At 36.1% G+C, this 60,948-nt stretch overlaps 2 pseudogenes; both read left to right on the top strand.

The window, feature by feature from the left end:
- Positions 1 to 223: 223 nt before the first annotated feature.
- On the top strand, positions 224 to 1,655 carry LOC123392048 (annotated as a pseudogene).
- Positions 1,656 to 18,153: 16,498 nt separating this feature from the next.
- LOC123392047 lies at positions 18,154 to 42,983 on the top strand (annotated as a pseudogene).
- The last annotated feature ends 17,965 nt before the right edge of the window (positions 42,984 to 60,948 follow it).

Here is a 60,948-nt window from a genome sequence, read left to right as displayed (position 1 = left end):
GGGGCGCCTGGGGTGGCTCAGTTGGTTAAGCCGCTGCCTTCAGCTCAGGTCATGATCTCAGAGTCCTGGGATCGAGCCCCACATCGGGCTCTCTGCTCAGCAGGGTGCCTGCTTCCTCCTTTCTCTCTGCCTGCCTCTCTGCCTACTTGTGATCTCTCTCTGTCAAATAAATAAATAAAAATCTTTAAAAAAAAAAAAAAAAAAAAAGAAAAGAAAATGACCACATTCGGAAACAAATACTCAGCTCCATGACTGGATACCCTAGAATAATCTTCGTAAGATTATGGGGAATTAAAGCTATAGAGTTAAAAGGATGAATAAAATGAATAATTGTTAAATGATAAATTCAACTACTATTTAACAATTGTTAAGTGTTTTCTCATCTTACCTCAGTTTTGAATGATGCAATTAAAGATGTGGTCATTAGATATTAGAGATTCATACTTGCTATAATTAAAAAAAATATTCAGGCCACACAGAAGGAATTAAGGCTTCCTTTTCCTGGGATACAGTTTTCTGTAGTAGCAATGTGTCTAGCTTTTGTAGATAATACTGTTCCTTTCAGTGACTTATCCTATAGGTTTTCCCTTCTGTCTCTAAAATCCTGTTATCCTATTATAATGAAATCTTCACCTACTGCTTACTCTAACCCCAAACTAGGTCATCCCCAAACCAAAACGTTTCTCATTCATGGTGGAATAAATGGGATCTATGAAGCTGTTTGTCATGGCGTCCCTTTGTCGGGATTCCCATGTTTCCTGATCAGCATAACATCCTCCCTATGAAGATCAGTGGAGCCCACTATGGAGGGGGAACATCAGTACAATGACAAGTGCAGAGCTTCTCAGTCTTTGAGAACAGTCATTAATGATCCTTTCATAAGTACTAGTGTTTTCTAGGGGACTATCATTGGTTGTGTTCTGCGCCATATGAGAAAATATTAGCAATCATGCTTAAAGATCTTTAGTGGATCTTTTCCAACAATTTTGGGTCATCACTAACTTGATCTTGGAAATATCCTGGAAGTGATATTTCATATAGTACCAAAAACTTCCTTCTTGGGAAAAAAAATAGGCTTAAATTATTAACAGGTATATTTTGATTTTTTTCTGTCTGCATTTAACCATATTCTGTTAATAATACATTTCTTTCTCAATTTCCCCACTATAGTTGTTAAAAATAGTATGCAAAGACCAGAGTTCATATAACAAGAATATCTATGGACCTAAGATTGTTTAGTTTTTAAAATGCATATCCAAGACTAACTTTAACAAAAATATATTAATTTCTTTCTTTGTATTTGCCTTCCAGTTACAAATAGAATGCCCAAAGTTTCCAGGATTCACCACGATCAACTTATAAAACCTCTCGATAGAGCAGACCTCTGGTTTGAGTTTATAATGTACCACAAAGGCGCCAAGCACCTGTCCCCAGCTGCTCACAAACTCACCTGGTTCCAGTACCACTCTTTGCATGTGATTGGGTTCCTGCTGGTCTTTGTGGCAACTGCTATATTCTTGGTCACAAAATGTTGGTTTTCTTTTCAAAAATTTGGTAAAAACAGGAAAGAAGAAAATGAGGGAATAGAGTCTTGCAAATTTGACAAGGGCCTGAGTGGACAATCCTGTTCATTCCAGACACAAAGAGCTGAATGAGAATACAATGCTCCCCTCCTGTTTTCAAATATCCCATTCCTGTATTTTAGGTTAAAGAAAAGCTGAGAATTCAACATGACCATTAACTAGTGAACATGTCTGTCTTCCTTGGTCTTTTCCCAAATATCTCTTTTTAAAAGGTTTTATTTATTTATTTGAGAGAAAGAGAAACAGAGATTGAGAGGGCACATATGGGGAAAGAGCCAGAGAGAGAGGGACAAGCAGACTCTCCACTGTCAGGATGGCTAAAATTAACAACACAAGAAACAAAAGGAGTTGGTGAGGATGCAGAGAAAGGGGTAAACTCTCTGCATTGTTGGTGGGAATGCAAACAAGTGCAGCATTCCCACCAAACATTCTGGAAAACAGTATGGAGTTTCCTCAAAAAGCTAGAAAATAGAAATACCCTATAATTCAGTAATTGCACTGCTAGGTATTTACTCAAAGGATACAAAAAAATACAGATTTTTTTTAAAGGACACACACACTCACCCTGTAGTTACAGCAGCATTAGCAACAAGAGCCAAAGTATCCAAATGTCCATCTGCTGAGTGGATAAAGAAATAGTGGTATATATATCTATATCTAAATATAGATAGATATACATATACATATATACATATCTATATATAGGTAGATATAGATATGATATAGATATATAGAAGTCTATATATAGATATAAATATAGATGATATAGATACAGATATATATAACTCAGCCATGCAAAAGAATAAAATCTTGCCATTTGCCATTGGTGTGGATGGAGCTAGAGTGTATTATGTTTAGTGAAATAAGTGAGAGAAAGACAAATATCATATGATTTCACTCATATGTGGAATTTAAGAAAACAGGGTGAACATATGGCAGAGGGAGAAAAATGGAGAAAGGGAAATAAACCATAAGATACTTTTAACTATGGAGAAACAAACTAGGAGTTGATGGAGGGAGGCAGGTGGGGATAAGCTAGATGGGTGAAGCTAGAAGGGTGGAGGGCACTTGTTAGGGTGAGCACTGGGTGTTATATATAAGTAATGAATCATTGAATTCCATTCCTGCAATCAATACCACACATTATGCTAATTAGCTAGGATTTAAATGAAGATTTGAAAAAAAAAAGGCTCAAAGAAAGTTGACATGGATGGAGGGAGAAAGTAGAGCAACAAGATTAAAATACTAGTCAGGATCTTTGGGGGGGGCATTTCAGAGAATATAGATTTTAACATATAATAAAAGAGAAAGTTATTGAAGTATTCTACTAAAATACTGGCATCCTCTGAAATAGACTTTCTGGAAATCTGGAACTTTTATTTGTAGAAAACTGGGTTACAGCAGTGTGAAAATGATGGTTTAAGGTTATTGCAGGAAATCCAAATTGGATATGAAAATGGCTGGGATTAAAGTCATAGTAAAGACTGACAAGATCAATATACAATGTTGGAGTAGAATTTATAGAACGGTGATCAACTGAATAATTGTTCAATCCTATTTTTATTAGTCAAATTTTTTATGAAATTGAAAATAACTTTTTTTGTTTTTTTTAAATTTTTTATTTTTTATAAACATATATTTTTTTATCCCCAGGGGTAAAATAAGAGAAAGGGAGATAGGGAGAAAGGGAAATAAACCATAAGATACTTTTAAACTATGGAGAACAAACTAGGAGTTGATGGAGGGAGGCAGGTGGGGGATAAGCTAGATGGGTGAAGGGCACTTGTTAGGGTGAGCACTGGGTGTTATATATAAGTAATGAATTCACTTGTCTGTGAATCACAAGGTTTACACACTTTACCAGCACTCACCAAAGCACATACCCTCCCCCAATGTCCATAATCCCACCCCCTTCGCCCAAACCCCCCTCCCCCCAGACAAACCATAAGTGACTCTTAATCTCACGAAAATAACTTTTTAAGCAAAAAGGATTATAGATGAAGTCATTGTCCTAAATATCACTGGATCCAATTCTACATGAGGTAGTCACTTCCAGGTGTGGGGAGCCAAAGCAAAAAAAAAAAAGGAATTTTACATTATAAAAGGGGACTTGTACAAGAAAGCAATGAAATTAGAATTGGATGTGGCTGGAAGGAAGAATAAGATTATCAAGTTATCTTTTACAAGACTTTGCCTTTTCTATTCTATCTCTTTTCACTATAACATGAATATGATCTAGAATCAGAACTTGGAATTCATATCTGTAGTAAAAGCAAAAGAAAAAAGTTTATTCTTTTTCTCTTAAAGATAGACATGACTTAGCAGAGAGGGCACTGAATTTAGCATAAGAAGACTATTTGGATTTAAATCTTCTCCTTTGCCCTAATGCACATAATCTGATTTTGGCAAGAGGTTATTTCTCCTCCTGTATTTCCTAGCAGTGTTTGTCAGTGAGAGGGAATACTAGAAGGGACTATTCTGTTCAAATGAACATTGAATAAAAGTCCAAAGAAAAAAGTTTAAAAAAAAAAAAAAATCTAGGGTCTAGTCTTAATTGAATATGCATGACATGGTGATTGATTTTCTTAGATCATTTGGGAATTATTATCAATTTGTGTTTTTAAGCTTTTTTATTTTCATATCCTCTAAAAGAAAAACTAACTCATTTTGTTGAGTTATTGATTTTTTTAACAAATCACCTGCATTTGATTTTAACTAATAAACAAAATATGTACTTCAAAGTTCAGCTCAACCTGCTATGAATGATTGAGGAGCACCACCAGGAAGAGATTTGTGGGATTGTGAAATGGGTTTCAGCACAGGTTTAGTTAGAGCCAAGAGCTGATTATGATGACTATGAAAGGTTTCTATGTTCTTTCCATGCTGCATCTTCGTGTTCCTTTGGCTCTGGAAAGACTGGGGGAAGTACTTGTGTGTGGTCCTCAGATTCTAGTCACTGGATTTATCTAAAAGTTATTCTGGATCAGCTCCAAACTTCATGGACTTGAGATAACTATCTTGGTGCCTTCACCAAATCATCTATTTCATCATACCAAGATTCCCTTTAAATGTGGAGATATTCAACTTCAATAACTAAAGGAAATCTCATAGAAGAGCTTGATACCATTCTCTACATAGAGCTTTCATGGTGGGACAGACAAGCAAAATTGAGACAAATGAGCAAGAGATTTTTTCAGGAATGTGACAGTGTGATCACAAAATAAAGAATTACCCACAGACTACAGGCAGCTAAGGTTGATAAACGTTTTGGTGATTTCCTTAAGCTTTTGTGGGGAGGTGTTGGCTGAGCTCCTCAATATTCCATTTAACTGTTCTTTTTGGTTTTCTTATGGGAATGTCATTGAGAGACTGTGTGCTCAACTTTCCACCCCGTCTTCATTTTTCCTGGCAGCACATCAGGACTGAGAGACAGCAGGACTTTTGTACAGAGGGCTGGAGAATTGGTTCTTCTACTCCATAATGAGTGATATTAGTTTTTATATTTTATATTTCTATAATGGGATGTATATTAGAACAAAATTTTAGCTGAAAGAAATTTGCATGTAATTAGGAGTCTTACATCACATGTAAAATGTAAGTATTTATCATTCTGCATATTATGACCCTGAGGATTTAGAATATTAGTACCTTACATTTAAAATTTTTAAATGGCCCAGTATTTTTGTGAGGAGACATATTTTCACATTATACATAAAAACAGTTCCACTTTGCTTTTAGATGGTAGTTATAGGCTTCACAGACCAGGAGAAATGGGTTCTCAGTATAAGGGAAATTTCCACTAATTGTTGGACCTACAAGTTAAAATTATTTGGTAAATATATAAAAAGTAAATGTTTCCTTTAAAATGATACCATGTGGTCTTTGAGAAAAAATGAATCCCATCTCATTTCTGTAAAAAATAACTGTCTTTTTAACTCATATCAAATTAAATTATATTTTTAAGCAAGAAAGACAGTACTGAATTCAAGTAACTGACTTGAATAACATCAGCTATATCTTAAATAATCTTTCTTTAAATGCACATTTTATAAATATCTACCACATTCTAAGCAGTATCCAGTCACTGGACATATAAATATGAATAATAAAAATGATCTGAGGGAAAGTTTCCTTTCTTTCTTTCTTTCTTCAAACACACATTATCCACACATATATGAATATGCTTATCGGTTTAGGGCAAATACATTTATGTTGCATTTATTTATGTCTACACACACACTTACATATATATGTATACACACACCACACACACACACACACACACGTATTTATAAATATACATATACATGTTCCCATAGCCAGGTCTTACTGATCTTAAATCTAGAAAAAAAAAATGGAAGCACTGGGTGGCTCAGTGGATTAAAAGCCTCTGCCTTTGGCTCAGGTCATGATCCCAGGGTTCTGGGATGGAGTCTTGCATCAGGATCTCTACTCAGCAGGAGCCTGCTTCCTCCTCTCTCTATCTCTCTGCCTGCTTCTCTGCCTACTTGTGATCTCTATCTGTCAAATAAAATAAAAATCTTAAAAAAAAAATTGAAGAAACTATAGATGATCTAGTGGGGAAAATGTTCTCCCACCTGTTAAAAACTGACCCTAAACACTTTTTGTGGTTCAACAACTGTGATGTTTGATTGAGTATCTGTTCTTCCAGTGATAGAGGTAGATGAAGGCCATCATTTTTTCCCCCCCCATTATCTCATGATCGGTTAATATGTTAAAAACAAAAGCATCACAGACAGAATTCTGCTACATTTTCATGTATTTATAGCAAGTAGGTGAGTGGTAAAATCAATAAAATCTTATCTTTTTGTCCACCTAATCACTCTAATGCATATTGTGAAGGATTCTTTGATTACTTGACTTGCTCACTAAATGCTGCTAGAGACAGCCTACAGCTAGCTTTCTAGCAGGAACCTTGGCACCAGACTCTTCTGTTAACTCCTTAGATATAAAACAGAATCAAAGTTCTGCCTAAGAGTCCCACCCCAAAGTATTTTATGTCTCTGGATTCCGTAGACACTATTTATTTATCTATTTTTGCAAGGGCAGAAATGCTGAATAATGTTTTCCTCTAACCCACAAATATCACCCTTAACCTCACTGAAGGAAATATTTCTAATCTTCCTTAGGCAACATAATTAATACTCCAGTGTAGCTTTTCTTTTTAAAGATTTATTTGTTTTAGAGAGACAGAGTGAGTGTGAGTTGGGAGAGGAATAGAGGGAGAGGAAGAGAATCTCAAGCAGACATCCTGCTGAGTGCAGAGCTAAAATCCCAGGACCCTGAGATCATGATCTTAGCCAAAGTCAGGAGTTGGATGCTTAACCAACTGAGCCATGTGGGCACCCACACCCCAGTGTGTGTGCGTGTGTGTACGTGTGTGTGTGTGTGTGTGTGTGTGTGTTTTTGAGAGTGGCTTTACCAGCTTGCATTCCCACCAACAGAGTAGGAGGGTTCCCCTTTCTCCTCATCTTCACCAACATCTGTCATTTCCTCACTTGTTAATTTTAGCCATTCTGGCATGTATGAGGTGGTATCTCATGGGGTTTTGATTTGTATATGGTGAAGGGAACAAGAATCAAAATCCAGGAGACACAGAGAAACTCCCAAAATCAATAAAAATAAGTCAACAGCTCGTCATCTAATAATAAAACTTACAAGTCTGAGTGACAAACAGAAAATCCTGAAAGCATCTCTTGGGAAAAGAGGTCTGTAACACACAATGGTAGAAATATTAGATTGGAAGGCAGATCTATCCACAGAGATCTGGCAGGCAAGAAAGGACTGGCATTATATATTCAGAGCACCAATGAGAAAAATATGCAGCCAAGAATACTATATCCAGCTAGGCTGACATTGAAAATAGAAGGAGAGATAAAAAGCTTCCAGGACAAACAAAAACTAAAAAATTTGCAAACACCAAACCAGCCCTATAGGAAATATTAAAAGGGGTTCTTTAGGCAAAGTGAGCCAAAAAGTAACAGAACAGAAAGGAACAGAGACAATATGCAGTAACAGACATCTTACAGGCAATACAATGGCACTAAACTAATATCTTTCAATAGTTACCCTGAATGGAAATTGGCTAAATGCACCAATCAAAAGACACAGGGTATCAGAATGGATAAAAAAAAAGACCCCATCAAAATGCTGTCTACAAAAGAAACTAATTTTAGACCCAAGACACCTCCAGATTTAAAGTGAGGGGTGGAAAACAATTTACCATGCTGATGGACATCAAAAGAAAACTGGGGGCAGCAATCCTTGTATCAAAATAGATTAGATTTTAAGCCAAAGACTATAATAAGAGAAGAGGAAGGATACTATATCATACTTAAAGGGTCTGTCCAACATGATCTAACAATTTTAAATATCTATGCCCCTAACATGGAAGCAGCCAATGATATAAACCAAGTAGTAACAAAATCAAAGAAACACAATCAACTATATAATACAATAATAGTAAGGGACTTTAACACTCCCCTCACTGAAATGGACAGATCATCCAAGTAAAAAGATCAACAAGGAAATAAAGGCCTTAAATGACACACTAGACCAGATGCATATCACAGATATATTCAGAACATTGCACCTCAAAGCAAGAGAATACACAGTCTTCCTTAGTGCACATGGAGCATTCTCCAGAACAGATCACATCCTGGGTCACAAAATCAGGTCTTAACCAGTACTAAAAGTTTGGGATCATTCCCTGCATACTTGCAGACCATGATGCTCAGAAACTAGAACTCAATCTCAAGGGGAAGGTTAGAGAAAACTCAAATACACGGTGGCTAAAAGAGCATCCTACTAAAGAATGAATGGGTAAATCAGGAAATTAAAGAAGAATTGAAAAAAATCATGGAAACAAATGAAAATTAAAACAAAACTGTTCAAAATCCATGGGACACAACAAAGGCATCCCTTAGAGGAAAGTATATAGTGTGATTCAAGAAAGAAGGAAGGTCTCAAGTACACAACTTAACCCCTATACCTAAAGAAGCTGGAGTAAGTACAGCAAAGAAAGCCTAAACCCAGCAGAAGAGAAACAATAAAGATCAGAGCAGATATCAATGAAATAGAAACCAAAAGAACAGTAGAACATATCAATGAAACTAGGAGTTGGTTCTTTGAAAGAATTACTAAGACTGATAAGCCCCTGGCCAGACCTATCCAAAGGAAAAGAAAAAGGACCCAAATTAATAAAATCATGAATGAAAGAGGAGAGATCACGACTAACACCAAAGAAATACAAACAATTATAAGACCATATTATGAGCAACTAACTATATGCCAGCAAATTTGACAATCTGGAAGAAATGGGTGTATTCCTAGAAACATATAAACTACCACAACTGAACCAGCAAGAAATAGAAAACCTGAACAGACCCATAGCATGTAAGGAGATTGAAGCAGTCTTCGAAAATTTCCCAGCGAACAAGAATACAGGGCCAGATGGCTTCCCAGGGGAATTCTACTAAACATTTAGAGAAGAATCAATACCTATTCTCCCAAAACTCTCCCAAAAAATATTAATGGAAAGAAAACTTCTAAACTCATTCTATTTGGTCAGCATTACCTTGATCCCAAAAGTCAGACAACAATCCCATAAAAAGGAGAATTATAGACCAATATCCTTGAGAAATGAATCCTTGAGATGTGAAAATTCTAACCAAAATACCAGACAATAGAATCCAACAGTACATTAAAAGGATTATTCACCATGAGTAGTGGGATTTATTCCTGGGTTCCAAGCTTGGTTCAACATTTGCAAATCAGTCAATATGATACAATACATTAATAAAAAAAAAAGAACAAGAATAATATGATCCTCTAATAGATGCTGAAAAGCATTTGGCAAAGTGGGGCATCCCTTCTTCATCAAAACTCTTCACAGTGTAGGGATACAGTGTACATACCTCAATACCATCAAAGCCATCTATGAAAAACCCATAGCGAATATTATTCTCAGTGGGGAAAAACTAAGAATTTTTCCCATAAGGAACATGACAAGAAGTCCACTATCACCACTGGTATTCAAAATAATACTAGAAGTCCTAGCCTCAGCAACCAGACAACAAAAAGAAATTAAAGGCAACTGAATTGGCAAAGAAGAAGTCAATCTCTCCCTCCTTGAAGATGATATGTTAATTTATGTTGAAAACCCAAAGACCCCACTCCAAAACTGCTAGAACTCATACAGGAATCCAGTCAAGTGTCAGGATATAAAATCAACACACAGAACACAGTTACATATCTATACACCAACAACAGGACAGACAGAAGAGAGAGAAATTATACAGTTGCACCCCAAAACCATAAGATACCTAGGAATAAACCTAACTAAAGAGGCAAAGAACCTGTACTCAGATAATTATAAAGTGTTCTTGAAAGAAATTGAGGAGGACACAAAGAAATGGAAAAGTGTCTCCTGCTTATGGATTGGAAGAACAAATATTGTGAAAATGTCTATGCTACCTAAAGCAATATATACATTTAATGCAATCCCTATCAAAATATCATCATTTTTTTTCAAAGAACTGGAACAAATAACCCTAAAAATTTATATGGAACCTGAAAAGACTCCAAATTGCCAGAGGAATGTTGAAAAAGAATGCCAAAATTGGTGGCATAAAAATTCCAGACTTCAAGCTGTATTACAAAGCTGTCATCATCAAGACAGTATGGTACTGCCACAAAAAGACACATAGATCAGTTAAACAGAAAATAAAGAGCCCAGAAATTGACCCAAACCTCTATGGTCAACTAATCTTTCACAAAGCAGGAAAGAAAGTACACGGAAAAAAGACTGTCTCTTCAAAAAATGGTGTTGGGAAAACTGGACAGCCACATGTAGAAGAATGAAAATGGGTCATTTCCTTACACCACACACAAAAATAGACTCCAAATGGATGAAAGACCTCAATGTGAGAAAGGAATCCATCAAAATCCTTGAGGAGAACACAGGCAGCAACCTCTTTGACCTCAGCCACAGCAACTTCTTCCTAGAAACATCACCAGAAGCAAGGGAAACAAGAAGAAAAATGAACTATTGGGAGTTTATCGAGATCAAAAGCTTTTGCAGAGCAAAGGAAATAGTCAACAAAACCAAAAGACAACCAACAGAATGGGAGAATATATTTGCAAGTGAAATATCAGATAAAGGGTTAATATCCAATACCTACAAAGAACTTATCAAATTCAACACCCAAAGAATAAAGAATCCAATCAAGAAATGGGCAGAGGACATGAACAGACATTTCTGCAAAATAGACACCCAAATGGCCAACAGATACATGAAATAGTGCTCAACACACTCGGCATTAGGGAAATACAAATCAAAACCACAAGGAGATACCACCTCACACTAGTCAAAAGGACTAAAATACAAGTCAAGAAATGAGGGATGTTCACAAGTATGTGGAGAAAGGGGAACCCTCCTATGCTGTTGATGAGAATGCAAGCTGGTGCAGGTACTTTGGAAAACAGTATGCAGTTTCTTCAAAAAAGTTGAAAATACAGCTACCTTATGACCCAGCATTACACTAATAGGTGCTTACCCTTAAGATACAAATGTGGTGACCCAAAGGGACACGTGCACCTGAATGTTTATAGCAGCACTGTCCACAATAGCCAAACTATAGAAAGAACCTAGATGTCTGTCAACAGATGAATGGATAAAGAAGGTGTCGTATACATATACTATGGAATTCTATGCAGCCATCAAAAAAAAAAACGAAGTCTTCCCATTTATAATGACATGGATGGAACTGGAGGGTATTATGCTAAGTGGAATGAGTAGAAATAAGTCAATCAGAGAATCATATGATCTCTATGATATGAGGAATTTGAGAGGAAGGGCTAGGAGTTGTGTGGTAATGAAGGAAAAAAAATGAAGTAAGATGAGACCAGGGAGGGAGAAAAACTATGAAACTCTTAATCTCAGAAAACAAATTGAGAGGTTTTTTTTTTGGGGGGGGGGGGTAAAGGGGAGGGATGAGGTGGGCTGGATTATGGACGTTGGGGGAGGGTATGTGCTATGGTGAGTGTTGTGAATTGTGTAAGTCTGAGGATTCACAGATCTGTACCCCCTGAATCTAATAATACACTATATGTTAATAAAAAATAAAAATAAATATTTCCTAAATAACTCTGTCTTTACAGTGAGTATTCAAATACTTTTCTGGTCTTACCTGAAAATTCAGTTTTCCCTATAATCTTTTAAGTATATTCTACTCATTCTACCATACTTATATTAATGAGGACCCAGGTAGAGGCCTGATCTATTTTCTCCTCTCTTCTCACCACATTTCCAAACATTTTCCTTTTGTATGCTTTAAAAAAAATTATCCTCAATGTTATGGTTTTAATCTGTACTATCAAAGACCCATGCTCCCTAATGCCAACTGTCAAGCTTTTAGGAAAAATTCCCATTCACAGAGGCATCATGTGGTCCACCTAAGTTCTGGGTTTACTCTGGGGAGCTTAATTTTCATGATAAGGACACAAAACAAAATCATCTCAATTTGTTCAATGGCATTCTTTTTTTTTTTTTTTCAGCATAACAGTATTCATTAATTTTTTCACCACACCCAGTGCTCCATGCAATCCGTGCCCTCTATAATTTAAAACCACTGCTTAAGAAAAGGTAGAACTATAGAGGCAATAAAAAACAATCCCTAGAGATTTTAGAGACAGGGAGGGATAGATAAGTGACACAGATTTGGGGGGCAGTGAAACTATTTTGTATGATACTGTAAGAGTGGATACATGACATTATATATTTATCAAAACCTATAAAATGTATAACACAAAGAGTTACCTTTAAGCTGTGGAAGTGAGTTGATACTCATAAACGTTGATTCATTGATTGTAACAAATATGCCACACTGGTGCGAAATATTTATGGTGGGGAAGCTGTGTGTGGGAGAGGGGCAGGTAAAGGGTGGGAACTGTGTACTATCTGCTCAGTTTTACTGTGAATGTAATTTGGCTCTAAAAATAATCTATCAATTAAAAAAACACAAACCCTACGTAGGCTGATTCCCTGAGATGAAGACACTGTATTTAATAGTTGCTTATCTACATTGCATTCGTACCTCAAATTCAGCATGCCAAAATATAAACACATTATTTTCCCTCACAACTTCTCCCCTTTAGTTCTTCACCTTAGTAAATATTAGTATTTACTACTAAATTGCCAGTAAAAAAGAAAGTCTTATAAACAAAAAGCCAGGGACTCATTCATGAATTGTCTCCTTTAATTTTCACCTCCAGGAAACCACCCAGTCTTACTCACTTTCTTTGTATATAATATTTAAACCTCTCTACTTCTGGGTGGTTCAGTGGGTTAAGCCGCTGCCTTCGGCTCGGGTCATGATCTCAGGGTCCTGGATCGAGTCCCCACATCGGGGGTCTCTGCTCGGCGGGGGAGCCTGCTTCCCTCTCCTCTCTCTCTCTCTCTCTCTCTCTCTGCTGCGCCAGCCTCTCTACCTACCTGTGATCTCTCTTTGTCAAATAAATAAATAAAATCTTTGAAAAAAAATTATATAGTGATCCTTCATTGATCTTAAATTTAAAATGAAAAATACTTAGTATTGCCCTTTTTGAAAATATAAATTATCTCCAAATTATCCTTTGCAGTCTAATTTTTTTTCTTTTTTTTCAAATAAACAGTTCATCATTGCTGAACTTCTGCCAGGTTTTTTGGATGAGCCATCATATCTCTCTATCTGATATCTTCTCAAAGTATAATAATTTCCCTACTACTATCCATTTCTAAGACTAGGCTATGCTAAATAACATACAACTCCAAAATCTCAGTGGCTTAAAACAACAGTTTATTTCTTTCTCATGCTGTATGTTCATTTATTGAGCTGCAGCTGGTATATATATCCTTTAATCTAGAACTCAGGTTGATATATCAGCTATCATTTGGAACAAAGCCATTGACACAACAAAGGAAAAGAGAATTCTGGAGTAACTGGATCTGGAACTTAAACGTTGGGCCTGGAAGACATACATTTCATTTTAGCTCAGACCCATTGTGCAGAGATACTCCGTGGTTCCACTACACTCAGGGTCTAGGAATCTCATTCCCATCATATGTGTGGCAATGTCAGTAATGGTTGCCATGATAATGTTATAAGATATCTATGGTAGTGTAATTAACAGTTTAAGAAAAATAATGTCCATTAATTGCTGTGATGTGTTTTCACTTGAGGGATCAAATATTATAAATAAGAAGCTAGAAATAATTCCAGGAGATAAAAACATAAACAAGAAGAAATAAGCATATTTAATTACCTCAGGCAGGGGCTTTGCAGGTTTGAAGTGCAGTCCTGCAAGAAATTCAAAATTAGGGAGATAAGAGTAAGGAAATTCAAAATCCCAGTAAATTCAAATCAACCATATTTCAGCTTTCTCCATAATCTCACATAATGTAGTAGGTTTTCCTGAATAAAAATGAAGGATGATAGAGGGAAAACAAAACTGATATGTTAAATGAGAAAATGTTTGACTATCTCATTTTCTAAGAAAAGTCTTTAAGGAACAAATATTGGGGCCTATGTAAATCATACAAAATTGATCCACCTTTTCCTGGCAAGAGTACATAGTGAGGTTATGAGGTTATGAATAACCAATCAAACAAGGATTTAGGTCTACAACAAAGCGAAAAGCCTGCTGCTTTCCTCTTTGCCAAGAGAGTCATCTCCTTGAGAAAAGCCTGACTTCTACTTCATGCTCAGAATCACTAAATAATTCCCAGCAAAGAACAAGAAACAAAGCAGTAAACTCTTAGCTCATTGTGGGAGTGTCTCTTGCTTTTCTGGAATTACAATTTATCTCATTCTTGTAGCTCTAAAAGATTTTTGATGTCCATAAAAAAAAAATGATGTTTGTAATTTATCCATCTTTTTCTAGTGTTTTTGAGTGTGCTGCCACAACAAATCACATCCAGCCAGGAATGGAAATCTTTTAATAAGTTTTTTTGAAGTGATTACCTCCCTTGTTTTACAAAACCAAAGTTCTTGTTCACAAGACTTCGTCCTCTTTGGCCAGAAAATATTAGCCATTCTGACATATTTAGTTAACACACAGTACAAAAAGCAGAGTAAGCTTCATTTGATGTGGTAACTCTTTAAACATTAACAGAACAAAAACTCAAATTAGTGACTCTGAATTAAATACTTTTCCTTATTTGGGAACTAGAGCTTTGTTTCTGAATTCCAATTATTGTGCAACAAGAAAACTTAACTGGAGGTTTGGTACCCTTTTGAAATATATATTCAGTATCACTGATATGAGGAAATTGTAACTATATAATTTTGCACCATCTGGCTTTTTGTTCTTGATATTTTAAGCATGTTAAAGTTTTGATCAGAAAATATGAGGGATTTTTAACTGATCAGGACAATCTCTCTTTATAAGGGATCACAAACAAATCTCAGTAATTCACAGGTTTTATTCTGAGAATGGCTAATGGTGTTGAAAATCCAGTTTCAACTCAATCCATATACCATTTTAGTGCCTTATAGGTGTCAGCCATTGCTATAATCTTATTCTCATTGTGTGATGCTTCACTCCCCCACTTTTTAATATAATAGTTTTATTAAGATGTAATTTATATGTCATACAATTCTTCCATTTAAAATACGCAATTCCGTTCTTTGTAGATCCATAAAGTTGTGCAGCCATCACTACAACAATTTCATTTTAGGACATTTTCTTCTTTTTATCTTAAAGATTTTCTTGCTTTATTTATTTGACAGAGTGAAAGAGCATGGTAAAACACAAGCAGGGGGAAAAGCAGGCAGAGGGAGAGGGAGGAAGAAGCAGACTCCCCACCAAGCAGGGTGCCAGACACGGGGCTCCATCTCAGGACCCTGGGATTGTGACCCTAGTTGAACGCAGATGCTTAACCAACGGAATGACCCAGGTGCCCCAAATTTTATGACATTTTCAGTATTCCTTCTAAAAAATGCCATATCCATTAGTGGTTATTCTTTATTCCCCCCCCTCTTCTCAGCTTCTAACAACCTCTAATCTGTTTTCTGTCCCTATTTGCCTGTTCCAGAATAATCTTACTCCATTTCACATAAATAAATCATATACTCTCTGTTCGTGTGTGTGTATGTGTGTGTGTGTGTGTGTGTGTGTGTTTCCTCCTTTGGCTTAGCGTAATGTTTTCAAGGTTCATCCATGTCATGGTATATATCAGTTCTTCATCATCTTTTATTGCTAAAAGAGATTTCTTTCTATGAAGATACTTCATTTTCTTTATCCATTCATCAGTTGATGGTCATTTGGGTTGTTTTCATTTTGGCTACTATGAATAATGTTGCTATGGCCATTCATGTAGAGGAAGGAGGGAGTGAGAGTCCTCATGCTTCTAAATCAGCAGGCAAAAAGGAAGATAACTGTGCTGTCTGGGTGATTGATCCTGACCACCAAAGGGCAATTGGATTACTACTCCATGGTGGAGGTAAGGAAGAATATGCCTGGAATACAAAGTTTGCTATCTTTATTTAAGGATGGAAGTAAGTTGTGAAAAAGCATGGTATCCATAATTTGCTTTAGAATTTTTCATCATAGTCAATGATGTATATGTGTGATTGTTCATTAGCTTTAATTCACATGCCTGAGAAAATGAACATTTGAGCCAACTAAATTATATTTATATAGTTCACAAGAGTTAATGATGGCATTGTATACACACACACACACACACACACACACACACACACATATACATAGCCAAACTATGGAAAGAACCTAGATGTCCATCAACAGATGAATGGATAAAAAAGATGTGTTATACATATACAATGGAATACTATGCAGCCATCAGAAGAAATGAAATCTTGCCATTTGCAATAACATGGATGGAACTAGAGGGTAATATGCTGAGCGAATTAAGTCAGTCAGAGAAAGACAATAATCATGTGACCTCTCTGATCTGAGGAATTTGAGAAAAAAAGGTTTTGGAGGGGTAGTGAAGGAAAAAATGAATGAAATGAAATGGAATCAAGAGGGAGGAAACACACTTAATCTCATGAAACCAACTGAGGGTTGCTGCCAGGTGGAGAGGTAGGGATAGGATGGCTGGCTTATGGACATTGGGGAGGGTATGTGCTACTATGAGTACTATGAAATGTGCAATCCTGATGATTCACAGACCCATACCCCTGGGGGAGATAATACATTATATGTTAATAAAAAAAAAAGCATAAAAGAAATTGAAAGTTGCACAACCAAAGGGAAAACATTCAATACCACAGACTAGAAGAGGTAATAATTTTAAAGTGTCCTTACTACTCAAAGCAATCTACAGAGTCAAAGCAATCTCTATCATACCACCAATAGCATATTTGATAGAAACAAAAGAATACTAAAATTTGTATGGAACCACAAAAGACGTCAAATCACCAAAGCAATTCTGAGTGAGAAGAACAAAGCTGGATGTATCACAATCCCACATTGTAAGATTTTGAGATATGTTACAAACTATACTAATCAAAACAGCATGGTTCTGGCACAAAAACAGACACAAAAATAAGTGGAACAGAATAGAGAGCTCAGATAGAAACCCACACTTATATGGTCAGTTAATCTAAAAGGTATGGAGACTACATGATGGGGGAAAAGACAGTCCTTTCAATTAATGGTGCTGAAAAAACTGTACAGATACATGTAAAAAAATAAAACTGGACCACTTTCTTATACCATACACAAAAATAAGCTCAAAATGGATTGAAGACTTAAATGTGTGACATGAAATCATAAAGCTCCTAAAAGGAAATAAAGGCAGCAATTTCTCTGACATTGTTTGCAGTGACATTCTTCTCGAATATCTCCTCAAGCAAAGGAAACAAAAGCAAAAATAAACTATTGGGACTATAACCAAAATAAGTTTTGCACAGTGTAGAAAAGCATCAGCAAACCAAAAAAGCAAGTAACAGAATGAGAGACGATATCCACAAATGATATGCCCAATAAGGGGTTAATGTCCAAAATATGTAAAAAACTTATACAATGCAACACCAAGAAATGAAATAATCCCATTAAACCATGGGCAAAGGACCTGAAGGGACATTTCCCAAAGAAGACAGAGAGGAAGGGATGCCTGGCTGGCTCAGTCAGTAAAGCATGCAGCTCTTGATCTCAGGGTCATGAGTTCAAGCCCCACATTGGGCATGGAGCCTTCTTCAGAGGAGGAAGGAGAAGAAGGAAGAGAAGGAGGAGGAGAAATGAAGGGGGGCACATAAAAAAACTCCACATACTTTGAATGTGATATGTATTATATACTGTATTATTAATCATATGATCCAGTGATTCCACTACTGGGCATTTACTTAAAGAAAACAAAAACACTACTTCAAAAAGGTATATGCACCCCTATGTTTACTGTAGCATTATTTGCCATATAGCCAGCATATGGAAGCAACCCAAGTGTCTGTTAATAAATCAATATTTAAAGAAGATGTAGTATATGTAGACAATGCAATATTATTCCACTGTAAAAAAAAGTTAACTTACCATTTGTGATAACATGGACAGACTGTAAGAGTATCACGCTGAAAGAAGTAAGTCAGAGGGAGAAAGACAAATATCATATGTTACCGCTTACATATGGAACCTAAAAAAAAAAAAAAAAAAAAAGAGAGGGAAAGCAAAATGGATAAGGAGAGTGGGAGATACAGGCTTCCAGTTATTAAATGAATGTCAGGAGGATAAAGGGTATAACATAAGGAATATAGTCAAAGTTATTGTAATAATTGTGTACTGACAAATGGAATCTACACTGGTGAGAATAACATAGCAGATAGACTTGCCGAGTCACTATGTTGTAGCCTAAGACTAATGTAACATTGTGTGTTAACTATGCTTTAAAAAAAGTAAAAAAAGATTTTTAAAAAGCCCTACACACACACACACACACACAATCATGAGGTGCTGGATGTGTTAAATAATCCTGTGATGCAAACATTTCACAATATATAAGTGGAGCAAGTCAGCATGTTTTTACACCTTAAATATGCACAATGTTATAATAATGATATCTCAATAAAGTCAGAAAAACAAATTCCTAACATAAAAGATTATGCTAATTAAGGGAACCAGTCACAAAAGACAATATGATGTATAATTTCATTTATATGAAATGCACAGAACAGACAAAATGACATTATGACAAAAAGTAGATAAAATATTGACTAAGGCTGGGAGATGCAGAAAATGCAGTTTCATTAGAGGGTAAGTGTTCCCATTTGGGGTGATAAAAGGGCTCTAAAATTGATTATCATAGTGGTCACACAATTCTGTGAATATACTATGAACCACTGAATTGTATACTTAAAATCTAACAATTGTATAGGATACGAATTACATGTCAACCAAATTTTTATGAACAAAACATAATCTCTTGAACCATCATAGCCACAAAATATAAATCACCTGTATAATAACTTTAATTCTTTTGTCAATGAGACTACAGACAGTGCCACCACTGTCACTAACATTCTTCCAAAATATATTACAAAAGATGGGTGACTTGCACATGTTAGGTCATTGGCTCTTAGCTAGATGATAGAATTTATAAGCATCAACAAATATTAAATACATGTGTATACAAATGAAATCATCTGCCTTTACCTTTTTCCATTTGCCATCCAAATAATCTGACTGTTCACATAATCTGTTTACTTTGAAAGGTAAGAGTTATACTTTAACTTACTGAGTGATTTCTGCTTGACTAAATACAAGCAATGGGACAAGGAAACTGGAATTTGCAAAGAACCATTGCATTCCACCAGGATGTCTACACAGTGGATTTTCCGTTCTGCTGCTGCTGCTACAGCTCAGTTGTTTCTTCAGCTCTGGGAGTTGTGGAAAGGTGCTGGTGTGGCCCACAGAATACAGCCACTGGATCAATATAAAGACAATGCTCGATGAACTTGTCCAGAGAGGTCACAAAGTGACTGTTCTGACATCTTCAGCTTCCATTCTTGTTAATCCAAATGAATCATCTGCTATCGAATATGAGATTTTTCCCTACATCCATACTTAAAGATGATTTTAAGGATTTTTTCAACAAAATGCTCGATATGTGGATATATAACTTGCCAAGAGACACATTTTGGACATATTTTTTTTCACAAATGCAGGAAATAATTTGGAAATTTTCTGACTGTCTTCAAAAGCTCTGTGAAGATGCAGTTTTTGAACAGGAAGCTCATGACCAAAACTACAAGAATCGAGGTTTGATGTCATTCTTGCAGACACCCGTTGGACCCTGTGGTGAGCTGCTGGCTGAGCTACTTAAAATACCTTTAGTGTACAGTCTTTCGCTTCTCTCCTGGCTATGCAGCTGAAAAAAGAATTGGAGGACTTTCTTTTCCTCCGTCCTATGTACCTATTATTTTTTCAGAATTAAGTGATCAAATGACATTTCATGGAGAGAGTAAAAAACATGATATATGTGCTTTATTTTTTGACTTTTGGTTCCAAGCACTTAATGAGAAGAGTTGGGATCAGTTTTACAGTGAAGTTCTAGGTAAGTCATGTTTCTAATTGGTAGCATGAAGTCTTAATTCCTAGTGCCTAGGAAGATGAGTTTGTATGAAGTCAAAGGAATTTCTCTTTTCATAAGAGAAATGACGAAAATTATAATATACAGTGGTCTCCCCCCAGTCTCACAATTATTATGGAAAGACTTATATGACAGGACCAGTTCCAACCATGTCATCCATTACTGAGTACATTACACTCCAGAAATTCAATAACCACAAATTAAAGCACTAAGGGTTTCATGAAGCAATTACTATTTATCTACATATCTAATATCTATTCATTTGGTGTTTATTTGTAATACTTTAAATTTTTTGGAGTTTTTTCACCCTTTTCATTTATTTATTAATTTTTTAATTAAATTTATTTATTTTCAGCATAACAGTATTCATTATTTTTTCACCACACCCAGTGCTCCATGCAGTCCGGGCCCTCTATAATACCCACCGCCTGGTACCCCAACCTTCCCCCCTCCGCCATTTCAAACCCCACCAGATTGTTTTTTTTTTCCGAGTCCATAGTCCTCTCATGATTCACCTCCCCTTCCAAATTCCCCCAACTCCCTTATCCTCTCTAATTCCCCATGTCCTCCAAGCTATTTGTTATGCTCCACAAATAAGTGAAACTGTATGATAATTAACTCTCTCTGCTTGACTGATTTCACTCAGCATAATCTCTTCCAGTCCCGTCCATGTTGCTACAAAAGTTGGGTATTCGTCCTTTCTGATGGAGGCATAATACTCCATAGTGTATATGGACCACATCTTCCTTATCCATTCGTCCACTGAAGGACATCTTGGTTCTTTCCATAGTTTGGCGACTGTGGCCATTGCTGCTATAAACATTGGGGTACAGATAGCCCTTCTTTTCACTACATCTGTATCTTTGGGGTAAATACCCAGGAGTGCAATGGCAGGGTCATAGGAAAGTTCTATTTTTAATTTCTTGAGGAATCTCCACACTGTTCTCCAAAGAGGCTGCACCAACTTGCATTCCCACCAACAGTGGAAGAGGGTTCCCCTTTCTCCACATACCCTCCAACACATGTTGTTTCCTGTCTTGCTAATTTGGGCCATTCTAACTGGTGTAAGGTGGTATCTCAATGTGGTTTTAATTTGAATCTCCCTGATGGCTAGTGATGATGAACATTTTTTCATGTGTCTGATAGCCATTTGTATGTCTTCATTGGAGAAATGTCTGTCCATATCTTCTGCCTATTTTTTGATATGATTGTCTTGTTTTGTGTGTGTTCAGTTTGAGGAGTTCTTTATAGATCCTGGATATCAACCTTTTGTCTCTACTGTCATTTGCAAATATCTTCTCCCATTTCATGGGTTGCCTCTTTGTTTTTTTGACTGTTTCCTTTGCTGTGCAGAAGCTTTTGATTTTGATGAAGTCCCAAAAGTTTATTTTCGCTTTTGTTTCCTTTGCCTTTGGAGACATATCTTGAAAGAAGTTGCTGTGGCTGATATCGAAGAGATTACTGCCTATGTTCTCCTCTAGGATTCTGATGGATTCCTGTCTCATGTTGATGTCTTTTATCCATTTTGAGTTTATCTTTGTGTATGGTGTAAGAGAATGGTCGAGTTTCGTTCTTCTACATATAGCTGCCCAGTTTTCCCAGCACCATTTTTGAAGAGACTGTCTTTTTTCCACTGTATATTTTTTCCTGTTTTGTCGAAGATTAATTGACCATAGAGTTGAGGGTCCATATCTGTGCTCTCTACTCTGTTCCACTGGTTTATGTAATACTTTAAATTTTTTAAAAATTTTTCTGGATAAAGTGTTTTAAGCTCCCTTTGTTATTTATTAAATACAGGTTGAAAATATTACCTTTGATATGCTTCACTTTTTAGAATAATTTTGAGAATAATAGAATAATGACAGCATATTGAGTCGAGATTTCCCATATAACCATTGGTCCCACACATGCATAAGATCCCCAATATCGGGGCACCTGGGTAGCTCAGTAGGTTAAATCCTCTGCCTTCAGCTCCGGTCATGATCCCAGGGTCCTGGGATCGAGCCCCGCATTGGGCTTTCTGCTCAGCAGGGAGCCTGCTTCCTCCTCTCTCTCTGCCTACTTGTGATCTCTATCTGTCAAATAAATAAATATAATCTTAAAAATAAAAATCCCTAATATCAGCATCCCCCACCAGAGTGGTACAATTGTTAAAATTGATGAACCTACATTGACACATTATTATCATCCAAAGTCTATAATTTACAGTGGAGTTCACTTTGGTGATGTACAACCTATAGGTTTTAGCAAATTTATAATGATATTTATATACCACTACTTTATCAAGCAGTTTCACTGCCTTAAAAATCCTCTCTGCTATGCCTATTTCCTACATATCCATTTTACTTTACTTTTCCCATTTTTTAAAAAAAGACATTAGAAGGGTGCCTGGATGGCTCAGTTGTTTAAGCTTCTGCCCTCAGCTCAGGTCATGATCGCAGCATCCTGTGATTGAGCCCCAAATTGGGCTCTCTTCCCTGCAAGGAGCCTGTTCCTCCCTCTTGCTCTGCCTGCCTCTTCCCCTGCTTATGTTCTCTCTTTCTCTGTCAAATAGATAAAATCTTTCTAAAAAATACATTGGAGGGGCACCTGGGTGGCTCAGTGTGTTAGGCCTCTGCCTTCGGCTCAGGTCATGATCTCAGGATCCCGGGATCGAGCCCAGCATCGGGCTCTCTGCTTAGCGGGGAGCCTGCTTCCCCCTCCCTCGACCTACCTCTCTGCCTACTTATTATTTCTCTCTCTGTCAAATAAATAAATAAATAAAATCTTAAGAAGTAATTTTAAAAAAAGACATTAGAAATTTCACTATCTTCATGAAAGCAGAGATGTTAATTGAGGAGTCACATTTTTCCAGTACAACTGTCTATAGAGTATTAAGGATATTATTTTCCACTTGTTTCTCTTTTTTAATTTAAAAATAGGTATCTTATGGTTTTTGGGTGCAATTGTAAATGGGATTGACTCCTTAATTTCTCTTTTTTCTGTCTTGCTGTTGGTGTAGAGAAATGCAACTGATTTCTGTGCATTGATTTTATATCCTGACACTTCACTGAATTCCTGTATAAGTTCTAGCAGTTTAAATGTTTTTTTCATATTACCTGAAAGATTCCTTCATAACTGGAACAAATACTGGCTCTATCCCAGACTCAGGAGCCTAGAATAAGAAGTTTTTAATGATCACAAATTGTTTTATTAGGGCTTATAAATCACGCTTTAAAGGCCTAAAATCTTGTTGAAGGGTGCACATACACATTAATAGTTCACATTTTTTGAAAACTATGTTACTCCATTAAAGGAAAAATGAGTCAAAATTAATAGTGCACATATCTATTTCCATACTTGATGAAAATATTCCAGCTGTTATTTGCAAATATTATTTAATACACAAATATTATTATGCTCCTAATGTGAACCAAGTGCAATGGTAAGTACAAGGAGTCAAGCTGTACTTTCAAAACCTTTTTCTTGGAAAATCTAGGATCGAGGGAATAAACTTGCTAAATTATAGAAACGAGACTGAGTGGGGAAGAATGTTTCCATTGCTTAATTGATTGGGGAGCTCAAATAATTGTTTACATTTGCATCTGTTACTTTTGCAGCATTTCAAAGGAAATAAATGCATGTTTAATTTGATAGTGGCTTAGGTTTAATAATTGTTTATGATTGTGAATGCACTACTGTGATATTAGAAATCAGACTTACACTTTGTCTTTCATATATACATATGAACAACATACATAATATGTAAATATATATTTGCATCATTATAGATGTTTGTAACATATATGTGTTCTATTATCAAACTACAAATACTATTAAACATTTTTGACTAAATTTTTCCAAATTCCTTTCAGAAAATTCCCTAGTATATTCACATTACATTACCTACCATTACCATTATCATTACCTCATTTCCTCTACCTATTGCTTGTTGTAGGGTTCTTTACTTATTTATTTACTTTTACTTTTCATTAAGTTCTAATTTTAATTCCAGTATAGTTAACTGAAAATGTTATATTAGTCTCAGGTGTGCAATGTAGTTATTTAACAACTCTGGACATCACTCTGTGCCCATCAGAAGTGCCCTCCTTAATCCCTCATCATCTATTGAAACCATCCACTTACCGACTGCCCCTTTTAATACTTTGTTCTTTACAGTTGAGAGTCTTTTCCTTGGTTTGTCTCTATCTTTGTCTTATGCTCCTTTGTTTGGTTTCTTAAATTCCACATATGAGTGAAATCATATGGTATTTGTCTTTCTCTGACTGACTTATTTTACTTAGCATACTAGTCTCTAGCTACATCCATGTCACTGCAAATTGTGAGATTTCATTTATTAAAAAAATATTTAATTTCTTTCCTTGAGAGAGAGAGAGAGTGGAAGAAAGAGAGAGGGGAGAATCTGAAGTATACTCCACACTGAGCACAGAGCCCCACTTGGGGCTCCATCCCACAACCACTAGATCAGGACCTGAGCCAAAACCAAGAGTTGGATGCTTAACCAACTGAGCCAGCTGGGTGTTTTAAGAACTCATTCTTTTTTTATGGCTGGGTAATATTCATTGTATGAATATACCACTTCTTCTGTAGCCATTGATCAGCTGATGAATACTTAAGCTGTTTCCATAATTTGGCTACTGTAAATAATGCTGCTGTAAACATTGGGGGTACATGTATCCCTTTGAATAAGTATTTTTGTATGCTTTGGGTAAATACCTAATAGTGCAATTGCTGAATCATAAGGTACTTCTATTTTTAAACTTTTTGAGAAACCTCCACACTTGTTTTCTTGTGGCTTTGATTTTAGCCATTCTGAAAGATGTGAGGTGATATCTCATTGGAGTTTTGATTTGCATTTCCCTGATGATGAGTGGTGTTGAGCATCTTTTCATGTGTCTGTTGGCCCAGTGTATGCCTTCTTTGGAGAAATGTGTGTTCACATCTTCTATCCATTTTTTTAAATTTAATTATTTGTTTTTGGGGTATTGAGTTATGTAAGTTCTTTATATATTTTGGATACTAACTCTTTCTTTAGGGTTTTCTATAATATCATGCCATCTGCAAATAGTGAAAGTTTTACTTATTCCTTACCAATTTGAATGGATTTCCTTTCTTTTTGTTGTCTGATTGCAATAGCCAGAACATATAGTACTAAATGGAATAAAAGTCATAAGAGTGGACATCCTTGTCTTCTTCCTGATTTTGGGGGGAAAGCTCTCCCTTGTTCCTCATTGAATATGCTGTTCACTGTGGGTTTTCCATATAAGGCCCTTATTTTGTTGAGAGTTTTTATCATGAATAGATGTGTATCCTTGTCAAATGCTTTTCCTGAATATATAGAAACGATCATATGGTTTTTCTCCTTTCTTTTACTAATGTGATGTTTGTCTTTTTTCCATTCAGGAAGACCCACTAAATTATCTGAGTTAGGGAGGAAGGCTCAAATATGGCTCATTCGAACCTACTGGGATATTGAATTTCCTCGCCCATTCCTACCAAATTTTGAGTTTGTTGGAGGACTCCACTGTAAACCTGCCAAACCCCTGCCTAAGGTAAGTGATTCCTGTCTCTTTTGTTTTATTTGCTCTGAAGCATTTAACCAGTATTCTACTTAAAAATATCATTCCTCAACAATATTTGTGTGTCCCAACAATATCTGTAGTCAAATCCAATGTTCACTTGCTGTCACTCCAACATTTACACAATTCCTCATTTGAGATCCCAAGGCTTGACATCTTAGAGTATTAATGGGTTTGCTTAAATGATGAGAGTATGTGTTTTCTGCCACATATCAAGGCTAGACAAAATCTTAGTAAAGATCACTGAGGGAGGGATGCCTGGGTGCCTCAGTCAGATAAGGGGCTGCCTTCTGCTCACGTAATGATCCCAGGGTCTTGGGATAGACACCCACATTGGGCTCCTTGCTTAGAAAGGAGTCTGCTTCTCCCTATGCCTCTGCCTGCCACTCTGTCTGCTTATGCTTTCTCCCTCCGACAAACAAATAAATAAAATATTTGAAAAAAAGAAAAGAATCATTGGGGGAACATGGTTCTCAACATGATAGCTGTCTGAGAAAATGAGCACAGGAAAAACTACATTTTGTACATAATAAGTACCACAAATTCTGCATATTTAATAAGAACCAAATAATTTCAACCACTTAGAGCTGAAAAAATTCATAATATAAAATTGAAAAATAATTCTGTTAATATATAAGATGATACTTTATGAAGGAAAGCAATCAAATAATATGTTTTAAGTTGATATTGTACCTTTAAGACATAAGAAAAACAAGTATCCCTTACGAAATGATTTTATGGTCTTTTCAACATCTCGTTGTCCATGTTTTTATTGGTAATAAGATGAAACTAAGACCTTATTTGAGGGTTAACCTAATACCAATTTTGATTGCAAAATGTTTAAATGTGTATGGTAACTTTCTCAAAGTCAAAATCCTAAGGTAAAACTAACAAAAGTTCTATTCAGCCTAACACAAGTGTCTAGAACAGATAAATCCATAAATAGAATGTATTTACACACTATGGAATATTAGTCACAAAACAGAAGAGACGTCTAACACATACTCTAAGGTGGAAAAGCTTCAGGATGTTACAGAAAGTGAAAGGGGGAAATCACAAAAAGATGGATATGGTATGATTCCACTGATACGAGGCATGCAGATTAGTCAGATTTATAGAAATACAAAGTATAATGATGGTTGCTAAAGATGAGGAATTGTTATATAATGAGCACAAAATTCCAGTTTATCAAGATGAAAAAGTTCTGGTGATTTGTTACCCAGCAGTGTAAATATAGACATTATTGACTGCATGCCCAGGAATAGTTAAAATGGCAAATTTTTGTGTATTTAACCACAATTTAAAGATAAGAACAGACTTTACTGTAAAACTCCTGATACTATTTGGTATCTCTCTTTTGCTGTTTGAAGATTTTTTTTTTTTTAAGATTTATTTATTTTGAGAGAGAGATGGGGGATAGGGGAGGGGAGAAGAGGGAGAGACAGAAGACCCAGCATATTCTCCACTGAGTGTAGAGCCAGACTCAGGGCTCAATCTTACAACCCTGAGATCATGACCTGAGGTTAAATCAGGTACTTAACTGACTGAGCCACCCAGGCACCCCTGTAGAAATTTGTTTAATAGTGTTTGCTGTGGTGTTCCCTCTTTTGTAATGGAACAAATTCTTTCTTCACAGGAAATGGAAGAATTTGTCCAGAGCTCTGGAGAAAATGGTATTGTGGTGTTTACACTAGGGTCTATGATCACTAACCTGCCAGAGGAAAAAGCCAATGTGATTGCATCAGCCCTTGCACAGATTCCACAAAAGGTTAGAGTCTGTTAAACTGTGTAAGGAGTTTGCTTGCCTTTCCTTCATGACATGGAAACCATGATGACAGCTCCAATTTATCTCAGATATGAGCAAAATATACATGACAGATGGTAAAGTAGTACAGAACGTGTTTTGACAATAACTTTGGTATTAACATTGAGATCAGAAAGAAAGATATTTAGAAGGAATATATTTAGGAGATACAATGTAACATTTGCTATTATAATGTATCATGGGCAGATGTAGAAATCACCAAATTCTGTCCTGTCAGTCACTCCTTCTCCTTATACGATTTCCAAGGGCACTGAAAAACTCATAGATGTTCTCTGAAAGGAGTTAAATTTCAACAGTTATGTTAACCAGGAACTATAAAAGTCTGAAAAGCTTCATGCAGTTTATGCTTGCTGGATAATCCAGGTTACTTTTCCTTCCACTAGCTTTTCGAGGAAAGCCAACTCAGTATGCTCTTCAGAGAAAGGATGCCCAGGGCACACCAAGCTATGTTTTGGCAATCATCCAGCCTAAGTGATTCAGGGAAAGAGAAAAACTGACATGAATGAATGGAGTGGACCCGGCTAAGAGTAAAAGAGTGAAATAAATGAAAAGGGAGGAGATGAGTCCACCCCTTCGAGGTGACCCTGTGCTTAGTAATAGTTCCAAAAGGACTTTAACTTGCCAGAATAGTAACTTCACCTGATTAAGGAAGGAAATGGAAATATATTAAGGAGCCAACCAAAAACAAGCTTAGGATGGGAAAGTTTTGGATTCCTCTTTCTTTGTAAAATATAGTAGTAAATTATTTTCCGATATATAGAAAACAACTGGAGTATTTGGGTATTTATGAACTACTTTTTGGTTTACTGATGTCGTTTCTCTTTATGCTAATGTTCACTTAATATCTAAAGTTACTTGACTATTTGCATATGTTAACCAATGTAAACCATCATCCAGATTATGTGGATTCCTGGGGAATTCTAAAACAAATCTATTTTGGTACTGGGAATTGGTAATGGAAATTGCTTGGGTATAGAACTCATATTAATCCATGCTATCAATGTTTTGTAGTGCATCATTGAAGTATTAACAATCAGTTAAATAAAATGTAGCATCATCACAGCTTTGGATGTTTTTCAACAGCTGCACTTTTATTTCTGAAGTTCCAACAGGCTTTTTTTTTTCTTTTTTTTTTTTAAAGATTTTATTTATTTATTTGACCAAGAGAGAGATCACAATTAGGCAGAGAGGCAGGCAGAGAGAGAGGAGGAAGCAGGCTCCCTGCTGAGCAGAGAGCCAGATGCAGGGCTCCATTCTAGGACCCTGGGATCATGACCCAAGCCAAAGGCAAAGGCTTTAACCCACTGAGCCACCCAGGTGCCCCGCCAACAGGCTCTTCTTTGTAACATTTAAAGAATTTCCAAAGAAAGAAATAGTAATAACAATCTGGATTCATGTAAAAATTTAACTTTTTCTTGGAAGTAGTGTCTAATAATTAGTGATGTAAAAGAAATTATAGGTACAAGAGAAATTATTTACATTAATAAATTACTGGTAAGCAGAAATATTTATTTCTCACAAGCAACAGATTACATGCTTAGCTTTTTTGTATATCAAAAGATGTAAAACTCTAATAAAATAACATGTGGAACAAGTAGACATACATGAACTCCCTCCTGCAACACTTTAAAAGAAATAAATAGGTAATATTACATTGGAAGATGATAGCAGTTACAATAGATAAAACAAAACAAATGTGTAGGACTTAGTAATTTCCAATTTGTTTGCACTAGAATTATAATAACTGCCTAAAAATTTCTTAAATATGTATATTTGTCACTGTTAAACTCATTTGTCTAATCTTCATGTGTAAAACATTTCATGATTACATTCATACTTGATTGAATGTAAAAATAAGTAAAAAATGTGGGTATTTTATTATACCAGCATTTTGGTAGTCTCATTTTTAATATATTTGTCCTGTTATTTTTCATTCAGTGAAAGGGGTCTAACTAGATTATCTCTTAATTTCTTAAAATTAAAAATAGAGCTTCCCTATGACCCTGCAATTGCACTCCTGGGTATTTACCCCAAAGATACAGATGTAGTGAAAAGAAGGGCCATCTGTACCCCAATGTTTATAGCAGCAATGGCCACAGTCACCAAACTGTGGAAAGAAACAAGATGCTCTTCAACGGACGAATGGATAAGGAAGATGTGGTCCATATACACTATGGAGTATTATGCCTCCATCAGAAAGGATGAATACCCAACTTTTGTAGCAATATGGATGGGACTGGAAGAGATGATGCTGAGTGAAATCAGTCAAGCAGAGAGAGTCAATTATCATGTGGTTTCACTTACTTGTGGAGCATAACAAATAGCATGGAGGACAAGGGGAGATGGAGAGAAGGGAGTTGGGGGGAATTGGAAGGGGAGGTGAACCATGAGAGACTATGGACTCTGAAAAACAATCTGAGGGCTTTAAAGGGGTGGGGGTAGGAGGATGGGGGAACCAGGTGGTGGGGTATCAGGGAGGGCATGGATTGCATGGAGCACTGGGTGTGGTGCAAAAACAATGAATACTGTTACGCTGAAAAAAATAAATTAATTTTTTTAAAACGTAAGAAAAAAATTCTAATATGCTGGGGCACCTGGGTGGCTTAGGGGTTAAAGCCTCTGCTTTTGGCTCAGGTTATGATCCCAGGGTCCTGGGATCAAGCCCCACATTGGGCTCTCTGCTCAGCAGGGAGCCTGCTTCCCCCCCCTCTCTCTCTGCCTCTCTATCTACTTGTGAGCTTTCTCTGCCAAATAAATAAATAAAATCAATAAAATAATTCTAATATGCTATAACTTCAAAGTTTCAACTCATGAAATAAGGGATTTTCTTTTACAGGTTCTATGGAGATTTGCTGGCAAGAAACCAGACAAGTTAGGGCCAAATACTCGGCTGTATGACTGGATCCCCCAGAATGACATTCTTGGTAAGAATCTGGAAAACCTTGAGTTAAATGCAATGCTAAACAAAATGATAAGAGTTCTGAAGAAGCAAATTGATTGAACATTCATTATTGAAAAATTCTAAAACAAAACTTAACTTCATTACATTTGTTTTACCGTGCTAGGGGGGAAAACAATCACATATGGGATGTTATTATACACAGTCATGTTCTTTATGACCAGAATCAAAGTATGTTTATTTCAGGTGTAGTTACTTCTCAAGCGTAATTTTCTAATTTTTTTTAATTTACATTTTTTTTATTAATTTTTTATTTTTTATAAACATACATTTTTATCCCCAGAGGTACAGGTGTGTGAATCACCAGGTTTACACACTTCACAGCACTCACCAAAGCACATACCCTCCCCAATGTCCATAATCCCACCCCCTTCTCCCAAATCCCCTCCCCCCACCAACCCTCAAAAGTACAGCATCCCTTCCTGATCAAAACTCTTCAAAGTGTAGGGATAGAGGGCATATACCTCAATATCATCAAAGCCATCTATGAAAAACCTACCGCAAATATTATTCTCAATGGAGAAAAACTGAAAGCTTTTCCGCTAAGGTCAGGAACACGGCAGGGATGTCCATTATCACCACTGCTATTCAACATAGTACTAGAGGTCCTAGCCTCAGCAATCAGACAACAAAAGGAAATTAAAGGCATCCAAATTGGCAAAGAAGAAGTCAAATTATCACTCTTCGCAGATGATATGATACTATATGTGGAAAACCCAAAAGACTCCACTCCAAAACTGCTAGAACTTATACAGGAATTCAGTAAAGTGTCAGGATATAAAATCAATGCACAGAAATCAGTTGCATTTCTCTACACCAACAGCAAGACAGAAGAAAGAGATATTAAGGAGTCAATCCCATTTACAATTGCATCCAAAACCATAAGATACCTAGGAATAAACCTAACCAAAGAGACACAGAATCTATACTCAGAAAACTATAAAGTACTCATGAAAGAAATTGAGGAAGACACAAAGAAATGGAAAAATGTTCCATGCTCCTGGATTGGAAGAATAAATATTGTGAAAATGTCTATGCTACCTAAAGCAATCTACACATTTAATGCAATTCCTATCAAAGTAATTTTCTAATTTTTAATTTAAATGCAAATAGCCAACATAGAGTGCATCATTTGTATCAGTTGTACTGTTCAGTATTTTATCAATTGCATATAACACCCCATGCTCATCACATCAAGTGCCCTCCCTAACGTCCATCACCCAATTAACCTATCTCCGATCCACCTCCCCTCCAGCAACCCTTGGTTTGCTCTCTATAGGGGCAAACTATAGCAAACCATAGGTTTGTCTCCCTGTATGATTTCTCTCCATTTGGTTTTCCCTCCTTCCCCTATGATCCTCTGTGCTGTTTCTTACATTCCACATATGGGTGAAAGCATAAGATTATTGTCTTTCTCTGACTGACTTATTTCATTCAGCATAATACTCTTCAGTTCCATCCATGTCAGTGTAAATGGTTAGTATTCAACCTTTATGATGGCTAAGTAATATTCTATTGCATAAATATACCACATTATCTTTATCCACTCATCTGTCCTTGGATATCTCAGCTCTTTCTACAAGTTGGCTATTGTGAACATTGCTGCTATAAACACTGGGGGTTATAGCAGTGCTTCTTCAGGTCAATACATTTGTATCTTTGAGGTAAATACCTAGAAGTGCAATTGCTGGGTTATAAGGTAGATCGGTTTTTAACATCTTGAGGAACCCCCATAATATTTTCCAGAGTGACTGCACCAGCTTGCATTCCCACCAACATTGTAAGAGGGTTTCTCTTTCTCCACATCCTCTCCAACATTTGTTGTCTCCTGTCTTGTTAATTTCAGCCATTCTGACTGGTATAAGATGGTATCTCACTGTGGTTTTGGTTTATATTTCCCTAATGCCAAGGGATGTTGAGCATTTTTTCATGTGCCTATTGGCCATTTTCATGTCTTCTTTGCAGAAATGTCTATTCATGTCTTCTGCCCATTTCTTGAGTGGATTATTTGTTTTTTGGATGTTGACGTTGCAATTTCTCTTTCTTCTGTCTCATTGTTAGTGTATAGAAATGCAACTGATCTCCGTACATTGATTTTATTTCCTGCCATGTGGCTGAATTCCTGTATAAGTTCTATCAATTTGGGGGTAAAGTGTTTGGGGTTTTCCACATAAGGTATCATGTCATCAGCAAAGAGTGAGAGTCTGACTTCTTCTTTGCCATATTGAATGCATTTTATTTCTTTTTGTTGTCTGACTGCTGAGGCTAGGACTTCCAGTTCTATGTTGAACAAAAATGGTGATTGGGCATCCCTATCATATTCCTGACCTTAGAGGAAAAGTTCTGTTTTGCCCCCATTGAGAATGATATTCACAGTGGGCTTTTCATAGATGGCTTTTATGATATTGAGATAGTTTCCCTCTATGCCTTCACTGTGGAGAGTTTTAATCAAGAAACATAACATACTGTGTTTTGTCAAATGTTTTTCTGCATCAATAGAGAAGGACATATATGTTTCTTGATGTTTCTTTTATTAATGTGATGTATTACATTGATTGATTTGTGAGTGCAGAACCACCCTTGCAGCCCAGAAATAAGTCTCACATCATTGTGGTGAGTAATCTTCTTAATGCACTGTTGGATCTTATTGGCTAATCTCTTGGTGAGAAATTTTGCTTCCATGTTCATCACGGGTATTGCCCTGTAATTTTCCCTTTTGGTGGGGCCTTTGGTTTGGAGAGCAAGGTAATGCTGGCCTCATAAAATGAGTTTCAGAAGTTTTCCTTCCATTTATATTTTTTGAAACAGCTTCAGAAGAAGAGGTATTATTTCTCCTTTAAGTGTTTGGTAGAATTCCTGTGGGAAGCCACCAGCTCTTGTCTCTATTTGGCTGGGAGATTTTTTCTTACTACTTCAAATTCCTTCCTGGTTATCAGTGTGTTCACATTTTCTATTTATTCTTGTTTCAGTTTTAGTAATTTATACATTTCCAGAAATGCATCCATTTCCTCCAGATTGCCTATTTTATTGTCATATAGTTGCCCATAACATGTACGTAAAATTATTTGAATTCCTCAGTGTTGAGCATGATCTCTCCTCTTTCATTCATGATTTTATTAATTTGGGTCCTTTCTCTTTTCTTTTTGATAATCTGGCTAGGGATTTTTTGATGTAATTAGCTCTTTGAAAGAACAAGCTTCTAGCTTTATTGATCTGCTCTACACTTTTAGTTTCTATTACATTGATATGTGCCCTAATTGTTATTTTTTCTTCAGCTTGGTGTAAGTTTTATTTGCTGTTCTTACTCCAGCTCCTTTAGTTTTAAAGTTAGCTTGTGTATTGGGGACCTTTCTAATTTTTTTTGAAAAAGGCTTGCATTGCTATGTACTTCCCTCTTAGGACCGCCTCTGCTGCATCCTAGAGGTTTTGAACAGCTGTATTTTCATTTTCATTGGTTTCCATGAAGCTTTTAAATTCTTTTTTAATTTCCTGGTTGACCCATTCATTCTTTAGGAGGATGCTCTTTTACCTTCAAATGTTTGAGTTCCTTCCAAATATCCTCTTGTAATTGAGTTCAAGTTCAAAGCATTATGCTCTGAAAATATGCTGGGGACAATTCCAATCCTTTGTTATGGGTTGAAAAACAATTTGTGCCCAGTATGTGATTTATTCTGGAGAATGTTCCACGTGCACTTGAGAAGAATGTGTATGCTGTTGCTTTAGATGGAATGTTTTGTATATATCTTTGAAGTCTATCTCATCCACTGTGTCATCCGTAGCCCTGTTTCCTTGTTGATCTTCACTTAGATGTCCATTAGAATGAGTGGGATATTGAAATTCCCTATTATTGTATAATTATCAGTGTGTTACTTTAATTTGGTTATTAATATATTTATATAAATCTTTGCTTCCAAGTTAGAAGCATACATATTTATAATTGTTAGATCTTCTTGTTGGATAGACCCTTTAATTATGATGATACAATGTCTCTCTTCATCCTTTCTACAGTCTTTGGTTTAAAAATCTGATTTTTCTGACATTAGTATTGCCACCCCAGCTTTCTTTTGATGCCCATTAGAATGAAAATTGTTTTCCACCCCCCTCACTTTCAATCCTGAGATGCCTTGAGTCTAAAATATGTCTCTTACAGACAGCATATTGATGTGTCTTGCTTTTTTAATGTAATCTGATACCCTGTGTCTTTCAGTTAGTCCATTTAGCCTATTTCATTCAGAGTAACTATTGAAAGATATGAATTTCATGCTATTGTATTCCTGTAAAGTCACTGATTCTATAGGTTGTCTCTGTTCCTTTCTGGTCTATGTTACTTTTGGACTCTCTCTTCACTTAAAGAATCTCCTTTAATATTACTTTCAGAGCTGGTTTAGTGATCAAAAATTCTTTGAGTTTCTGTTTGTCCTGAAAGCCTTTTCTCTCTCCTATTCTGAATGACAGCCTTGCTGGATAAACTATTTTTGGTTCCTATTTTTCTTATCACTCTAAATATATCCTGTCAGTCTTTTCTGGTTTGCCAGGTCTCTTGGTTACGTCTGCTGCAAATCTAATGTCTCTACCTTTGTAGGTTATGGACCTCTTGTCCCAGGCTGCTTTCAGGATTTTCTTTTTGTCTGTGAGATTTGCAAGTTTCATTATTATGTGTCAAGGTGTTGACCTATTTTTATTGATTTCCAGGGCGGTTCTCTGTGTCTCCTGGACTTGAATGCCTATTTCCTTCCCTAGAGTAGGGAAAATTCTCAGCTATGATTTGCTCAAATATGCCTCATGGACCTCTCTTCCTCTTCCTCTGGGACCCCAAAAACTCTAATATTATTTTGTTCATGGAATCACTCATTTATCAAATCCCCCCCCCTTACCTTTTGGGTCCATTAGTTGTTTTTCTTGCTTTCTATGGCTTCCTTCCTTCCTTTCCATTATCTTGCCTTCTATGTCACTGACTCTTTCTTCTGCCTCATTTACCTTATCTGGAAGAGCATCCGTTTTAGATAGCATCCCAGTTAAAGTATTTTTAATTTGTCTGATTGGATTTTATTTCTACACTAAGAGATTTTCTAGTATGTTTTGTGCTTTTTTTTAAGCCCACTTAGTAAGCTTATAATCATTACCCTGAATTCCAGCTCTGGCATTTTACTTATATCCATTTTGATTATATCTGTGGCAGAGAGTATCACCTATGGTTCTTTTTTGTTGTTGTTGTGATTTCCACCTTCTAGGCATTTTAACCAAAGAAGAATGGAAGAATGAGACAACAAAATAAAAAAATATATATCAACCACAAATCAAATGCAACACACACTATACAAATCCAAAGAGGTCAGAAACTAAAAAAGACAAAGAAAAAAAAAGATAGTGGAGAGAGAGATTATAATCTCGCAGGTGGACAAAACATGGTGATCCACTTGATCCTAGGTGTATTTTGGTCCGTTAGAAGACACTAAATCCCAAAATTGTAAAGAAAGCAAAACTCACATAAACACAAAAATATAATTGAAACAGTGAGAGGAAGCCAAAAATGAAGAATAAATCTATAAAATGTAAATTTAAAAATGAATGTTAAAAAAATAGTTAAAAAAAATTGGTAAAATAGAAACCAGTTGGTGTGCCTGGGTGGCTCAGCCACTTAAGCTATTGCCTTTGGCTCAGAACATGATCTCCAGGTTTTGAGATCGAGTCCTGCATCTGGTTCCCTCCTCAGCATGGAAATTGATTCTCTCTTTCTATCCCTCTGTGATTCCCCCCTGATGGTTCTCTCGCTCTCACACATATAAACAATATGTTTAAAAAATAAAATAAAATAAGAAACCAATTGAAAAAAAAAAAAGTCAAAAAGAACAAGAGATTTTAAACTGAAAGTTAAATGACTCTTGAGAAAAACTGAATTCTACATACTATTTTCTCCCAGTGCTGGAGTTTTATAGTCCTCTGTGCTCCAAAAACTGGGTGTTCCCTGTTGGTTTTGCTGGTCTTCCAGGAGAAGGGCCAGCTGCACTGATTCTCAAGTGTCTTTGCCTGGGCAGATTTGCACAACACCTTGCCAGGGGCTGGGCTCAGTATAAGCTTTCTGATTGCTCTATGTGGCTTTTGTTCACTGAAGACCCTCTCTCCCTATTTGGAGGATGAAAATAAAAATGGCTGCATGCCAGTCTCCAGCCCTGGAGCTGAAAGATCACAGCCCCTTCTCTTCAGCAAAACTTCAGGGATAAGCAGTTTTCAGTTCTGTGTGTGCCAAACTGCAGACCCGTGTGGTGTGCACACATGCTGATCCACCCAGGAGAAGGTGAAGGGTCACCACATTTCTGCCCTTTGGAGGCCCCCCACACAGAGAATGGTCACCTGATCATGGTGCAGTTTGCAGTTTATGGCAAACTGAGCTGAGAGCCCCCTCTCTGTCTCACTGAACATAACTGGTTTCTCTCCTCTAATGGATTGGGAATTCTGCAGCCCACGCACCCCTATTCTTTCTGTGACCCCAGGGATCCTGAGACCATACTGTCCCACCTAGGATTCTGCCCCACTTTGCCACCTGGGCACCTTTCAGGAAGGGACATCTCTCCCTGGAACAGACTTCTGAAGAGTCTGAATTTGCCCTCCAGGGCTAAATCACTTTCTGGTAGCCAGCTTGTGGACGCTCCCTCCCCCCTACCATCTATCTTCCGAATATACCCTCAGATTCATTTTGCTGCACCTCCCCCACCTTGCAAAAAGTGCCCACTTTTCTACTTGTAGAATTTCAGCAGTTCTTTTCTTACATCTCAAGTTGAATTCATAGGTGGTCAGAATGGTTTGATAGTTATCTGACTAAATTCAGGGACAAGATGAAATAAGGTCCCTTACTCTTCCACCATCTTGCCTCTCCCAATAAAATTTTAATAATGAAATGGATCATCACTTCGTCTCCTGATTCTCCCACTTAATTCCTATCTTTTCTCATTCTGCATGACTATTCAGTGCTAATGAAAAATTATTCCCAGTAACTCTACACTTTCTCCAGGAAAACACCATAATCTTTTTCATGAAGTCATAACATATTTCATGATAAAGTGCCGTCTTTCTTTCCCCTGATTTGAACCACCACTATCAGACTTCCTGTTGCCTTGACACTCTACATGTTAAATTCAGTGGCTTTACTGTTTAAGAGAATATGTTCTAATATGCCACCTCCTTTTTTTCTTTTCTTTTCTTTTTTTTTTCTTTTTGCACATGCTCTTCTTTATCCAGAATTTTCCCTTTCAATCTGTCTGTTCAGCCATCTTGTAACCATTTTTCAAGTTACAACTGCCACACCAATTTTCACTGACTTCTCCAGCAGATTTTTGCTCTTCTTGCTCTGAGATCTAAAAGAACGTTTTAATGCTATTTCATATGTATTGTACTATGTGCCTTATGTTGCTAACCTCTCCTTTTTTTTTCCTAAGAATTATAATTACTAATGTGCTGAGATTCGTCCAACCCTAGGTCATCCAAAAACCAAAGCCTTTGTAACTCATGGTGGAACCAATGGCATCTATGAGGCGATCCACCATGGGATTCCAATGGTGGGCATTCCCTTGTTTGCGGATCAACCTGATAACCTTGCTCACATGAAGGCCAAGGGAGCAGCTGTCATTCTGGATTTCCACACACTGTCTAGTACAGATTTGCTCAATGCATTGAGGATGGTCATTAATAACCCTTCGTGAGTATTATATTTTTTTTCATTAATAGTATTTATACATAGGTTCTTCTATCAATGATGATTATGCATTTCATTCTATATTTAAGAAACTAATTTTGAAATATTAATATGTATAACTTATCTTAAACTTACCTTTATTTTCAACCAGACATTTATTGCAAAGTTGCTTTTTAACCCCATTGAATTAATGGGCTGCCACAATTTTCTATATGAGCAAATGCAAAAGTTATATGGAATTGTATATATGGAATTGTATATATGGAATTGTAAGGACACATTTTAAAAAATATGATAGAATTTCTGGAATGAAAGAATGAAGACTTTTCAGTTATGTAAAATAACTTTCAATTCAGCACTGAAAATTCCAAAACTATAAAACTTTTTGCCCAAGAATTAATTATGATTTTTTATTTTAATATATATTTATAATATGTGATGTATGTACCATAATATTTAGAGTATATACATATGGAGTATGTTACAGAATTATGAAGCCATGACTATAATCTAAGTTTGGGACATTTTCATTAACCCAAAAAATGACTTAGAAGTCATTTCCCATTCCTCTTGCCTTAAGTAAACAATCTACTTTGTGGCTCTACTAATTGCTGAATTCTGGATATTTCATACAAATGGAATCATACAACTTATGGCCTTTTGAATGTAGCTTTTTTCACTTGGCGGTTTTTGAGTTTCACTGATGTGGTAGTTTTGCATTACTGAATAATATTCGATGGTATGAATATACTACAATCTATTTATTCATCAGTTCATGAACATTTTGATTATTTCCACATTTAAGAATTATAAATATTCCTACATATGGTATTGTGTAAACAAAATTTGTCACTTCTTTTTGAAATGAAGGGAACTTTTGGAAATTCTAGGAGTAGAATTGCTGGTTATATGTTAACTCTGTGAAGAACTGCCAAATTGACATCCAAATGAGATGCACCATTTTACATTTCCACCAGCTGAGTAGGGGAGATCCAATTTCTCCACATCATTACCAACACTTGCTATCATCTGTTTTGGTTTTTTTTTTTTATATTTTTTATTCATTTATTTGACAGAGATCACAAGTAGGCAGAGAGGCAGGCAGAGAGAGAGGGGGAAGCAGGCTCCCCACTGAGCAGGGAGCCTGATGTGGGGCTCGATCCCAGAACCACAAGATCATGACCTGAACTGAAGGCAGAGGCTTAACCCACTGAGCCACCCAGGTGCCCCTACCATCTGTTTTATTACAGACATCCCAGTGAGTGTGAAGTGGTCTCTCCTTGTGCTTTTAATTAGCATTTCCCTTATAGCCTAAGTTATTAAGCATCTTTTCATATACCTATTGCCATCCATGTGTCCTCTTTAGAGAAATGTCTATTCCAATTCTTTGGTAATTTTTAAATTTCATTATTTGTCTCACCTTTTTAAAAAATTTGTTGTGTTTTATGAATATAACACATTAACATATATATATGATTTGTTAATGTTTTCTTCCCCTCTGGATGACTTGATTTTTAACTTTCTTGATTGTGTCCTTTGAAGCAAAAATTTTTTTAAAGTTGAAAAGACAAAGAAATTATCTATATTACACAGGAAAATAATGTGTGGGAATTTGTAGTGCCTAGCACAATAACCATGAATTCAGTATTTGTTACTACTACTGGTATTAGTAGTATTATATTAGGAGGGTATCATCTAATGAAATACCGAAAAATGTATTATCAAGAAGAAAATGGTAGAACAATAATTAATAAAATACTTTAAATAGATAAGAAAGAAAAAGAAATAGATGGCATGTTGGAAAAATAGAACAGAAAATAGAAAATAAGACAGCAGGTAAAAAATATCAATATGCCAGCACTTACATTAAACTTAAACAGATTATATAATTTAAAGATAAATATTGTCAGGATGCATTTTAAAAACTATATACTGTTTATAAGATGTGTTCAAATGGAAATGTAGAAGAGGATTTTAAGTACAAATGTAGAAAATGATCTATTTTAGCAGTAACCACTTAGAAATATGTGCCTATGCGACTATCAGACACAGTACTCCAGAATCGCTAACAAAAATAAAGATACATATTTCATAACGATACATAGACTGATCTGTCAAAACAACACAAATTAGTAACTGGTGACACCTACTACGAAAATATCAAAATGCAGCTGATGTAGACAAAAGAACAAACAAATACTCAACTCTACAGTCATAATATTGAGTTTTCAAACATCTTTCTAAATAACATAGAAAAAGAAGAAAAAAAAAAGAAAGGATGGATGGACGGAGAAGATAATGAAATTACTAAATTCCTAAATGTTTAAAGGATTCAATTTGAAATATAACCTATCCCACATACATATACATCATAATATATAAAACAACAGATAATACATATATATCAAGAATGGAATAGATATTGGAATTAACCGTATGCTGGGCTATACACCAAGAGTAAATTTGAAAAATATAAATCATCAACAGCATATTGTCCAGCCTTATTGGAATTCACTTAGAAAATGTTAAAAAGAAAGATAACAGAAACATCTCTAAATTTTGGAAATTAAGTAATATACTTCTACATAATTCAGTCAGTAAAGAAATCACAACCCTAAATAGCCTTCTTCTCAGCAATTCCATGTTCACATTATATACAAACAAAACTGTATAAACATGCAAATCTAAAGAAATACACAAGATTTTTATAACAGCTTTAGTAGTAATGGCTAAAAAATTAACACAAATGTCCACAGATCGTTAAATGAAGAAATACTCTGTGGTATTGCCAAACAATGGTATACTACAATGTACACAATGTACAATACAGACAATGGAATAATAGAATTATTCTATAATTAACCGACAACTGTTAGACAAAAGACAAAGGAAATGAGTGCTATCTTATTATACTGATACATAAATAAGAAAAATAATCTATGATGACTAAAAGGGTCAGGGAAGATGGGATCCTTCTGGGTAGCATGCGATACCCTATATCAATATCTAAGCAGTAGGTGTATAATTACATCCACTTCACAATAATATTCTAGCAAATTTTGAATTTATGAACTGTTCAGTTAAGACAAGGTGCATTTTTCTTATGCTCTATATTTAAATATTATTATGGAAAATATATTTAAAATCCTAGGTTTCAAAGAGTAGCACACACACATCGCAAATGTCTAAGGGTGCTTTGATAGTGTGATCCAGAAAAGCCCGAGATGGAACACAGAGCTGGTCATCTATCAAGATGTAGAAGCAGCTTTGGAGTTTTGCAGGGAAAAGTGTCCAGCAGAGAGACAGAGGGGACAGAAAGTGCAAAGGTGCTTATGTTTGGACATGTTTGGCAACTTTAGTGAACTCCTAGCAGGCCTTTATGCCTACAACAGAGTGTACATGGGACAAAGTGACAGGAGGAGAGGTTGCCAGGGGGCTGTATCTGTAAGATCCTATAGTCCAAATTCCATGGCTGGATTTTATTCTAAAGGTAATGAGAAGCCAGATGGAAATTTTGAGCAGGGAAGTGCCGTGATCTGATATCAGTTTCAAAAATCAGACTGGCTACATGATGGAAAATAAAGAGTAGAGGGTAGAAGAGTGGAGACACAGGGACCAGTGAGGTGGCATTTTATTTACCATGGCACATTCCCTTTGCTGCTTCATGAGGTCATTCTACAAGTGCATTCCCACCATCTCACCTACAGCTGTTACAAGGGCCTATAGCATTTCCTCTGTTAGAAAAGATCAAACTATCCTCATGCCTCACTCAGAATAGTTGGGGATGGGAAAAAATCTCACTTTTTTTTTTTTTTTTTTTTTTTTTTTTTTAAAGATTTTACTTCTCTGACAGGCAGAGATACAAGTAGGGGAGGCAGGCAGAGGAGAAAAGAGAGGAGGAGGAAGCAGGATCCCCAATTTAACGTGCCGAATCCCTGGGATCATCAGTGCGGAGAGGCTTTAACCCACTGAGCCAAAAAAAATTCCAAATTTAAATGCCAAATCTCCAGTGCGGATCCAAATAAAAAAAAACATAACTCTATGACATATATTTTGAAGCATTTGTATGGCCCTTTTCAAAAACCTTTCATGGGAATTATACGATTAGGCAAATGAGCTTCCTTTCAATGTCGGTATCTTTATGTTTCTGTTTAGATACAAAGAGAACGCTATGAGATTATCAAGGATTCACCACGACCAGCCTATAAAGCCCTTGGATCGAGCCGTCTTCTGGATAGAGTTTGTCATGCGCCACAAAGGAGCCAAACACCTGAGGCCGGCCTCCCATGACCTCACCTGGTTCCAGTACCACTCTCTGGATGTGATTGGGTTCCTGCTGGCCTGTGTGGCAGCTGCTATATTTGTCACCACACAGTGTTGTCTGTTCTGTTACCGGAAGTTTGCAAAAACAGGGAAGAAGGAAAAAAAGGAGTAGTTACATCAGGGGCCTCAAGCTGGTATGCCTCACAAATGGGACGCATCCAGTTTATTCCAGCAAGAAGCCGTGAGAGAAGGTTTCTTCCTCCTGTGACAAAATCTTTCACCACTTAGCTTCTCAGAATGAAATCTGTTTCGAAGGGATTTACAGCCTATTTAAGAGTTAGAAACGTCATGCCAAAAGGAAAACTGGAAAAAAATAAATAAAAGAAAAATAAAACTGTATGGGTATTTATTGAAACTTATTATTCTAAATCAAAAGTCATCTCCCTCCAAAAGTTATTGATCTTAACTGTGTTTCAAGTATTGGGTATGGACACAAGCTTATGAAAACTATACACAATATCTTTATTATTGTGCAAATACTCAGTATATGTTAACTTAAATTGGAACCAGAATTTTGTAGTTTTGTCCTTTGCTACAGATACGACAGGTAGTTAAAATTGTGCAAAATGATTTATTTGTTTATTTCATTTTGGGAGACCACTGATTCTCCAGAGTAAGATCCAGCCTCAGCGTCACTCCTTACCTAAGAACAGGGCAAGTTCTTGGGTTTCATCCAGCTTGTCACTTTCCAGCAGAACGTAGGTGAATTTAGAAGTCTATCAGCTACCCCTTGGCTATTATAAAACTGTGCTGTTCAACTGGTTAAGCTTCTGACTCTCGGTTTCAGCAAAGGTTGGGATCTCATGGCGGTAAGATCAAGAGATCAAGTCCCAGAGTTGGGCTCTGGGCTCAGCAACTAGTCTGCTGAAGGTTATCGAACTCAGCTTCTCACTCCTCCTGCTCCGGGGTACTCTCTCTCCAAAATAAGTAAAATCTTAAAAAAACAAAACTAAAACTGAGCTATATATGACAGACTTTGTTTCATTAGCTTATTCTCTTTACCTCACAGTCCTTTAAAAAGAATCACCTGGTGGATTCCACGCTCATTCTACCCTTTGATAATGGCAGTAAAGTCTCACTTAATAGGTTGGATATAGAGGACACGCTCCCTAAAGGAACTTACTGAACTTTCACTCTGTCCTATTGAGAGGGAAGGAGCTGCCATGCCTATCAGGGAGGGAGTCATCACCTTGTAGGCCAAAGAGGCCCATTAGGAGGAGTACCTGATCCCCTGAAGCAGAGGCTGGTGGCCAGAGTCTGATGACTGGTTCTTGTGGCCCAGAAGGATGGGGCTCCAAAGCCCACAACAAGGTGCTGCATCAGCTGGGCATGTCCAGCAGTGGCATCTGGAGGTAGCCTCAGTGCTAGTAGTGGACTGTCATGGAGTTGGCTGCCCCCAGACCTGTTCCAGCCCTCGGCAACCCAGCCCAGGCCCCCTGGACCCTGTGGACTACGACATAGCGAGAATGAACAGCCTGGCCCGCCAAGTGCTGCATGGCTGGCAGCCCTCGGCCAACCCAGTCTTTACAACCCCAGCTTGGCTGTGTGCCTCAGTTCACCCAAAGGCATACATGCCCTACATGGCACTAGCCACTATTTCTAGTGCAACTGGGACATGTGGCTCATTGCACAAACAATGGCACATTCACTACCTGGTGTACATTTCCTGTGTGTTAGCCACATGGACGCTGCTGTAGGCCACTGCCCTGAGCTTAGAGGGTCCAATCACAGCCCAACACTCCTTCAGTGGGCCTTGCCACAGCTTCGTATTCCGCTGAGCACCCCAGCAGAGACTGGTGACCAGCCGTGCAGATAAATGTCTGAGTACCTGGTGCCATTACTGAGATCCTTGCTGTCTGCAAGCTCTGAAAGGGGGCATGGATCACCGCAGGCCTGGGCCTCTCTTGACATGGCAGCCTGTTCTTCTCTGCTGCCTTCAGAGGCCACTGCTGCTGTATTGAGATGCAAAGCCACAACCCCACATGTGGCTTGCAGGGAGTGGCACACTGTGAAGCTCTCTATGGCTCCTGAGCCTTGGCTAACAAATACTTAAGGTCAGCATGTTGTCTACTAAGACATTCTTTGGCTTTCATTTCTACTTCCAATGGTAGAATATATCCTACAGAAGTAAGTGTTTAAAATGTAAATTGTTTTACTTATCTGTGAAGTGGTCATTACAGTAAATATTCTTATTTAATGCCAGAGTGAGATAATTACTACTTAGCAAGCTAAGGAAACCACCTTTATATTCTGGCAATTTCTCTTATAAATGGTAGATTTTTTTTTAAATTAGCTTCAGGGTCCATATTATGTTGAACACATATAACAATTTATTTTATGTCCATAACCCCAAATACAATACTGAATTGAGGAGGAATAGTGACCATTCTAATCTCCTTCACAATCTCAGTGAAAACCTTTACATGTTTCACCAATATTCCCTGTTATTGACTTACTGTAGATAAATATTTAATCAAATTAAGGCAATTCCGTTCTGCTAAAAAAAAAAAAAATCTCAGAATATGAGAAAATGGTTTTTCTCTTAAGTATAATGCAGAATGAGTCTTTCAAATAAATTTTTTAAGATTTTATTTTTTTATTTATTTGATAGATAGAGAGAGAGATCACAAGTGGGCAGAGCAGCAGGCAGAGAGAGAAAAGGAAGCAGTATCCCCACTGAGCAGAGAGCCCAATGTGGGGCTCGATCCCAGGAACCCAAGATCACATCCACAGCCGAAGGCAGAGGCTAAATGCACTGAGCCACCCAGGCACCCTCAAATAAAATTTAAACATACTGTTTAATCATGGATTTCTACCTCTAGGAATCAGACATGTAGAAATACACATGCACGTGTTTATGCACAGCATATTCCCAGAAGTACCTAAATATCTATCAAATCATACCTCTAATGAAAGACATAATGTATACAATAAGGCGTCCCTTACACAGAAGATTTTGTTACAGGCAATATTGTTGTATGTTTCCCACATCACATTGCTAAATGAACAAGTTCCAGAAAAAAAATACAAGCATTATACTCTCTTTTGTTCCCCACATCAAAATGCTAAAATAAAACACACATAAATTTGTACAAACACAAAAAAAGAAACATTCTGAAAGAACACTCAGAACAACAAAATGATGGTAATATAGACATTTATACATGTCTTCATCTTTTGACATTTCACAACATGGTTTTCATGTATTAATTATACTGGATAAAAAAATCTGCTAATGAAATAAACATATGATTTCAATATTACAAGTTCCAAGATTTTGCTATTGTGCTATCAGGTCAGTAATGTCAGTCAGAATACTGGAATTGACCAAAATCTGATATACCATCTATTGTTACAAAAATTTGGGCCCCATTTTCATGTTTAGGAAATCTTTCATCTAAAATATCTAGTAATAAATATGTTAGAATGTTTATTAAAAATTTCAATACATGTGAAGACCTAAATGCACAATTCTTAACGATTTTACTATATTTTTAATGTCAATATTTCATGAATTTTACAATAGCTTAGTGACCTCTGCTGGCTGGCTTCCAAAAGATTATAGAGTGATGGACATTGGGGAGGGTATGTGCTATGATGGGTGCTGTGACTTCTGTTAGACTTATGAATCACAGATTTGTACCCCTGAAACAATAACACATTATGTGTTAATAAAAGATTATTTTATGGTAATTTTAAAACCTGACTGCAGATAGCAGCAACTTGAGTATTCCCTAATTATAACTAGATGTGTGAATGAAGATCCTTTGGATGATTATATCCCAGCCATTATATAACTGTAACCCACTGAGAAACCCAAGAATCAATGCAGCGAAACTACTGCCTGAGCCCAGTTGACACCCAGAATTATGAGGGTTAATAATAAAAAGATTATTGATGTTGTAGGCCCCTACATATGGTGGCAGGTTGTTCTGAAGAGAACGAACTCAGGAATGACATTCCTACATTTTTAAAAAATTATACATATATGAAAATATTACAACTAAGAAATATCTAAAAAAAAATGAGAGCTACAAATGTTACATTTTGAAAATAACGGTACTTTAGAATGCACACAGCATATACCAGAAACACTCCCTGAAGCACCAGGCCCTGGACAGTATAGACCTCTTCTTAATATAGCCATTACTCTCAGGAGCAGGAAGCAAAACAGACTTTACTAACACAGAGAAAACAGAGACCTATAGAGAATGTCAAGATAGAGAAATTCACCCTGAAAGTAAAAACAATAAGACATCACAGTCAGGGACCTAATCAACACAAGTATAAGTATTGTGCCTGAACTGAAATTTAAATCAACTATCAAAAAGATACTAGCTGGGATCAGGAAAAGCATACAAGATACCAGTGAGTCCCTTACAACACAGTTAAGAGCTAGTCAGACCAAAGAAGGAGGAAGGAAAAAAAATGCTCTAAATATGATGCAAAACCACCTGGATGTAATGACCACAAGGATGGAAGTGTCAGAAGAATGACTAAGTGATATAGAAGATAAAATTATGGAAAATAATGAAGCTGAAAAGAATAGTGAAAGAAAAATATTGGATATGAATGTAGACTTTGGGAACTCAGTGACTGCAGAAAGTGTAGTAACATTCTTATCATATGAATCCCAAAGAAGAAGAAAGGGGAAAAGGGGTAGAAGGTTTATTTTAGTAAAATATAGCTGAAAACATCCTTAATCTGAGGAAGGAAGCAGATATCCAAATCCAGGAGGCACAGAGAGCACCCAACAAAATCAACAGAATCAGGCCACCATCACGACTTATTGTAGTCCAATTTGCAATATATAAAGATAGGGAAAGAATTCTGAAAGCCGTGAAGGAAAAGAAATCCCTAAACTACAAGGCAAGACAAATCCAATTAGCAGCAGATCTCAAAGAAATTTCTAAGACCAAAAGAGAGTGGCATGATATATTCAACAAACTGAAAAGGAAAAATATGCAGTCAAGAATACTTTATCCAACAAGACTGTCATTCAGAGTAAGAGAAATAAAGAGTTTCCAGCACAAACAAAAACTAAAGAAGTTTGTTTGTGACCACTAAACTAGCCCTGCAAGAAATAATAAAGGGGAATCTCTGAGTGGGAGAGAAAGACCAAAAGTGACAAGATTAGAATGGAACAGAGAAAATCGCAGGAAACAATGAAAAAACAAGTAATAGCACTGAATACAGATCTATCAATAATTACTTTGAAGGTATATGGACTAAAATTATAAGAAAAGACCCATCTGTAATCTGCCTACAAGAAACTCATTTTAGACCTAAATCCACCTACAGATTGAAAGTAAGGGAATAGAGGAATTTTAAACATGCAAATGGTGTTCTTTAGCTTCCAGGTGTTTGAGTTGCTTCTGAACTTTTCCTTGTGATTGAGCTCCAGTTTCAAAGCATTGTGATCTGAGAATGTGCAGGGAATAATCTCAGTCTTTTGGTATCAGTTGAATCCTGATTTGTGACCCAGTATGTGGCCTATTCTGGAGAAGGGTTCCATGTGCACTTGAGAAGAATGAGTATTCTGTTATTTTAGGGGGGAATGTTCTGTATATATCTATGAGGTCCATTTGTTCCAATGTGTCATTCAATGCTCTTGTTTCTTTATTGATTTTATGCTTCGATGATCTATTTCTGAGAAGGGCGTGTTAAGATCTCCTACTATTAATGTATTCATATCAATATGACTCTTTATCTTGATTAACAATTTTCTTATGTAATTGGCTGCTCCTATATTGGGGGCATAGATATTTACAATTATTAGATTATCTTGGTGAATAGTCCCTTTAGGAATGATATAGTGTCCTTCTGTATCTCTGACTACAGTCTAGTTTAAAATCTAATTTGTCTGATATGAGAATCGCTACCCCAGCCTTCTTTTGAGGCCCATGGCATGAAAGATGCTTCTCCATCCCTTCACTTTCAGTCTGGGTGTATCTTTAGGTTAAAAATGGGTCTCTTACAGACAATATATGGATGGGTCCTGTCATTTTATACAATCTCAACCCTGTGCCATTTTATGGGTGCATTTAGGCCATTCACATTGAGAGTGATTATTGATAGATACGTTTTTATTGACATCGTGTTACCTTTGAAGTCTTTCTTTCTGTAGATTGTCTCTATATTTCTGCTCAATGTTATTCTTAGGATTTTTCCTCTTTTATAGAACCCCCCTTAATATTTCCTGCAGTATTGGGTTGGTGGTTGCATAGTCTTTTAAGCCTTGCCAGTCTTGGAAACTATCTCTCCATCCATTTTGAATGTCAGTCTTGCTGGATAAAGTTTTCTTGGCTGCATGTTCTTCTCATTTAGTGCCCTGAATATATCTTGCCAGCCCTTTCTGCCTTGCCAGGCCTCTGGACAGGTCTGACATTATTCTGATGGGCTTTCCTATGTAAGGAGCCTCTTTGTCCTAGAAGCTTTCAAGAGATTATATCTGCAATTATGATTCCTGAATTTGACTATCAAGTGCCTTGATGTTTTTCGGGAATCTATAATCTTGGGTGGAGACCATTCGGCCTCTAGTACATGAACACTGATTCCATTCACAAGATTGGGAAAATTTTCATGAAGAACTTGTTCCACTATATCTTCTAGACTTCTTTTTTCTCCTCCCCTTCAGGGATTCCAATAATTCTGACACTGGAACGTTTCATGGCATCATTTATTTCCCTGATTCTGTTTTCGTGGCTTCTAAGCTGTTTGTTCCAGACTTCCTCATCATCCTTTCTCTCTGTTTGTCCTCCAGATCACTAATTCTATCTTCTGTCTCAGTTACCCTAGTTTTAAGAGAATTTAGATTAGATTGGAACTCACTTAGAGCATTGTGAACCTCATCCCTCGTGGCTTTCAGCTCTGCCCTAACATTGTAAACATCATCTCTGTTGCTTTCAGCTCGGCCCTAATCAATTCCGTTTGGTCATCCATGGCTTTCTCCAACCTAGCTGTTGCCTGAATTATTGTTAGCCTGAATTCTTTTTCCGACATATTGTCTATGTTGATAGCCATTAGATCTGTTGAAGAAGGCCCATCCTCCACGGAATGGGAGAAGATATTTGCAAATGACAGTACAGACAAAAGGTTGATATCCAGGATCTATAAAGAACTTCTCAAACTCAACACACACAAAACAGATAATCATATCAAAAAATGGGCAGAAGATATAAAGAGACACTTGTCCAATGAAGACATACAAATAATTACTAATAGGAGCTGTTGTTCTGAAGCTGCAAAAACAAGATTTTAATCCATGTCAGTGATTGTTAAGAATTATATAAAGAAATGGTTTTTCCAAACTACTTACTTTTCCATTAAGTATTAAGTTCTCAGAAAACTTTTGTACCCTTTTTAAAGAATTAAGACAGTTGGCAGAATGCATCAGGAGTCTTAAAAATTCTTTATAGCCTTTGGCTTCATAATATATTCATAGAACTATGCAGAGAAAAATAATCAAGATGTACAAAATTTGACACAATTATTCATAAAAGTAAACACTGGAAGTAATCTAAATACCCAAAATTAAGTAATAATTAAATAACTTATATTTGTGTATATCATGCCATTATAATAGGTTTAATCAAAAAAAGCTTAATCACACTTAATGAGCTGTATTTATAAGATTTGGTTGAAAAGAGAGGGGCAAAATGATAAATATAAGATCACAATTTTCTTGCACAATGAAAAAATACAACAAATTGGGATTAAAATTTTCAAAACATATGTCACAACGTAGACTTAATTATATGAATAAAGATTAGAATGAAAACAAATTTTAGCATAATGTCCTTAAGTTCCATCCATGTGGTCACAAATGGCACTTAGGTTGTTTCCACTGGTTGTTGTAAATAATATTTCAACAAACATGCATTGTCAATATCCTGTTTTTCTTTCCTTTTTTTTTTTTTTTTTTTTTTTGAGTATACACCCAGAAGCAGAATTGCTGGATTATAAGGTACCTCTTAGTTTTTGAGGAATTGCCGTATTGTCTATCCTTAGTGGCTAAAGCAATTTACACTCCTGAGTACAGTGCACAAGGATACCTTTTTCTCCACATCCTCGTCAACACTTATCACTTCCTAAGAATTGCCATTCTGACAGACATGAGGTGATATCTCATTGTAGTTTTGGTTCACATTTCCCTAATGATTAGTGACGTTGAGCATCTTTTCAAGTAACGGATTGGCCATTTGGGTGTCTTTGGAAAAATGTTTATGTAGTTCCTCTGCCCATTTTTCAATTAGATTGGTTTTTGGAATTGAGTTGTAGGAGTTCCTTATTTTTTATATTAACCCCTTACCCAATATATGGTTTGCAAAAACTGTCCCCCATTCTGTAGTTTTTTTTTTCATTTTGACATCTCTTTTGCTATGTGTAAGCTATTAAGTTTGATGTAGTCCCACTTGTTGGTTTTTGGTTTTTGTTGTTTGTGGTTTTGGTCTCATATCCAAAAAAGTCACTGTCAAGACCAATGTCAAAGAGCTTTTTCCCTATGTTTTCTTTTAGGAGCGTTATGGTATCACATCTTACGTTTCAGTCTCTGATATATTTGGGTTGATTTTGTGAGTAGTGTAAAATAAGGGTCCAATTTCATTTTTATGCATGTATATGCAGTCTTCCTAACACCATTTGCTGAAGAGATCATCCTTTTCCCATTGGGTATTCCTATACATGCAGAATTTGATTCTTACATTCTTTTTTTAAGTTGAGAGAGAAAGAGAACGCACATACATGCAACTGGGGGTAGTGGCGGAGGGAGAAAGAATTCTCCAGCAGACTCCTTACTGAGCACGGAGCCTGACACAGGGCTTGATCCCAGGACCCTGAGATGACGACGAGTCAAAATCAAGAGCCAGCCACTCAATTGACCCAGCTACCTATGTGTCCCTGGACTCTTGTATTCGGTTCTACTGGTCTATATTCTCTTTTTATGCAGGTCCCATATTATTTTAGTTACTATATAGCTTTTTAATGCAGTTTAAAATCAGGGACTGTGAGGACTTCAACCTGGTTCTGAGGGCTGTGTTGCCTATTTGCAGTCTTTTGTGGTTTCATGCCAGTTTTAGAATAGTTTGTTCTATCTCTGTGAAGAATGTCTATTTATTTATTTATCTATTTATAGAGAGCATGACTGGGGGGAGAGGCAGAGGGAGAGGAAAAGAAAGATTCTTAAGCAGGTTCCAAGCTCAGCACAGAGCACAACACGGGGCTCCATCTCACAACCCTGAGATCATGACCAAGCCAAAAATCAAGAGTCAGACCCCTAACAGACTGAGCCCCCCAGGTGTCCCCATCATTGATATTTTGATAGGGATTGCATTGAATCTATGGATGGCTTTAGGTAGCATGGACATTTCAGCAATATTAATTCTTTGCATCCATGAACATACAATTTTTTTCCACTTGTGTCTTCTATTTTTTTCCCCACAAAGTAGTTTTTGCTGTACAGACCTTTCACTTCTTTGGTTAAATTTATTTATTTTCCCTGTTGTTAAATTTATACCTATTTTATTGTTTTTGATGCTCTTGTGACAAGACAGTATTTATTTTTCAGATGTTTCATTATTGGTGTAGAATAGTGCAACTGATTTCTGTATATCAGTTTTCTATCTGCAACTTTACTAGTTAATTAGTTCCAATGGTTTCTCTGGGTGAGTCTTTGGAATTTTCCATACACAAAACCATATCATCTGAAAATAACCACAATTTAACTTATTCTTTTCTAACTGGATGCCTTTTACTTCTTTTCTTGCCTAGTTGCTCTAGTTAGGACTTCTAGTACTATATTGAATAAAAGAGTGTCAACAGTGGCATCTTATTCTCTTCCTAATTTCGAGGAAAAGCTTTCAATTTTTCACCATTTAGTATGTTATTTGTGGGTTTGCCATCTATAACCTTTATGTTGAGGTATGTTCCTTCTATACTCAACATGTTGAGGGTTTTCATAATGAAAAAATGTATTGTCACCCATTCTGCCTCTATAAAGAGGATTGTGCTATTTTTGTCTTTCATTCTGTTAATGTGATGTATTAGTGTGATTGAGTTCCATGTTGAACCATCCTTGCATCCCAGGGATAAATCCCACCTGGTTATGTTGTATAATACTCTTAATATGGTCTTGAATTCAATTTGCTAATATTTTGTTGAGAATTTTTGTTATCTATACTCATCAGGGATACTGATTTATAGTTTTCCTTCCTGTGGTGTCCTTATTTTGCTTTAGTATCAGGATAATGCTTGCCTTGGAGAATGATTTTGTAAGCATTCCCTCTTCTTCAAGTTTTTGGAAGCATTTGAGAAGGACTGGCATTAATTTTTCTTTATATGTTTGGTAGAACTCACCAGTGAAGCTGTCTATTCCTGGGGAATATCTGTGTTGGGAGGTTTTTGATTACTCTTTCAATCTCTTTATTCATTATTGGTCTGTTCAGATATCTACTTCTTCACTCACTATTCTGTCTTGGTAGGTTGTGTTTTTCTAAGAATTTATCCATTTCTTCTATGTTATGTAACTTGTGGGCATATAATTGTTCATAGTAGTCTTTTGTGTTTCCTATGCATTTCTGTATTATCAATTGTGTCTCCTCTCTCATTTCTAATTTTGAGTCTTTTTTTCCTTAGTCTATGTAAACATTTGTCAATTTTATCTTTTCAAAAAGAGAGAAAAATAAATACTGTATCACTTGTATTGTGTAATCTAAATAAGCCAAACTCATAAAAACAGAGAGTGGTTATAGCAGTTATCAGGGGCTAATCACCCTGGCAAGTGGGGAAATAGAGGTATTTTTTAAGGGTACAAACTTGTAACTAGCAGTAATAAGTCTTACTATTAAGACTTATTAATAGTAGTATAAGAGCTGATGCACAGTATGGTGAATACAAATATAATGTATTATAACCCTCACACTTGCTAAGAGACTAGATCTTAATCATCCTAACCACAAGAAGGAAATAATCATGTGACAAGATAGAGATGCTATAATTATGATGGAAATCATATTAAATATATAAATGTATCAAGTCAACATGCTGTGCACCTTAAGTTACACAGTGTTTTATATATATTTTTCTCAACTAAAAAAAATTTTAAACCAGGCATATCTCCAGATAGCATGATTAAAACTAACTTCCTTTTTTGCAATTTTTTATACTTTTGCAAATTTTCTTGCAATAAGCTTCTTTTCACAAGGATGTCAGGGAATGAGAACAGCTAGTCTATCAGTGATTAATCTGCAGAGAATAGATTAGTGTAATACTATAGGGCACCATCTTCCACAGCATGGATGAAGGAGTTTCAAACAAAAGACTAAAATTTTCATTTTAGGCCAAAGAAACAAAACAGTTTAGGTAATCTTAACTGTTGCTACAGTCACTGGAATTACACTACACTAGGACACACTATGTAAGTCATAGGAAAGTTCAGTATCATATTGAAATTAATGCCATCAGCGGAGAATTATACTTTTGAAGAATGTTCTACAAAACAGTCTACAAGACCACTGAGGTTTGCAAACTGTTTCCTTTTTCTCTAAAAATAATTTTGAAAAGAAGTTTTGTGACAATGATTAGGATGAGAAAGTATATTTTTATATTGGGAAAGCTAGATCATTATGTTCCAGAGAAATAAGAATAACCAATTTAAAGAAAAGGAAGAATGGAAGAAGGGAGGGAGGGAGGGAAGGACGATGGACAGGAAGGGTGGGAGAAAAGGATAAGCATATGGTTTTCAAAAAAAAAGCCTATGGCTTTGATCAGGTATCCAGGAAATTTTTGCTCCTCTACATTTTTCCCCCTTTGGAAGGAGAGTACACTGAACAGCGTGGAGTTATTCTAGCATAGTAAGTAATATACATATTTTTAATTTGCATCAATCAGAGACACGATGACAGAACGACTCTGGAACAATTCTGGGCAAACATGTCTTCACCAAGAGCATTATCTAGTCCAAATCAGAAGGGTGGTCACAGATCTACTGGAGAGAACCCTGAGGTAGCTCTCCCACTATGGTGCAAGGGTTCCCTGGGGCCCTTACTGTGGTGATTTAAAGACAGAATTCTTAATTTTAGTGAAATTCACTCAATCCTAGGTCATCCAAAAACCAAAGCTTTTATAACTCACTGTGGAACCGACTGCATCTATGATGCCAATTACCATGGTATCCCTATGATGGGCATTCCTTTGTTTGCAGATCCACCTGATAATATTGCTCACTTAAAGGCCAAGGGAGCAGCTATTAGTTTGAACTTAATAAAATGTCAAGTACAGACTTGCTCAATGCATTGAGGATAACCATTAATGATCCTTCCTGAGTACTTTTTTTTTTTTTTTAACCAGACACTATTTCTAGAGAGATGTGCATACGAAAGCCAGGCAGGCAGCCATGAGTCCTGCTATGAAAACAATTATAAGTAAGATTTGCTCAGTGCTGGAAGACCAACTTCAATAATCCATTCTGAGTGTTAGAGTAAGGTTTCTTGCATTTAGGGAAAATGCAAGAGGTTTAAGGACAGTAATTTTTGACATAATCAATAAAAAGAATCATCAAAATGTTTAACAGAAAGATTAAGAGGAAACACTGAGAACAAAGCAGGGAACCATGAGTGTTCTAACAGTATTTATCTGCACAATTACAACTTTCAGCATGAGAATGTTTTAAACTCTTCTAAAATGGTTTAATTTCTGTACACCAGCATGATGTTATCAATTTTGAATTTCCATTAAACACCTCCAAAATTTCCTATGCTAATATTTGGATTCCATCACTAATACATTATAAATTTATATGTTTATGTTTATCTAAGTATATTATATATAATATATAAATGTATATTATAAATACATACATTTATGTATATATTTTTAGAGAAAAATATAAATTATTTTAGAGAAAAATATGTAAATGTATACATTTATATAACTTTATTATAAATTTATATTTATATTTTATATATAAATTTATATATATAAATATATACATTTATGTATATATTTTTAGAGAAAAATATAAATTATTTTTAGAGAAAAATATGTAAATGTATACATTTATATAAATTTAAACATTCTACAACTTTCAAATGTATCCAATTAAAACTTTGTGAATACTATTTATAAATGCAGTTATACTCAGTAATTTGGTTATGCTTGTTTTGATATAACTGTAAAAATCAAAAAGTAATTGACTTAGAAGAGATCTACTGGGATAATCCTGTTTAAAAGCCAAATTTTCTGGAATAGAAATATTTGGTTTCCAAATTACTTCAGGATACACATTGATTTCCTATACTCTATTATTACCAGTATCATAATTAAGTATATATTTCCCCTTTTTGTTTCATAATGACTTTAGAAATAAAAATTTTGTGAATGTTTGGCTATAATATCACAGGGGACATCTGCATTTTAAAAGCAGTGCTATGTAATTGATTATTCATCCTAAATAAGCACCATGAGAAGCACATTTTTTGCTTCTTAAGGATGGTATTGTTCATTTGGCAGTTTTATGAAAAAGCATATCTTTCTAAAATAGATGTCTTTCTACTTTCAATTAATTCTTAATAAGGTAAAGCTGTGCCCAAAAAGTGAGGAAAATTAGCTGATATGTACTGAATGCTTATGAAATACTAATTCTTTTGTATGGATTAAGTAATCAGTTCTTCAATATAGTTGTTCCTTATTGTATTACAAATATGTTTCAGGATTATTTCCCCCCTCTCACAAACTCAGTGGTGCTCTCACTAGTTTTCACAGGACAGGGACAGAACTTACCTCCATGGTTATTGCTAAGGTGTCAGAGCACTTTGTGATTTAAAGTTTGTAAAGCCCTCTTTATTAATCCTTCTTTCTTAGTCCATAATCATTTCAACAGTAGAAAATGCAACTAGCAATGCCTGCAAGTGAAATATTGAGCACTCTCCACAGATTCTAAAATGGCAATACTAACTAGAAAAACCACAACACCAAACCCAAATGGAAGTCTCCAAATGACAGGGACAACTCCAAGAATCAATACATTATTCCTCAAAATAATCAGATTAAAACATTATTCCTATCCATTCAAAAATGAAAAACTGAAAAACAGAAATGAAAAAAAAGCACACAACAAGGTATCAGAGTCAAGACTCAAAACAACACAATCCATTCCACACTTGTAAGCATGACTTCACCGCTGTCAAGGCAATACCAGCTCTGATCAGCTCCGCCCGGACATGCCCCTGAACTTCACGTGGACTTGTCTCCTCTCTCTGGATTATGACAGTATTTTGAAACTTGTTTACCATATCTATTAACAACTCCTTACTGGATAATTGGAAATTTCCATGTCAAAATCATGTATTTTGATTTTTTTTTTTTTTGGCCTTTCAGAATTAACTCCTTCCACTTTTTCTAAATGGGAAATAATTGTCATCTCCCAGTTTCTTTTCCTTCACAGCTTGAAGTCCTAGACTGTCAACAAATTCCAGCCCATAAATATCTCTAATTGTCTCTAAGGAAAATAATAGAATTTTTCTCCAGTGTTACCATCCACACAAATCCTTACACATACACATGAAAATTTCATTTATCTTTTTCATCCACCTTTTCTTTGTTCTGTAAATTATTTGGTTTTCTTTCAGCTATAAAGAGAATGTTACGTGGTTATCAATCATTCATCATGATCAGCTTATAAAGCCTCTTGATCAACCAGTCTTCTGGATTGTCATTTGTCACAAAGCAGTCAACACCCACCTTCTTAAAACCTCACCTGGTTCCAGTACCACTCTTTGGATGTGATTGGGTTCCTGCTGGCTTGTGTGGCAACTGTTACTTTCTTTGTCATAAATGTTGCTTGATTTGTTGTCAAAAGTTTAAGAAAGAAAAGAAAAAAGGGAATAGACTTTTGAGACATAGAAGGTATAGTAAGCCAGGAAGCATAAGTAAGATCACTCCATTTAATTCAACCTCTGCGAATCAAGTTGTGACACATTCTCCCCCCACATTTCGTTAAGACCTGTGCCTCACCTAAATATTTTACTCTTGGTTAAATATGCTGTGTATTATTTATAATTAAGTATATTTAATTATACTTATATAATTAAATGTATTTGTATTATATGTATTTATAATTATTAAATATACTGTGTATATTTATAATTAATCCATTCTACCCGAAGAGGGAAATAATCCTATGTTTTTTACAACTACTTCCCTCAATATTCCTTAAGATTTAAATAATAATTTAGTAATATTGAGATTCTTCAATTCTGTTCATCAAACCAAGGAGGACATGCTACCTATAAAGATATAGTCCCTTTATAATTCTTTTTAAAAATCCTCAAATATTTTTACCTTAATACTGATATATAATTTCGTAACTGCGGGAAAAAAAAGACTCACTGAAGTTTTAGTCTGTGACTTAAGAAGCCTGATTGTTTTTACCACACATTTTCAGAAACATATGCTCTATAAATAAGATCAAGTACATGTGCGCCTGACAAAGAATAACATAGCTGAACACTTTTTATAAGTGGCAAAACAGTATTATTCATACTACTGTAGGAGGGGAGAGATTCTAGTGTATAAACTGACTGTATAAGTTTATACTCCAACTAAGACAAAGGTGCCCCAATTTTGGGGGTTTTTGTTTGCTTTTGTTTTTTTCGTTTCCAGTTGGGTCTTTATTGCTTAAGTAAGAGAAAAATTGTTCCCCAGGGGCCAGCTTTCTTTCTGCTAAGTAATTCTATAGCTTCTGTGTCACAAGATGGAAAATTCTGCTAATAAAAAAGTATGGATGCTCTGTCATTAGGTAGAGTGCGTATCTTGTTTAGTATCAAGTGCCAGAAACACATGCCTCAAAAGGGAAAGGCAAATGGAAACCTTGTGCAGAGGCGGGTATCCCCTCAGAAATGGTATATGCTGAGTGCCAAAATTGAGCTCTTGCTGCCATCCTTCTACCTCTTAAAAGCCAGAAGGTCAGGAAACTTCTAGACTCCTTGATGGACAGATAGCCCCAGGTCCCCACTAGCCCACCATTCCTGGGGAGGCTTTCCAGGTCCAATTCCAGAGATCACATTTTCTTCAGCCAAGACCCAATATGAGAGGTGGGGCCATCTTTAAGGACACAAGTTATGACCTAAGTACAGATGGAAGAGAAGTTCAAGTTTGGTCAAGAACCTCAGCACAATGTTGAGGCAAGTAAATCCTTTGTGTTTATAGTTCACAACCCTCTTCAAATACAAAATACTTTTTCCTATAAATTTCCTTTGTTACAGGAATTCTGAATGTTCTAACTGGCTTCCTACCTAGAACTATGCACCAGTTCTTTGGTTGAAAGGACTATAGATACTTTCCACACAAAGCCTTGGATATGTCTGAGTATCTGTTCTTACTTTATTGAACAACCCTTTATAACTGGATAGTAAGACACAAAATAAAAGGAAAGCATGATAGATGGGGTCCAGTAAGGTAGTTCAATTGCTCTGGATTATGTTAGAAGATTTCCCCCCTCCTAAAATAATCTCCCATTTTTTGACCTTACGTTGTCAAATCAGGTATTTCCAACTCCTTTAATACATGGGATACTGAAGATATCAAAACAGAAACTTATATAACCTTTTTATTGATTCTTTTCTCATACAGCATAGAAAAATAAATTGCTGATGGCATAAAGAGCCAAATATTGTGTGCAACAGTTTTTAAATTCCATGCATAAGAAAGCATTTGAAATAGCAAAAAGGCCTCCAGCACTTGCCTTTAAATATTGGCATTTAGGGTCAGAATACAACTTACAAGGTAAACCATAAAAATAAAAAAGAAACCAAGTTAAGAACAGTTCTTCTGACTGACAAGAGAAATATTTGAAACAGTTAGATGGAAATGAGGCATACTTAGCACTTTTGATTATATGGAGACTTTTACAGCATTCTTCTACACAACAAAATTATTTTAGCAATAGTCACTGATGAAATTAATTACATTAATAATATCCAAAAAGGAAACAATGAATATTTTCTTTTATTAAACCCAGAATATATAATCATGTCACTAAAAATTAAAAATTAAATAGTAAAGTACAAAGACGAAAAAAATAATGCATTAATGTTCTTTTAATTACACTAATATTTTTTTTAAAAAAAAATAGGTGGTGGAAGGGGTAAAGGAGGACAAACCTCACACATACACATTAGCCTGAGGCATAATGAAGCTCTATGTCACACATACCCATTAGCCTGAGGCATAATGAAGCTCTATGTCACACATACACATTAGCCTGAGGCATAATGAAGCTCTATGTCACACATACACACTAGCCTGAGGCATAATGAAGCTCTATGTCACACATACACACTAGCCTGAGGCATAATGAAGCTCTATGTCACACATACACACTAGCCTGAGGCATAATGAGCTCTATGTCACACATACACATTAGCCTGAGGCATAATGAAGCTCTATGTCACACATACACATTAGCCTGAGGCATAATGAAGCTCTATGTCACACATACACATTAGCCTGAGGCATAATGAAGCTCTATGTCACACATACACACTAGCCTGAGGCATAATGAAGCTCTATGTCACACATACACACTAGCCTGAGGCATAATGAAGCTCTATGTCACACATACACACTAGCCTGAGGCATAATGAAGCTCTATGTCACACATACACATTAGCCTGAGGCATAATGAAGCTCTATGTCACACATACACATTAGCCTGAGGCATAATGAAGCTCTATGTCACACATACACATTAGCCTGAGGCACAATGAAGCTCTATGTCACACATACACATTAGCCTGAGGCATCATGAAGCTCTATGTCACACATACACATTAGCCTGAGGCATCATGAAGCTCTATGTCACACATACACATTAGCCTGAGGCATAATGAAGCTCTATGTCACACATACACATTAGCCTGAGGCATAATGAAGCTCTATGTCACACATACACATTAGCCTGAGGCATAATGAAGCTCTATGTCACACATACACATTAGCCTGAGGCATAATGAAGCTCTATGTCACACATACACATTAGCCTGAGGCATAATGAAGCTCTAGGTCACACATACACATTAGCCTGAGGCATAATGAAGCTCTATGTGTACTACCCAAGCTGAATTCCAATCTACTTGTTTTCTTAATGAAGTAACTTCTACAAATAAGATAATGAATGACTGCCAAAATTGGTCTTTGCAATTCTTAGACCATATAGCCAGATACATAAACCTATTTCCAGCCACAGGCGATCAAGAATTCTCATTCCTTTTAATTCTGAAAAGTTTCACAGACAGCGATATAAAACTTAGAGCCAGGAAACGTACATTTAGCAAAGTCACAAAAATCCCATTACAAATTCCAAAAATTACAATACTATCCATGT

Source organism: Mustela putorius, unplaced genomic scaffold, assembly GCF_011764305.1.
Source record: "Mustela putorius furo isolate JIRA1106 unplaced genomic scaffold, ASM1176430v1.1 tig00000430_pilon_pilon_pilon, whole genome shotgun sequence".
Lineage (NCBI taxonomy): Eukaryota > Metazoa > Chordata > Mammalia > Carnivora > Mustelidae > Mustela > Mustela putorius.
This window is presented reverse-complemented; position numbering and strand designations above follow the sequence as displayed.